General features: G+C 40.2%; 1 protein-coding gene and 1 pseudogene across 1 annotated transcript; one reads left to right on the top strand and one right to left on the bottom strand.

The window, feature by feature from the left end:
* Window positions 1-12602: 12602 nt before the first annotated feature.
* LOC129009903 (THUMP domain-containing protein 1-like) lies at window positions 12603-18406 on the top strand (annotated as a pseudogene).
* Window positions 18407-23187: 4781 nt separating this feature from the next.
* On the bottom strand, window positions 23188-46654 carry ACSM4 (acyl-CoA synthetase medium chain family member 4). Its single transcript, XM_054444543.1, has 13 exons — window positions 46454-46654; window positions 44240-44454; window positions 40750-40956; window positions 34200-34343; window positions 33299-33455; window positions 30681-30760; window positions 29019-29142; window positions 28246-28326; window positions 28001-28102; window positions 27155-27282; window positions 26957-27056; window positions 24449-24568; window positions 23188-23274 (listed from the first exon to the last, which is right to left on the bottom strand). Exons 1-13 carry the CDS (start codon window positions 46652-46654, stop codon window positions 23188-23190), a joined length of 1746 nt encoding a protein of 581 aa, XP_054300518.1.
* Window positions 46655-60948: the final 14294 nt, after the last annotated feature.

The following is a 60948-nucleotide window of genomic DNA, read 5'->3' as shown; positions in this document are numbered from 1 at the left end:
GCTGCCCTGTGCAGCCTGGGGACACTGCTCCTCACGTCTGCTCCAGCCACAGCCTCAGTTCAAAGGGACCCAGGTACAGTTGTAGCAGCAACTTCAGAGAGCACAAGCCATTTGCCTTGGTGCCTTCCATGTGGTTTTAAGTGTGTGAGTACACAGAATCCAAGAGTGAAGAAGGATTGGCAGCCTCAGCCTAGATTTCATAGTATTTGTGAGAAAGCCTGGGTGCCCAGGCAGAAGCCTGCTGCAAGGGTGGAACCCTCACAGAGAACTCTAGGGCAATACCAAGGGGAAATGTGGGATTGGAGGTCCCACACAGACTCCCCACTGGGGCACTGCTGAGTGCAGTTGTGGGAAGGGGGCTGTCACCTTCCAGACCCAAGAATGGTAGATCCACCAGCAGTTTTCAATCTCAGCATGAAAAAGCCAAAGGGGCAGAGCTGCCCAAGGCCTTGGAAGCCTACCCCTTGTACCAGTGTTCCCAGGATGTGGTACATGAAGTTAAAGCAGATTATTTTGGACATTTAAGGTTTAATTACTGAGCTAGGTATGGTGGCTCATGCCTGTAATTCCTGCACTTTGGGAGGCTGAAGCAGGCAGATTGCATGTAGTTGAGAGAGGTGAACAAACAGGAGGAGTTAGAGACCAGCCTGGGCAACATCTGTGCAAAAAAATGCAAAAATTAGGCAGGTGAGATGACACATGTCTGTAGTCCCAGCTCCTAGGGAGGCTGAGGTAAGAGGATCACTTGACTCCAGGAGGTCAAGGCTGCAGTGAGCCATGGTAACCCACTGCACTACAGCCCAAGTGACAGAACAAGACCCTGCCTCAAAAAAAAAAAAAAAAGTGTTAATGATTGTCCTGTTGGGATTTCATCCTTGCTAGGGGCCTGTTGCTCCTTTCTTTTGGACCATTTCTCCCTTTTGGAATGGGAATGTTTACCCAATGTGTACCCCATTGCATCTTGGAAGTAAATAAAGTGGGTTTGATTTCATAGGTTCATATGTAGAAGTAACTCATCTCCAGATGAGACTTTGAAGTCGGACTTGGGACTTTTGAGTTAATATTGGAATGAGTTAAGACTCTAGAGGACTATTGGGAGGGCATGAGCAAATTTGGCAATGTGAGGACATAAGATTTGGGGGCAAGAGGTGAAATGATATGGTTTGGATATTTGTCCCATCCAAGTATCATGTTGGAATGGAATCCCCAATATTGAAGGTGGGGCTTGGTGGGAGGTGTTTGGGTCATGGGGGTATATCCCTCGTGGCTTGCTGCTGTCCTCAGGACAGTGAGTTCTCACAAGATCTGGTTGTTTAAAAGTTTGTGGCACCTCCCTGCTCTCTCTTTTGCTTTTGCTCTCTCTCTATGATATGCTGGCTCTCCGTTTGCCTTCCACCATGATTATAAGCTTCCTGAGGCCTCATCAGAAGACAGTAAGATGGCCAGCACTATGCTTCCTGTACGTCCTGCAGAACCATGAGGTAATTAAATCTCTTTTCTTTATAAATTACCCAACCTCAGGTATTTCTTTGTAGCAATGTAAGAATGGCATTGAGATTGAGATTTCAACCATTCTTTGTCACAAATTGTTATAATTATGAGACAGTGAAGAGACTTTCACAAATCATTTTAACTTCCCATTCCATCCTGAAATTCCTCACATAACTGTTCTGACAGGTAGCACCAGACTTTAACATTTCTACTGACAAGAGTTCCTTTGATCTGAAAACAACCTATTCCATATCTCCAGTTCAGATATCTCTCTCCTCCTCTTTCTTTCTGTCTCCTTCTCTCTGTCTCTCTTCCTCCATCTCTCTCTTCCCCCATCCCTAATATCCTCTAATGTATCTAACTAGAGGTTTCCACTTGGCTGTCTTATTGACCCATAATGACAGAAGATATTGCATGTAGTTGAGAGAGGTGAACAAAGAGGAAGAGCAGGTAAACAGGTATAAGTTGGTGACGATAAGAGAGATTATGGGATGAGATTTAGATGAAAAGAAAACCTGATGTGGGAGAGGAAAGAGAAGAAGTACTTTCATTTGACACTAAATAAATAAATATTTTGGAGTCCATGAAGCTTTGGGTAGAAAATAAAAACTGTAGCAATTTCTTCCCCATGCATCTTTGTCCGCTTGCCTGTAGTCCCAGCTACTTGAAAGGCAGAGACAGGGGGATTGCGTGAGCTGGAGAGGTCCAGGCTGCAGTGAGCCGTGATCATGCCACTGCACCACTGTTTCCTTGGGTAAGTGTCATGCTCCTCTCCAAGGCTGGAGGAAAATGCAACCTGTACAGAACATTTTTGCTGAGACCAGCTCGGTTGGGGAGACCCTAACCCAGTGGTGCTAGAGGAATTAAAGACACACACCAGAAATATAGAGGTGTGGAGTGGGAAATCAGGGGTCTCACAGCCTTCAGAGCTGAGAGCCTCGAACAGAGATTTACCCACTATTTATTAACAGCAAGCCAGTGATAAGCATTGCTTCTATAGATTATAGATTAACTAAAAGTATTCCTTATGGGAAACAAAGGGATGGGCCAAAATAAAGGGATGGGTTTTGGCTAGTTATCTGCAGCAGGAGCATGTCCTTAAGGCACAGATGTTCATGCTATTGTTTGTGGTTTAAGAATGCCTTTAAGCGGTTTTCCGCCCTGGGTGGGCCAGGTGTTCCTTGCCCTCATTCTGGTAAAGCCACAACCTTCCAGTGTGGGTGTCATGGCCATCACTAACATGTCACTGTGCTGCAGAGATTTTGTTTATGGCCAGTTTTGGGGCCAGTTTATGGCCAGATTCTGGGGGCCCTGTTCCCAACACATTTTAGAATGTCTGGGTGATATTTCTGTGTGACCATCTTGAGTGGGGAGAGAGGAAGGACTCAGCTGTGGCCTGGGATTCAGAGTTTGCTGAGCCATATAGTAACCATGAGCTCCTTTTTCCTAAAGCTCCACATGTGGCTTTAGGAGCAGAAGACAGCATGAGTCATTTACCTAGGATTTCACTTGAAAGTGGGAAATCTGTGTGAGATTTGAAATGACTAAAATCAATTGTGTGGAAGAAGTTAGAAGTTCAACAATTTCTTGGTAACACTGAACTTTTCTGAGAGTCTCAAAATATTTATTACCATTTTTTCAATATAAACGTCGATAATAAGGGTCTCAGAATTTCTCGTCTCTGGAATATAATGTCACAGGTAATTCCATATATGCTAAATGACTCTCAAACTGAAGGCCCAGGGGTATAGATTTCAGCCTCAGAATCCCTGGGTTCTCTTGTCACTTTCACAGATAGTAATGGGTCGTTTCCCATCCCATTTTTCTTCCCTCCCAGAACTCCTCTCCTTGGTGACTCCAGAGGACAGCCTGAAACAACAAGAAAATTGCTTGGTTATATCTGTGACCTAGCAGAATGGCTGCACATATTTTAGACAGCAGAAACAATGCAAAAGATACAGATTGTAAAAATTTCTGTACATCATGAAACACTTAGAGCTATCATGTTAGGACAGGACTATGAAACTCTTGACCCATAGTCTGGAAAATATTTGTTACAAGAGATTATTATTTCTCAAGCTGAATACACAAAAAAATGGAAAAGAGGAAACCACAGTTTCAGAACATTTGTTCCTCAATGACAGATCAACTCTTTCTTTGCAACTATGTCCTGATTTGCATATCTATGCAGATAATCCCAACCTGTATAGATTGTCCATAAATGAATGTTACCTGAACTCTGAAAGTCACCAAATGTCCCACAACTTTTATCTTACATAACAAACAGAAAATAAATGCATATTTTCTACATCAGCTCTACTGCTTCTAGAGCTAATGTTCTGTGACTTTATTTTTAAAATCTGGACGAATGTTCTTCTCATCCAACCCAAGAAACTTAAGTAAAGAAAATTCATCTATTATACTAGGAGCAATGGTCACCATGAGGTAGGGAAATGTCAAAAATAAGTCCATATTTTAGCAACTTGCCACACTTTGGACACATACAGAATTAGCACAAAAGTCATTTGATGGTCCAAAGAACTAACATTTGAATTTGGAAAATGTGGTCATAATAGCATAACTTGTGTGCATCAGTGAATGGGAATGGGGTTGCAGGAGGCATATTCAGATTCTGAGTAGGATTCTGTCTCATACACCAACTTGCAGAAAAGTGGAAGTTAATGTATAAGAGAGATAGGAGCCCATTCAGATTGCGAACTCTCAAAAGGCTTTTGTCATTTACAAGAAGCCCTGGATAATAAGCCTGGGTCTCTCTACCCTTCCATGGGGGAGATACTCCTCTCATTCATTGCTGGAATGGAAAGCTTCAGACAAAGCCACACATTTGACCCCTTTGAAATCATCTCTTGGAGTATTGTTCTTCTGCCTATGGGTTCTAAGGGCAAACAAGTCTCAAGAACAATAGCAGGTGAGCAAGTGGTACATGAATTGAAGTGAGGAATTAAAGACATTTGTACAAACAACTGGGAGTTACAGTGACTTCATGTGAACTTTGCGGTAATACATTTTTCCAACTATAAGTATTAAATTATATATTCTCACTATAAATTGTATATTCTAATTTATGTAATTGCAGTGTTTGGAGAGACATTCTGATGGTCTACAATTGAAATCATCATATACTTTTATTATGGTGGGGAGGCAACAACCCAAAAATGTGGTACCATTCTTCCCTTGAGTTAATAAGCAAAAATGTTCCCAAATCCAAATATGTACTCAGACAGAAATGTATTTTCACCCTGTTTTACTTATCTCAAAGCAACCCAAGAAACTTTTACAGACTAGACATTTTCCTTTTGTGTGAGGGAAACCTGTTCAGGGTATCCATAGGACATATTCATAAAAAGATGTGCAGCAGTAGGCACAAAGAACCCTGGAATTTAGTGTGTTCCCTCTCTGTGATGTTATGAGGGAGCCAAAAAGACAGCAAAAAAGGAAATTAGAGCTGACTTTGACTGGAGAGGCAGGTTCCATAATATACACAACCTGCAGGAATTATGATTAACACATGGTCGTAATATCACCCAAAAAAGTGGACTTACAGTCTCCTCAGGCCGTTTGTATGATGATCTCATACCTACAAAGTCCCTCTGCCCTTATCCTATCACAAAAGCAAATTTATAACCACTTCCTGGAGACCAGCCACCTTTCTTTTCATTGTCTAGCATGAAAAAATGATATCTAAGTCACTGAGTCACATAAGAGGGACCCTCCCTAGTAGGAAGAGAAATATCACAAGTATAAATGGCAAAAGAAACTTTTCAGCCAGCAGGAGTTAATGGGGCTCAGAATCAAACCTCTGCCTGAAAAATATTCTCTCCAGAGAGAAGTCTTAGTGGTCTTAGGCTAAGCTTAGAGGAAGAGAGGTCATGCGCACACTTTGAAGAGACTGTTTCACTGAGACCAGAATTGAGCATGGGGTTAGCTATCTGGCACATAGACTATGGAACTGACTAGAGTTGCCAGCTTATGGCCAAAAGAACCCAGAGGTGAAGGGCAAAGAATACTTACCTGGCCTTTCTAGATGGTCCATCTTTATCTCACTGTTTTTTTTGTCCTTATGCACAGTGTTATGCAGAGAATACCTGCATCTGATCAAGACTAAGACAAAGCATACTGCAACAGAGACCATCGTCTGAAAACTCTCTCAAATATCCCCAGATTCCAAACAGTGTCCCATATCTTTATACTGGGTATTACTACTGGTTCAGTCAGGGCCCAAGATACCTTCTTATGCTCCACAAGGATATTAGGAATGGACTTCTTAGTCTAGTTTTGTTCTGTGTCCTCCAAGTATTTAAATTATATATAAGATGATAATTTCTAAGAACTCTAAGTCCTGGGTCATTGAGCCTTGGAGATCAGAGAAGAGCAAGCATTATTTTCTTGTTTCTCACATTATAATAGGTATCTTGCCCTCTCTTCATACATTTATTATCTCACTATATTTCTCTGTGCCCTCAGGCCCACCATGACACTTACATTTCTTTATGTGCTGGTCTATCTCAAGTAAAAAGGGAGATAACATGGCAAAAAGAAAAAAGACAAAAAGCATAGCAAACACAGCATAGAGCCAAGGAACATCATATGGGAATAAACTGCCTCCTGGTTCAACCACCACCATTGGGATGTCAGAGAGGACATGGAATTCTCTGCCCAGCTCTGTCATCTCCTAGGCGATTAAAGTGATGAAGTCACAACTTCAGACACAATGGGAGTGCTGAAGATGTGGGTGGAAATTGGCTAAGCCTCATCCCATATGGGCCATATAGGAATGATAAATCTCAGGCAGTTTCCCTTCCACCACAGGTCCATTGAGCCTAAAACACTAGATCAGCAGGGCAGACCAGGAGGAAGTTAGGTTACTAGACAGATATTCAGAGTAAGCATCTCACTGCAAAAGAACCACATCTGTGTACAAAGGGAAGGGCCTGTTTCCCTAGACTTCTCAGCCCTAGAGCCAATCTTACTCAGCAAAGTGTTATCTAAGTTGAAGCACCAAGGAAAGCATATTTTCCTGAATAAAGACTTCAAGTTTTTTTCCCTAAAATTCCTGGCATTCCCTGTCTTAACATGCTTATTCATGTCAGGAATATCTCCTGTGTATCATGAAACTATCTCCCCAGAACATGTGTCCACATGAAGGGAACAGTTTATTTTTCCTTTTATTTATTTATTTTTAAAAATTATACTTTAAGTTCTGGGATACATGTGCAGAATGTGCAGGTTTGTTACATAGGTGTACATGTGCCGTGGTGGTTTGCTGCACCCATCATCCATCATCTACATTCATTGTTTCTTCTAATGCTATTTCTCCCCTTACCCTTCTTCCTCCGACAGGCCCCAGTGTGTGACATTCCCCTCCCTGTGTCTATGTGTTCTCATTGTTCAACTCCCAGTTATGAGTGAGAACATGCGGCGTTCAGTTTTCTGTTCCTGTGTTAGTTCGCTGAGAATGAGGGTTTCCAGCTTCATCCATGTCCCTGCAAAGGACATGAACTCATTCTTTTTTATGGCTGCATACTATTCCATGGTGTATATGTGCCACGTTTTCTTTATCCAGTCTATCATTGATGGACATTTGGGTTGGCTCCAAGTCTTTGCTATTGTGAATAGTGCTGCAGTAAACATATGTGTGTATGTGACTTTATAGTAGAATGATTCGTAATCCTTTGTGTATACACCCAGTAATGGGATTGCTGGGTCAAATGGTATTTCTGGTTCTAGATCCTTGAGGAATCGCCACACTGTCTTCTACAGTGGTTGAACTAATTTACACTCCCATCAGCAGTGTAAAAGCGTTCCTATTTCTCCACATCCACTCCAGCATCTGTTATTTCTTGACTTTTTAATGATCGCCATTCTAACTGGCATGGGATGGTATCTCATTGTGATTTTGATTCGCATTTCTCTAATGACCAGTGATGATTTTTTTTGGTATGTTTGTTGGCTGCATAAATGTCTTGTTTTGAGAAGTGTCTGCTAATATCCTTTGCCCACTTTTTGATGGGATTGTTTGTGTTTCTCTCATAAACTTGCTTAAGTTCCTTGTAGATTCTGGATATTGGCCCTTTGTCAGATGGATAGACTGCAAAAATTTTCTCCCATTCTTTAGGTTGTCTGTTCACTCTGATGATAGTTTCTTTTGCTGTGCAAAAGCTCTTTAGTTTAATTAGATCCCATTTGTCAATTTTGGCTTTTGTTGCCATTGCTTTTGGTGTTTTAGTCATGAAGTCTTTGCCCATGCTTATGTCCTGAATGGTAATGCCTAGGTTTCCTTCCAGGGTTTTTATGGTTTTAGGTCTTACATTTAAGTCTTTAATCCACCTTGAGATAATTTTTCTTTAAGGTGTAAGGAAGGGGTCCAGTTTTTGTTTCTGCATATGGCTAGCCAGTTTTCCCAACATCATTATTAAATAGGGAATCCTTTCCCCATTACTTGTTTTTGTCAGGTTTGTTGAAGATCAGATGGTTGTAGATGTGTGATGTTATTTCTGAGGCCTCTGTTCTGTTCCATTGGTCTATATATCTGTTTTGGTACCAGTACCATGCTATTTTGGTTATTGTAGCCTTGTAGTATAGTTTGAAGTCAGGTAGCATGAAGCCTCCAGCTTTGTTCTTTTTGCTTAGGGTTGTCCTGGCTATACGGGCCCTCTTTTGGTTCCATATGAACTTTAAAGTAGTTTTTTTCTAATTCTGTGAAGAAAGTCAATAGTAGCTTGATGGGAATAGCATTACTTTAGGCAGTATGGCCATTTTCACGATATTGAGTCTTCCTATGCTTGAGCATGGAATGTTTTTCCATTTGTTTGTGTCCTCTCTTATTTCTTTGAGCAGGGGTTTGCAGTTCTCCTTGTAAGTTGTATTCCTAGGTATCTTATTCTCTTTGCAGCAATTGTGAATGGGAGTTCACTCATGATTTGGCTCTCTGTTGGTCTATTATTGGTGTATAGGAATGCTTGTGATTTTTGCACACTGATTTTGTATCCTGAGACTTTGCTGAAGTTGCTTATCAGCCTAAGGAGTTTTGGGGCTGAGATGATGGGGTTTTCTAAATATACAATCATGTCATCTGCAAACAGAGATAGTGCGACTTCCTCTCTTCCTACTTGAATACGCTTTATTTCTTTATCTTGCCTGATTGCCCTGGCCAGAACTTCCAATATATGTTGAATAGGAGTGGTGAGGAGGGCATCTTTGTCCTATGCCAGTTTTCAAAGGGAATTCTTCCAGCTTTTGCTCATTCAGTATGATATTGGCTGTAGGTTTGTCATAAATAGCTCTTATTATTTTGAGATATGTTCCATCATTACCAAATTTATTGAGTGGTTTTAGCAAGAAGGGGTGTTGAATTTTATCGAGGGCCTTTACTGCATTTATTGAAATAATCATGTGGTTTTTGTCATTGGTTCTGTTTATGTGATGGATTATGTTTATTGATTTGCATATGTTGAACCAGCCTTGCATCCCAGGGATGAAGCCAACTTGATCATGTTGGATAAGCTTTTTATGTGCTGTAGGATTTGGTTTGCCAATATTTTATTGAGGATTTTTGCATCGATGTTCTTCAGAGATATTGGCCTGAAGTTTTCTTTTTTTGTATGTCTCTGCCAGGTTTTGGTAGGAGGATGATTCCTACCTCCTAAAATGAGTTAGGGAGGAGTCCCTCTTTTTCTGTTGTTTGGAATCGTTTCAGAAGGAATGGTACCAGCTTCTCTTTGTACCTCTGGTGGAATTCAGCTGTGAATCCATATGGACATGGGCTTTTTTGGTTGGTAGGCTATTAATTACTGCCTTCATTTCAGATCTTGTTATTGGTCTCTTCAGGGATTCGACTTCTTCTTGGTTTAGTCTTGGGAGGGTGTATGTGTCCAGGAATTTATCCATTTTTTTCTAGATTTTCTAGTTTATTTGCATAGAGATATTTATAGTATTCTCTGATGGTAGTTTGTATTTCTGTGGAATCAGTGGTGATATTCTCATTATCATTTTTTAATGTCTATTTGATTCTTCTCTCTTTTCTTCTTTATTAGTCTGGCTAGCAGTCTATTATTTTGTTAATCTTTTCAAAAAATAACTTCTGGATTCATTGATTTTTTTTGAAGGTTTTTCATGTCTCTCTCTCCTTTAGTTCTGCTCTGATCTTAGTTATTTTTTTGTTTTCTGCTAGCTTTTGAATTTGTTTGCTCCTACTTCTCTAGTTGTTTCAATTGTGATGTTAGGATGTCAATTTTAGATTTTTTCCACTTTCCTCTGTGGGCATTTAGTGCTATAAATTTTTTCTGCTTTAACTGTGTCCCAGAGATTCTGGTATGTTGTTTCTTTGTTCTCATTGGTTTCAAATACCTTATTTATTTCTGCCTTAATTTTGTTATTAACCCAGTAGTCATTCAGGAGCAGGTTGTTCGGTTTCCGTGTAGTTTTGTGATTTTGAGTGCATTTCTTAATTTTGAGATCTAATATGATTTCACTGTGGTATGAGAGACTGTTTGTTATGATTTCTGTTCCTTTACATTTGCTGAGGAGTGTTTTACTTCCAATTATGTGGTCAATTTTAGAATAAGTGCTATTTGGTGCTGAGAAGAATGTATATTCTGTTGATTTGGGGTGGAGAGTTCTGTAGATGTCTATTAGGTCCATGTGGTCCAGAACTCAGTTCAAGTCCTGAATATCCTTGTTAATTTTCTGTCTCATTAATATATATATTATATATTAATATATATTATATATATAATATCTGTCTAATATTGACATTGGGGTGTTAAAGTCTCCCACTATTATTGTGTGGGAGTCTAAGTCTCTTTTTAGGTCTCTAAGGACTTGCTTTATGAATCTGAGTGCTCCTGTATTGGGTGCATATATATTTAGGATAGTTAGCTCTTCTTGTTGCATTGATCCCTTTACCATTATGTAATGCCCTTCTTTGTCTTTTTTGATCCTTGTTGGTTTAAAGTCTTTCTATCAGGGACTTAGATTGCAGCCCCTACTTTTTTTTCTTTCCATTTGCTTGGTAAATATTCTTCCATCCCTTTATTTTGAGCCTATGTGTGTCTTTGTACGTGAAATGGGTGTCCTGAATACCGCACAGTGATGGCTCCCGACTCTTCATCCAGTTTGCCAGTCTGTGTCTTTTAATTGGGGCTTTTAGGCCATTTACACTTAAGATTAATATTGTTATGTGTGAATTTGATCCTGTCATCATGATGCTAGCTGGTTATTTTGCACATTAGTTGATGCAGTTTCTTCATAGTGTCATTGGTCTTTATAATTTGGTATGTTTCTGCAGTGGCTGGTACTGGTTTTTCCTTTTCATATTTAGTGTTTCCTTCAGGAGCTCTTGTAAGGCAGGCCTGGAGGTGACAAAATCTCTCAGCATTTGCTTGTCTGTAAAGGATTTTATTTCTCTTTCACTTATGAAGCTTAGTTTGGCTGGATATGTAATTCTGGATTGAAAATTCTTTTCTTTAAGAAGGTTGAATATTGGCCCTACTCTCTTCTTGCTTGTAGGGTTTCTGCAGAGACATCTGCTATTAGTCTGATAGGCTTCCCTTTGTAGGTAACCTGACCTTTAACTGCCCTTAATATTTTTTCCTTCATTTTAACCTTGGTGAACCTGACTATTATGTGTCTTGGGGCTGCTCTTCTCAAGGAGTATCTTAGTGGTGTTCTCTGTATTTCCTGAATTTGAATGTTGTCCTGTCTTGCTAGGTTAGGAAAGTACTCTTGGATAATATCCTGAAGTGTGTTTTCCAACTTGCTTCCATTCTCCCCGTCACTTTCAGCTACACTAATCAATTGTAGGTTTGGTCTTTTCACATAGTCCCATATTTCTTGGAGTCTTTGTTCATTTTTTTTTTCATTCTTTTTTCTCTAATCTTGTCTTCATGGTTTGTTTCATTAAGTTGATCTTCAATCTCTGATATCCTCTCTTTTGCTTGATTGATTTGGCTATTGATACTTGTGTATGCTTCACGAAGTTCTCATGCTGTGTTTTTCAGCTCCATCAGGTCATTTATGTTCTTCTCTAAACTGGTTATTCTAGTTAGCAGTTCCTGTAACCTTTTATCAATGTTCTTAGCTTCCTTACATTGGGTTAGAACATGTTCCTTTAGCTCGGTGAAGTTTGTTATTACCCACCTTCTGAAGCCTACTTCTGTCAATTCATCAAATTCATTCTCCGTCCAGTTTTGTTCCCCTGCTGGCAAGGAGTTGTGATCCTTTAGAGGAGAAGAGGCATTCTGGTTTTCGGAATTTTCAGCATTTTTGCTCTGGTTTTTCCCCATCTGGGAGGAATTTTCTACCTTGATCTTTGATGTTGGTGACCCCCACATGGGGTCTTTGTATCGGTTTCCTTTTTGTTGATGTTGATATTATTGCTTTCTGTTTGTTAGTTTTCCTTCCAACAGTCAGGACCCTCTTCTGCAGGTCTGCTGGAGTTTGCTGGAGGTCCACTCCAGACCCTGTTTGCCTGGGTATCAGCAGTGGAGGCTGCAGAACAGCAAAGATTGCTGCCTGTTCCTTCCTCTGGAAGCTTCGTCCCAGAAGGGCTCCTGCCAGATGCCAGCCAGAGCTCTACTCTATGAGGTGTCTGTCGGCCTCTTCTGGGAGTTGTCTCCCTGGCAGGAGGCACAGGGTTTAGGACCAACTTGAGGAGGCAGTGTGTCCTGTGCTTGAGTCCTGTGCTTGAGGATCTGCTGCTCTCTTCTGTGCTGGCAGGTAGAAACGTTTAAGTCTGCTGAAGCTGTGCCCACAGCCTCCCCTTCCCCCAGGTGCTCTGTCCCAGGGAGATTGGAGTTTTATCTGTAAGCCCCTGAGTGTGGCTGCTGCCTTTCTTTCAGAGATGTCTTGCTCACAGAGGAAGAATCTAGAGAGGCAGGCTAGCTACAGTGGCTTTCCTGCGCTGAGGTTGTCTCTGCCCAGTCCAACCTTCCCCCGCAGCTTTTTTACGCTGTGAGGGGAAAACTGCCTACTCAAGCCTCAGTAATGGCGGATGCTTCTCCCCGCACCAAGCTCAAGTGTGGCAGGTCAACTTCAGACTGCTGTGCTGGCAGCAAGAATTTCCAGCCAGTGGATCTTAGCCTACTGGGCTCATGGGGGTGAGATCTGTTGAGCGCGACCCCTTGGCTCCCTGGCTTCAGCCCCCTTTCCAGGGGAGGGAAAGGTTCTATCTCACTGGGGTTCCAGGTGCCACTGGTGGGGGAAAAAAAGAAAAAGAAAAAAAAAAAGAAAAATCTCTTGCAGCTAGCTTGGTGTCTGCTCAAATGGCCACCCAGTTTTGTGCTTGAACCCCAGGGCCCTGGTAGTGTAGGCACCCAAGGGAATCTCCTGGTTTATGGGTTGCAAAAACCATGGGAAAACCTGGCTGCAAGAAAAGAAAGGCAAGCTCAGTATGTGCTGGCCAAGCGAACTCCGCTGCGACTCTGGTGGGCCTCGGCAGCTGGAGCCCGGGCTACAGGGCATCCTCATCATCTGCAGCATGAATGAGTGAAGTGTGTGGGGGCCTACAGCCTGCTCAGCGAGTAAGGCGACGACATGTATGGGCCAGAAAAGGTACCGGTCTTGGGTGGGCGGGCGTCCGGCAGGCCTTGGGGTCGGGGCGGAGGGAAGGCTGGAGGGCCGGCCGCTGGTGTAGGCTTGCGCGCCTTGTGTCTCTGGCCTGAAGCTTGTAGGGGCGCTGCCTCGCCTGCGTTTCCACACCTAGCCCTGTGGCTCTCGCAGACTACGGCGGGATCGGTTTTGTGCTTCAAGTGCTTGCACATTGTCTTTCCATCATTAATCACAGTCGCTCCCACTTACTTTTATTTTTATTTTATTTATTTATTTTTTGAGACAGAGTCTCGCTCTGTTGCCCGGGCTGGAGTGCAGTGGCGCTATCATAGCTCAGGGCAACCTTGACATCCCCTGGCTCAAGCGATCCTCCCCACTCACCCTCCATAGTAGCTGGGACTACAGGTGTTCGCCACCACTCTTGCCTGATTTTTGTATTTTTGTAGATAGGTGATCTCCCTATTTTGCCCAGGCTGGTCCCAAATCTTAGACTCAAGCGATCCTCCTGCCTCTGCCTCCCAAAGTGCTGGGATTACAGGCGTGAGCTGCGCCCCCGGCCTAGCTCCTGCTTATTGATTGTTCATTGATGGCCAGGCGGTGTGCTGAAGCTCCTTCAGAAACACACTTCTCACGACAGCTTTGTGAAGTTGGCAGTAATAATGTGTTTGCCCGAAGCAATAATATCTCTGAAATAATTTTAGTACTAATGCTAGTTATTGCACTTAAAATAACATTCTAGAAAGTAAAAACTTTTAAGCCGGGTGCAGTGGCTCACACCTGTAATCCCAGCACTTTGGGAGGCTGAGGTGGGTGGATCATTTGAGGTCAGGCGTTCAAGACCAACCTGACCAACATGGTGAAACCCTGTGTCTACTAAAAATGCAAAAATTAGCTGAGCGGTAGTGGCACACACCTGTAATTCCAGCTATTCCGGAGACTGAGATAGGAGAATCACTTGAGTCCAGGAGGCAGAGGTTGCAGTGAGCTGAGATTGCATCATTGCACTCCAGCCTGGGTGACAAGAGCGAGACTCCGTCTCAAAAAAAAAAAAAAAGAAAGAAAGAAAAAGAGAAAGTAAAAACTTGTTTACCAATAACACCTAAAGTCTTATTGTCATTAAGACTTTCATTGGGATGGTCTCAATGGAAATCATATTATTGGCTTAGGATCTGGACCACTACACACATGCACAGCGAGGGTTAATACAGAGGGAATTTGAATTCAAGGCTCATCCTTTACTAGCTCGGGGACTCGAACATGGGCACATTAGTTGATGCTGCTGAGCTTGATAAAAAAGAGAATACTTTAAGATTGGCCAGAGAGTTGCTTATATACATAAAGTACATAATGGCGTAAAGTTTCTGTAAATGTGTATAATTATTACTGTGCCTGATTGGGAATCCCACTGGGCACTGGGGGGCAGAAAACTGAGCAACAGGTACATGTCCTGTCTACACTCGTACTTTGAGCAAATTCTTTTTTTTGAAACGGTCTTGCTCTGTCACCCAAGCTGGGGGCTGGAGTGCATTGGCATGATTTTGCAACCTCCACCTCCTGGGCTGAAGCCGTCCTTCTGCCTCAGCCCCCGAGTAGCTGCAACTACAGGCATGTGCCACCACACTCAGCTAATTTTCTGTAGAGACAGGTTCTCAGGCCACGTTGCACAGGCTGGTCTCAGATTCCTGGGCTCAGGGGATCCGCCCACCTCTGCCTCCCAAAGTGCTTGGATTACAGGCCTGAGCCACCATGCCTGGCCAGAATTATTGAACAATGTATTTCTGTGCCTTGTTCCTAAGTAGAACAAGAGTAACAGTTTTTAATTCCACAAGTATTTGGTCTAATCGCACTAAAAGGACAGTGTCATGTCAGGCACACAGATACCTGGTGAGGGTGTTAAGGTCCACCCTGAAATGATTTATCTGCTCAGCACATTTCTCTCCATCTCAAACTGCCAAGATGCTTTTAAAAACATTTTCAAATTTTACATACCATAGTCTGAGGGAACTCCCTTCTTCCTCCACATTTTGAAGGGAGTGCTGTCTCACTCTTGTAATAAAAAGTTTTATTATCGGGCCTGGCACAGTGGCTCACACTTGTAATACCAGCATTTTGGGAGACTGAGGCGGGTGGATCATGCCTGGCCAATGTGGCAAAACCCCATCTCTACTAAAAATACAAAAATTAGCTGGCCGTGGTGGCTTGTGCCTGTAATCTCAGCTAGTTGGTAGGCTAAGGTAGGAGAATTGCTTAAACCCAGGAGATGGAGGTTTTAGTGAGCCAAAATTGCACCACTGCACTCTAACCTGGGTGACAGAGATTGCACCACTGCACTCTAGCCTGAGCAACGGTGAGACTCCATCTAAAAACAAACAAACAAAAAGTCAATACCGAGCCACCTGCCACCACAGATTTCACAGAGTTAATTACAGTGTTTAAATGTGAGCTGGTATGTCATTTCTGCTCATTCGTTTTATGCAAACAGTTTACAGGCAAGGATCAGCAGCCCTCTGGAAGTGAGGGAGAAGATGATGATGTGGAGGCTGCCTTGAAGAAAGAAGTTGGTGACATTAAGGCATCTGCAGAGATGAGGCTAAGAAGATTCCAGGCAGTGGAAAGTGGAGCAAATAACATCATCTTCATCAGGACACTTGGGATAGGTATGGCTGATGCTTGTTAAGATGATCGATTCCATGACATCTGGGTATCTTCCTGTCTCAGAGAATACTGTTTACAAAATGGCTTCTTGGGCATGGCTCAGTTAAGCATTTGCTCGCAGCTTCTGCACACTGTATTAGCAGCAGGCCTGTGGAGAGGTAGAACGAGGTAGTGGACATAACTTTGGCTTAGGAGTGGAAACCTGGCTTTGCTGCTTCCTTCGTATGTAACTTAAGGCAGAACTAGGGTGCTTGTTCTGTCTAAAAGGGGCAGCTGCTACTCAGCTTCAGCCAGTTGTTGCTGTTTGGGAATGTAGGGCCAGATCTTCCAATGTTTCAAAAGAAGTTGGAAGTCTGGAGTTTTTTTATTTTTTCAGTGTGGCCAACTAATTTAAACATTTCTGGAGCAGTCCCAAGTAGACTTGTATGCAGGCGGGTTGCAGCCTGAGGACTGCCCCTTCATGATCTCATACCCGCATGGTTCTGGGATTCCTCCCGGGTCTGATATTTAGACTTCCACTCTAACTTAGCTAATATATTAATTAAATCTTTTTAAGTGACTCACAGGTTTGTGTGTGTGTGTGTGTTTTGTAAATAAGTATATATTGTTTAATGTTTGTTACACTGATAGTTGTTGTTATAGGAATACGAGAGCATGGTGTTATGGTTGAAAACTCAGGACATCACAAAAATGTTAACAGCATGTCTACATAAACAGTTGCTTCTAGTGTAAGCAGTAATGATGAAAAGTTTAAATATTACATACAGTATAAGTACATACTAGGCACTGAAGAAATATTAGTTGGAAAAAATGACTAGGTAGATTCATTTAAAATTCATTATGAGGATTTCTTCTTTGTCAACTTATGTCATTGCCGGTAAATACTCATTTTAGAGTTCAATCTTTTTTTTTTTTTTTTTTTTTTTGAGATGGAATCTCACTCTGTGGCCCAGGCTGGAGTGCTGTGGTGCGATCTCAGCTCACTGCAACCTCTGCCTCCCGGGTTCAAGCAATTCTCCTGCCTCAGCCTCCCAGGTAGCTGGGATTACAGTCACCTGCCACCACACCTGGCTAATTTTGTGTTTTTAGTAGAGACCGGGTTTCGCCGTGTTGGCCAGGCTAGTCTCGATCTCCTGGCCTCAAGTGATCTGCCCACCTCGGCCTCCCAAAGTGCTGGGATTACAGGCGTGAGCCACCACGCCCAGCCTAGAGTTCAGTCTTTAAAATGTCTGAGAAATTATTTTCTTAACTTTTTGGTTCTGTGATAACTTTTTTTTCTTTCAGAACCTGAGAAAGTGGTGCATCATATTCCCCAGGATATGTACAAAACCAAGAAGAAGAAGACTTGAGTTATTCTATGAATGTTACCCATCTCAGGCACTTGCAAGGCTTTATTAGAAGATATGAAAACGTGTGCAGAAACATGGTTGGAACCCTGGTTTAAAGCTCCAAACAAAGGGACATTTCAGATTGTGTACAAATCTTGAAATCACAGCCACATGAATAGAGAAGACGTTATCAAAGAATTGGCAGGTATGTTTCTCTTAGTGATTTTTCCATAGGCGTTTAGTGATTTTCCATAGACATTCAATGGTAAACACTTTTTTTTTTTTTTTTTTTTTTTTTTTGAGACGGAGTCTTGCTCTGTCATCCAGGCTGGAGTGCAGTGGCACGATCTCAGCTCACTGCAACCTCCGCCTCCCGGGTTCAAGCAATTCTCCTGCCTCAGCCTCCTGAGTAGCTGGGTTTACAGGTGCCCGTCACCACGCCCAGCTAATTTTTGTATTTTTAGTAGAGATGGGGTTTCACCATGTTGGTCAGGCTGGTATCGAACCCCTGACCTCGTGATCCACCCGCCTCGGCCTCCCAAAGTGCTGGGATTACAGGCGTGAGCCACTGCGCCCGGCCTTGTTCTTGGTTTTAAGGATTTTTTCCTTTTAAAGATTTAAGGCTTACATTTTTGAGTGTAGGACAAATATATTAAAATGTTCTTAAAATAATATTAAATCTAACTGATTTCAATTTGTTGGATATGAGATTTTCTGGTAGTTGGATAAAATCTTTAACTCAGAATTGAATTTTCTTTGGAAAAAAGTACTTTATTAAATGTTTTAGGGTTTCATTTGTATCTATTTATTGCAAGGGTTCAGAGTATTTGAAGTCCACTTAGAAGAATGGATTAGTATATATCTTGTTTTAACAAAAAACAGGGATGAAAGATTTTTTGTACCTATCAAACTTAACGGTATCCTCCTCAGCTACATGGTTTTCTGTTTTTGTTACAGGAATAGTGGGCACCCTTAATTCAGAAAATAAAGTACATCTCACCAATCCACAGTACACAGTGCTAGTAGAAATCATCAGAGCTGTCTGTTGCTTGAGTGTTATGAAAGATTACATGTTTAGAAAATACAATCTCCAGGAGGTGGTAAAGAGCCCTAAGGATCCATCACAGTTTAACCCAAAGCAGGAAAATGGGAAAGAAGCTATATTGGAATCTGCTGACAAATCAGATCAAAACAACCCAGCAGAAGGAAAAAATAACCAGCAGGTAGTACCAGAGAATACTGAGGAGCTGGGGCAGACAAAACCAATGTCTGATCCACAGGTGGTAAATGAGGGTGGAGCCAACCCTGCACTTGCAGGTCAAGTCGCAGAAGGATCCAAGTCAAATGAAAATGACCTCTCATAGGAGGCCATTTGATGTTGGAGGTGGGTTTCTCAACTGGGGTTCTACGAGATGTTGCTGGGATTCCACCTAAAATTGTGACAAAAATACCGTTTTTTATTTGCATGCTGCATAATGCTGTTCTCGCAGTAGCGAACAATGATTTTGTAGCCTATTAACAGTTTTGTTAGGGATCTTTCAGCCTCATATGGTAGTATGTACAGGCAGACCCTTGTGCTACTTTTGCACAGAGAGGAGGATGGGAGAAGGGGGACGTTGGCCTCTCCAGGCTCCTCTTATGCAATGCCAGCTGACTTCTGGGAGTAAACTGACTGTGAAGTAGACAATCAGAGTGAAGTTTTCATTCTAAGGGAGGAGTTTTTACATGCCACAGCTCAGCTTTCCCCCTGCCACTTTGTTGTAAACATTGCAAAAATGTGGATCATATAAGTTATAAGTGAATTGTTTAGTGAAGTTTGTGTACTATTGTGATTTTCTTGTTTGGTTGTGTCTGTTTTTATATTTTATTAACATTGGTGTGTAACAAAACTGACAGTCCAGTGCTGCAATTTTGGAAGGCAAGATGTGAGAAAGTAGAGGCCTGTTTTAGGCGTTTTAGGTATAGAGCTACAGACATTTCTGATAAGGTTGGTGAGGAAGAATTTCAGTCTTCTGAGTTTACTTCAGTATACGGGTGCAACAAGAGACACAAAGAAATTCTCTTTGTTTTGTCTTTATAATGAAAGCTACTTCTCAAGGGTTTTATATGGACTCAATCCAAGTTGTCCTATCCCATTGTGCATTTTCTGTGGCATGAAACTTACAAAACTAGCAGTTATAACTATAAATCACAGCCACTTGACAAGAAAGAATATTATTTTAAATGGCTTTTGGAATATCAAGACAGTAAGGCTTTTGTTCAAAAATCACATTCAGTCAAAAGGTTTAGGAAGCAAATTATTTAGTAGCAGAACTTAGAAAAGAAAAATTTGCATGGTTGGTGAGAATCTAATAATAAAATTAAAATGCAGGGGCAAGATGTAGTACAAAATTGAAAAGACTTTATTCTCATTAAGTTGAGTTACTGAAGATATGTGATGCTAAAAATGTTGTGTGTCATTAACTGAAAAGCAGCAGCTTCTCTATCCAGGTTGATGAGTCAACGGGTTTCACTAATATTTGTCATGTTGTAGCATTTGTAAGATTTATAAATGATGAAATTCACAGAAAACTTTTTCTATTGCTAGGAGCCTCCCGAAACAAAGGCCAATTTATAATGTTGTGTCATCATATCTTATAACCAGAGGTCTGTCATCTACACTCCTGATGCCCCATTGGTGGTTGTCTCCATGATAAGTTTTGCCTCATTAACAACAACAAAAAAATCCTGATGTTGACATAACTCACTGCTTTCTTCACAGAGATGCTGTTATCAAAAACTTGGAGATACAGTGAAGTTCTGAATACTGCTTACTTGTATCACAGACCCATTTATGTAAAAATGTTTAAAAAAATAAACCCAAAACAAAAACCTGGACAAACAGCACACAAATCTGCACTATACACATCCAGTGGCTTATTAGAGGAAGAGCTCTGTACAGGATATTTGAGTTGAAAGGTGAATTGCCCGAGTACTTACAAGAAAACAGTAAGCCAGCTTTTGCTGAGTGCTGTGCTTTGAAAATGAAGAATGGCTATAGAAACTATTCCGTTTAGCAGATGTTTTCCATCACATGAACAAATGAACAAGTTTCTAAAAAGTTCTGGAGAAAATTTTTTTTTTTCCTCAAGTGACAAGAGTCTCAGTTCTAAAAGGAAACTGACTTGCCACCTTGCCAGAGGAACTCTTGAAATGTTTTTGCAGCCACTTGGACTTCAGAATGAAGAGTGCAACTCTCAGATCTTGCTATATAACCCACCTGGAGGAACCACAAAACCAAACTAAATAGCGTTTTCTCTCCTTTTCCCAGCACTAGTGTATGACTGGATGAGGAACACTTTCTCTAAATTTGCTCAGCCTGAAATTTTGTCTCTGAAGGAAGAGAGTGAACTCAGCCCTAGTTAGACAGTTCTAGGTTTCTGTGAAATAGGAATGTTCTTCAACTTAATGCTAACACTCACATACCATGAGGGTTCCCTGCAGGGGTTTCCTGAATTTGAAAGCTTTTTCAAGGACTGTTCCTGGGTAAAACAATTGAAAAAAGCTAGAAGAGACAGACACCAACAAAGTCTGTGAAGTAAACTGTCCAGAGTAAGAATATTGAGGGGCTGTAAAGTTAGCTTATGGAAATGGACTTATTCTTAAGTTTTAAAAAGTAGTAAAAATGTTAGGCTTCCCGCACTGGTGGCTATGTTTATTTAATGGCTAGTGAACATAGGAATATATTTTTAGCCTCCTAACTAGTGGTTTTGCTTGGTAAACCAGACTAGAAGGATTTGAGAGGGGCAAAGAGAATAGGCAGGACCTTCCTTCCATAGGCTTTAGATATTTAGAATGTTAACTCTTAATGATGTTGAAGTTACCTTGAAAGCATTGATAAGAGGATTATTCAAATCATTTAGGTGAATAGGGAGGATAGGATTTTGGTGCCTTCTTTAGTAGACTTGCTCCAAGACAAAGATTCTTTTTTTTTTTTTTTTTTGTTATTATTATACTTTTAAGTTTTAGGGTACATGTGCACAATGTGCAGGTTAGTTACATATGTATACATGTGCCATGCTGGTGTGCTGCACCCATTAAAACTCGTCATTTAGCATTAGGTATATCTCCTAATGCTATCCCTCCCCCCTTCCCCCACCCCACAACAGTCCCCAGAGTGTGATGTTCCCCTTCCTGTGTCCATGTGTTCTCATTGTTCAATGCCCACCTATGAGTGAGAACATGCGGTGTTTGGTTTTTCGTCCTTGCGATAGTTTACTGAGAATGGTGATTTCCAATTTCATCCATGTCCCTACAAAGGACATGAACTCATCATTTTTTATGGCTGCATAGTATTCCATGGTGTATATGTGCCACATTTTCTTAATCCAGTCTATCATTGTTGGACATTTGGGTTGGTTCCAAGTCTTTGCTGTTGTGAATAGTGCAAAAGCCAATTAAAAACAAACTACAAAATCAAAATCTTTCTGCAGCAGCTTTCACAAAGTGAAAACAACTCAGTTCCACAGAGCTGTATGTTCTGGAGGCATATGGCTAATTTTATTCCGAGTCCTTTGGTCTTGTACTATCAAAAGAATCTTGTCTTTAAATCATGCTGCTATGAAGACAAAGATTATTTTGATAGTACAAGACCAAAGGACTCGGAATAAAATTAGCCATATGCCTACAGAACATACAGCTCTGTGGAACTGAGTTGTTTTCACTTTGTGAAAGCTGCTGCAGAAAGATTTTGATTTTATAGTTTGTTTTTAATTGGCTTTTATATTTATTTGTATTTGGTAAGGCTCCGTTGTTATACAAGCTCTTCTTTCCCAGCTATGAAATCCTGTGTTGGGTTATAACCTGAACTCATTAAAAAATTTGTTTTCAGGTTTATCAACTATTTATTTTTACTGATATTTGAGCATGTTATTTGATAAATGATGAGATTCCAGGGTAAGAATCAGTGCTTTTTTTACCCCCTTTAGTTTTTTCTTTTAAAAAATTATGTCAGTTAAAAAAAAAAAACAAAAAACAACTGCAGTCTTGTGGTTTAGAAAATTTGCTTAGCTTTATAGAGGAAAGAATATTAAGCTTTGTATTTTAATATATGTTCCTCTAAGGTTAAACATGCTTTTCAAATGTTATTTTTACTTGTATTTTGCTTTTGGTATGGCCAAATATCAAGCTTGTTTTTCATAGTTCCTGATATTTTTAGAAAAATAAAATAAAAAATAAAAGTAAATTTGTTCCCTAAAGATAGGTATTCTGTACTTTTCCTTTCTTTTGGCCTCTTAGTAAATCTCTTGCTTTATGTATATATACACACATACACATTCAGATGTATATACATGTATATAGATGTATATATGTGTATATATACACAGATATATATGTGTATATATACACAGATATATATGTGTATATATACATTCAGATATATATACATATATACAGATATATACATATGTATATATACAGATAGTATTACAGAGTTAATACAGATATATCTATATATACATGTGTAAATGTGTAAATATACATGTGTAAATATACACATGTATATATGTATCTAGATATACAGTATATATATATCTGTATATATACAGATATATATATACAGATATATATATTCAGATATTTTACAGTTAATTTGCTTCAAAATGAGGCACAATAATACAGTACTTAATTTCATTAAACTCACTAATTTTTGAATTGTTCATACTCCTTACTTTAATGTCTTGAAGTTTGGTCTCATAAAGATGTTAAGCAGAAGAAATTGTCTTGAACATTTCTCTTAGGATATATCTTTATTTTGATTCAATCAGGCACAAGGTAAATGAAATACAGATTCAATGTGCACTTTCTTGTTCTAAGCAATCATTTGATTCCTGCTGTTTTAAACACTACAAATCATCATCATTACCTTTGTCAGTTTGGCCATTATAACAATTTTCATCCATATATTTTTGAGGCTTTTATTTACTTTTAAATTTTTTAGCTAAATAAAAACCAAAAAATCAACAGTTGAGTTTTCAAGCAGGAAGGATCTTAAACATTTTAAGAGAGTAGTCATTGAATTTAAGAGAGTAGTCACTGAGAGTAGGAACAAATACTAAAAGAAAGCAACCATATTACTACTTAACCCTTCAGTTTTCTTATCAAACTATCTTCGTCTCCATTCTTGGTCTCTTAAAACATTGCGTTTGATTTTCCCAGTGATTGTCTTTGGGAGTTCTTGAACAAATTCCACCTAATTGACAGAAAAAAACGTGATGAGTCACTTGATTCCATCCTTCCAATTGTCAGTGCAATAGGAGGGAGCTTGCATGGAACTCAGACTGCATTTTAAAGTCGAGATTATCTTAGCCTAAGCTCATTGAATTTCATGGACACCAGAAACGTCTGTTTATGTAGGAAGGGTGACAGTGTAGCTCCATCTTATGGGCTTTTAGTGCATATTCACTGAAATGCTTTGCCAGAAGAAAGTAACAATCCCTTTACCCCATTGCTTTCCCCTAGTTCAAACTAGTCCTAGGCCTCTACTGTTCCTGAGAAATGGAGATTACAGCTAAATACAAAAAGAACAGTTCTTGTCTTTTCAGAGCTGGATCCTGGAGGTTTTGAGGAAGATTTTTAGGGATAATTTGGAGTATATACAGTTTCCCTTCTGCCCTGACTTGACCACAGAAATCCTCTTTTTGTTCTCTTCTCTCAAAATAAGACCACTGTATTTTAAAATGCCCTCAGATAGCCTTTCTGAAAGTCAACAGTCACTGATTTAGTGAATTTAATGGAGAAGATGTGAGTAGTTTTTAGGTTTAACTACTTTTTGGCTGAAATGATGCTAAATGAAATAGAAATCTCATGCAGAGGATCAGTAATTATCAACCAGTTCCACGGTTAGAAGGAAACTATAGGGCCATCTTCATGTATTTATGTAGTATTGTTCTTAAATCCTTCTTTAAAGAAGGTTTCAGGAAAGATTCCATAGTTTCTTTGGATATCATCTTCTTCTGAACATTAAATGAGGTCACTTGATACTTCAAGGCATGTACTTTGAATTTATAGGAGTATTAGGGATAAGAGTAGTGAGATAGGTGAATCAAGCACTGTCCCTAAAAACAAGGCACTTGGCAATTCTTTGCCACTGCGTTTTTCTCATACAGAATGGGACTAGTTAGTCCTAGAAAGACTCTTCGTAGTGATTCAGTATTGCAGAGTTGATTAAAGGTTCTGGTTTATAATTCACTTATACCGTTCTAATATAAAACATTTTAAAGCAAAATTCTTAGGGTTAAACAAATTGAAAAGTGTCTTCTACCTATATAGTGAGTTACTATAAAATCAAAATCCAGTAAAATCTAATTCTAGCTTAGACCCTAGTTTGGTAACATCCAAACTTAACTTTTGGGCAAAGTACTTGCTTTTCTTGGATATTTGTAAGGTGCAGTTGATTTTTTCACATGATCCTGAAGCTCTAGAGTTAATTTCTCTGGGTTGTAGGACTTAAAGGGTGTAGCTAAGACAACAAAAGCTTTCACCACCTGCAACAGAAAAGTTAATTTATCTTGCTCATTTGTTTTTCAGACACATCAAGGATTTGCAACAAATGCTGAACATAGGTGCTTACTATTTGTTAATAACAGTTTGTATGATGACTGCAAATGCCAGAGGTTACCTCTGAACAAAGCTTGGATACAATTACAAAGTGAGGTTTTTCAGAATATTTTCAGGTAAATGGTTTATGAGTGTGAGGAGTGCAGCGGTTCAAGAAAGCTAAGTTCTATTTACAGATACGTATGTATTTAACATTTCAATCAGACTGATCCTATTTATTACACAGACAGTCCTTGGCTTATGGATGACCACTTACTCCATTAAACCTATACCATTAGAAGCATGTAGCAGGGGGACAAATGGAGTTCCTAGAGAATATATAGTTTCAAAGCAGTTTGAAGGGTCTCAATGGAGGAAAGACTATGTATCCTGGGAGATCAAATCTCAGGAAGGGGCTGAGCGTGGTGGCTTACACCTATAACCCCAAGAATTTGGGAGGCCGAGGTAGAAGGATAGCTTCAGCCCTGGAGTTTGAAACCAGCCTGGTCAACATGGTGAGACCCCATCTCTACAAAGACTTAAAAAAAAAAAATTAACCAGGGTGCAGTGGTGCACACCTGTAGTACTAGCAACTTGAGAGCCTGAGGCAGGAGGATCGACTGAGCTCAGCAGTTTGAGAGGTTACAGTGAGCTATAACTGCACCACGGCACTCCAGCCTGGGTGACACAGCAAGTCTCCATCTCAAAAAAACAAAACAAAGCCAAAAACCAAAACCTCTCAGGAAGGACTGATCTATGTGAGGTCTTTTTTGCCTCATATTGTTTGCTTCTCTTTGAAATGCTGTTTGAAACCCACCTATTAGATAACTACTGAGGTTAGTAAGCATAATTTATATTATTTATTGTTCATACATTGATTCTAATTGGTGGTTACTTCTGTTCAGCTGAAATCATTTATATTGAGAGAATAAGAACATGGTGGCAGGAAGAAACTATTTTTGAGAATGGAATAGATGGAGAGTAGAGTGGGCACAGGAGGTAAGAGTATGGGATCCATAGTGTCACTACAGAGGCTCACTGGTGTGTGAAAGGGAGGTACAGATGTGGAAAGATGCTGATAAATTGTTTTGAAATTTTGTCACTTGTTGTGTCTATAGAAACTTCCATAAGGAAAAGCAATTATGAAAATAGGGCTTCCTCCTAGAATTAAGGCTATTATTGTCATTGCCAGAGTTCCCTTTCCTTAGGTCCTAAATAGGCTCATGAGACTTGTTTGGGAACCTGGCCACAATTTTCTTTCTTTCTTTCTTTCTTTCTTTCTTTTTCTTGGTGACAGAATCTGTCTCTGTTGTCCAGGCTGGAGTACAGTGGTGCAATCTTGGCTCACTGCAACCATTGCCTCCCAGGTTCAAGCAGTTCTCCTGCCTCAGCCTCCTAAGTAGCTGAGATTACAGGTGCCCGCCACCAAGCCCGGCTAATTTTTGTATTTTTAGTAGAGACAGGGTTTCACCATGTTGGCCAGGCTGGTCTCAAACTCCTGACCTCAAGTGATCCACCCACCTCGGCCTCCCAAAGTGCCAGGATTACAGGCGTGAGCCACTGTGCCCAGCCCACAATTTTCTATTTGTCTTATTTCTGTGAGAAAATATATTCTGAATTCCGTTACAGTTTTCCATTCAGTGAAATCTGTGGCTTTTGCCTATGCAGTATCTGTTCCTCCTTTTTAGTAACTAATTTTCCTATGGAGTGTTACCCTAACTTCTCTCTGGTGGGACTGACACCAACACCTACTTCCAAGGATAGACATATGATCCAAGTCTGACTGATCAGCATGTACCAGTCTCTGAACCACATTGGTTAGAGATGTGATCTAAGGTAGGCAAATGATCTTGAGAGTTACTTGAAACAACTGGAAACACAGCTGTATCCTTCCCTGAAGGGGTGGAGGGTTGCTAAGGTGTATACATCTGGAGTTGGTTGCTATCAAGTAGGAGGAATCTGATCAAATGGAGCCATAACAAAGAACAGTAGAGCCAAAAGTGAAGAGAGGCTAAATCTTGCCAACCTCACATGAACCGTTGGATGTGGCAGTACTTAAGTACTTGTCACTTATATGAACCAAATGCCTTTTTTTTTTTTTTAACTTAAGGCAGTTTGAATTGTGTTTCTGTCACTTGCCATCAAAAGAATTCTAATACCACCCCTTTGGGACACAACTTATTGTAAAGTTGGTTGCCTGATTTATATTTTGGCCAAATGCATGCCTCATAATTAGAATTAATAGATTGACCACTCTTGGTTCAGCCTTTACAGTGGTCAAATGGACAGAACTTGAAAATATGACATTGCTTCTTTAATGAATGACATTCATCTACCTCTCCTCGGATTTGATCTGGACTACTGACAACAGCCGATTCAACAACTGCTGGGTGCTCAATGAGTGCACTCTCCACTTCAAATGGCCCAATACGGTACCTGAAGAGGAAAAGAAGTTTTTGACCACCACATCCTCCAAGTTAGAGATCTCCCTCCCTGTTGAATTGTTACCTCTTCAGAGTGGCAAATGTACAAACCCAGAGGATATAATGACATCATCAGCTCTGCCGACAAACCAGAAATACCCATCACTGTCCATCACTCCTCTGTCTCCAGTGACATAAAAATCTCCTCTTATCGTGGCAGCAGTTTTCTGTGGATTGTCCTGGGAACCAAGGATGACATTTGGGGATTAGTCTGGTCAGAACAGAGATGGGTATGGCACTCATTAAGTGACTAGTACATTACGCATCCTACTTATAAAGGAAATTAATTTTTTTTTATTTTTTGAGACAGAGTCTCTCTCTGTTGCCTAGGCTGGAGGCTTCAGCCTCAACCTCCTGGGCTGTAGTGATCCTCTCACCTCAGCCTTCTGAGTAGCTGGGACCACAGGCATGTGCCACAACACCTGACTAACTGTATTATGTTTTTGTAGAGATGGGATCTCACTATGTTGCCCAGGCTGGTCTTGAACTCTTGGGCTCAAGCCACCCTCCCACCTCGGCCTCCTAAAGTGCTGAAATTATAGCCATGAGCCACCGTGCCTGGCTGGAAATTAATTTTTTTAAAAGATAGTTCCTAGTATAAAATACAAAAGGTCCTAAAGAGTATTTAAAAAGCCCCTCTTCTACCTCCAGCACCCCCCAACTGCACCCTCATTCCAGCCTGTCCAGTTTTCCTTTCTGAGGATAAGCACTGCAACTGGTTTCTTACATTTGGAATTTCATCTTTACAGTACTCTTGGGTGACAGATGATAATCTCCCCATTTTACAGTTGATGAAAGATTTTGTTGCTTGCCCAAGATTACATAGCAAGACATGGTGGAAATGAAATTTGAACCCAAGTCTGTATTAAGCATGACCAGCACTTTGTATCCTCATACCACATATTCAGAGAAGAAACAGAAGGGCCGTGTAGATTTGAGTCTGAGGGCAATTTCCCCTTCTTTGCCAGGTGGTAGAACTTTGCCATTTTCATCTATAATCTGGAATGAAGGAGACAATTAATGTTCTTAAAATTTTCTTTTCACAAAATGAAAGAAGCTTGTGAATAGTTGTACAATGAATAGCAGAAAAGGAAAATGTTCTCTCTTCTTTATTGAACCAGTCAGATATTTTCTCAACCTACCTGGACATCATAGGGCAGCATTCCTTTCCCCATTGAACCTGGTTTAATTTCTTGGCCTTTCTGATTGGCACAAATTATTCCCTATTGAGAGGACAAGCTTTGTATAAGTATACAAAAGTTTATATTCTGAAACTATATCATGGCAATGAAAATTAAGATTTGATTTTGACTGATTTTCCTGGTGTGCAGGCACACCTTCTGAAATATATTATTTGAAACCAGTACTTCTCAAACTTGGGTGTGCATTAGAATCAAATTTGAGATTCTGGACCATTGTTGAAACACAGATTGATGGGCATTATCCCAGAGTTTCTGATTCATTAGGTGTGGAATGGGGTCTAAGAATTTGGCATTTCTACCAGATCTACCTAGATGATGTTGATGTTGCTGTGTTTGAGGGCCACACATTGAAAACCACTCCTTAGACTCTGTTAAATGCACCTTGGAATCAATTTCCCATGGATGGTCTCAGAGGATTATTCCCAGCACAGTGGAAAGAAGAGCTGCTCAGTTCTGAACCTCACCCACCCGCTAACGCCTCCGAGATTTCTCCTGCATAAGGGGGAGGCAGGAATGTTGGAATAATCATCATTCCCCTTCATCAAAACCTAACTGAGCAATCTGCAAGTTTTGGTAACTACTGGCAAGGTGAAGTATCCCGGGAAACTCTCTAAAAATTTAGAGTGGGACGGGGGCACTTCAGGGGCTCAGTTGACAAACCTGGGGCAGAAAGGCCCCCACACATACTAAACATAAATGCCCTTTAGATATACCACTTCCGTCTGTCCGTAGCCCTCATATAGCTCCAGTCCAGTTTGCACCCTCCACTGCTCCAGCACTTCTGGGTTGAGTGGCTCCCCTCCCGTCAAGCAGTGCTGCAGACTCTTGAATTTATATCTGGAGAGACAGAGTTGCGTGGGTCTTTTCAAGAGGAACCTGAGTGCTTTCACTGCAAGACAATTAGGACATTCAAGCAGCAAGCATAACAGCTGGAGAGGCAAGTCTTAGCAAAGTTCATTCAACAAATACTTGTTGAACACCTACTATATTGCCAGACATTGTTCTAGGCATATGGGGGCACATTAGTGATTACAACAAAAATTCCTGACAGCTTTCATTTTGGCAGGTGGAGGAGAACTTAGTTATTAAAGATGTAAAAAGGCAGGAGAAAATGCTATTAATGATACTAAGTGCTTTTGATGAGCCACATGATATAACAGCTAATATTGATTGATCAGTCACTATGTTGTAAGGGCTTTAGAAGCATTCTTAGAATCCTCTCAACCCCTATTTACACATGAGGACATTGAGGTTCAGAGATGTTAAAGAACTTGCCCAAAGCCTTCCACGTAATAAAGGACTGAGTTGATACTCATGAAACTCTGTACCAGGCACCTCCCACTTGTCAAGGTGATCTCACCAAGCACGTCACTTACATTAAATTCTCACCACAACCTTATGAGGGGGCTCTTAATCCTCTCTTCTAGATGGAGTTGATGCTTGAAAGTTATCTTGAGTGTCCAAGGCCACGTGATTAGTAAGTAGCAGGGCCCTGCCTGTTTGACTTTGGAGCTTAGCTTTTAACCACTAGCCTTACTGGACACAGGTGAGAAAGCCTGGAACAGCCTGCTCCTCATACACTGAGGCCCCAAATGGGCCAGAGGGTGTGGATAGAATACAAATCATATGTATTCAAAAGAATCATTGAATAGTCCCTGAATTACTCTTGAAATGTGAACAAGATGCTCGTGTTTCAAAGGCCGTGACATAGGAGCAAAGGAGTTGACACTGACTAGGAAAAGAGAAGATTCATGTTTGCTTTATTCTGTTTCGCATAGCACTTTCCCTCTTGGGCAACCACACTTTGGTGGCAAAAGAGGATGGACAAGCCTGTGCTACTTAATTTGCTCCTCTCTTCCTTTCTCTCTTCATGTACTGAGTTTGAATTAAACAAATATGCATTGCAACTCTACTGGATGTTCATATGGTTTGGCTAAATTGAATATGACCTTCAAGTCATAAACTTTGTTAGCTTTTCTTCAAAGCAGTATAAATGTGCTTTTCTTTCTTTCTTTTTTGAGGGCTGGTCTGGTTGTCCCTGGAAAAATGTCCAGTTGTCCTAGAGGATATTCCAGTGGTTCTTAGACTAGGGGACAGTTTTGCCCCCCAGAAGACATTAGGCAGTGTCTAGGGACATTTTTGATTTTCACAAATGGGGAGGAGGAGGTGCTACTGGCATCGAATAGAGTCTTGGGATGCTGCTCAACATTCTGTAATGCATACGACCGTCCTCCGATGATAGAATTATTCAGTTCAAAATGTCAATGGTGGTAAGACTGAGAAAGCCTGAGCTATCCTATGCTGAAAAAGAGAGATCTGTGATCCTGGATGGTAGCTATTGTTTGTGGTTCAAATGGAGATTTCTGCCCAAGTACCTCTTAAGGTCTTTTTGCACGAGCATCCGGTACACGGTGGGAGGACTGCACAGGGTCGTGATGGGATAAGTGGTAAGCGTCTGGATGATGGAGAAAGACACAGATGTCAGAAGTGGTCATTCAAAGGCCATGACTAGAGCTGATATCTACACCCTGTTATTTTCTTCCATTAATATGTGCCCATCCCGTGGTCACTACTAGGAATAAGAAAACAATATTTATTACTTGTCACTAGTGACTGTATATCTGTTGGGAATTTCCAGTTACTGAAAAGAATGTATATATATTAATATTACAGTAACAGACATACACAATCTAATTCAACAAGTGGATTGCTTAATTTGAGAACAACCCCAAGTATGAACTGGTTTGTTCTTCCTCAGGGCTACAAGTTACCTTTTATAGTGTAATCTTGTAACCTCCTGCCAATATATTCATGGATAGCATTGACTATGGATGCATAAGCTAACCTACTGGGACCTTTCCAGCTCCATTCCTATAAAATATATTAGTCTTTTTCAGTAAGTTGAATAAATGTAGAAATAAGCATTTTTTTGGCCTTTTCTTAATTTTTAAAAATTTGCTGAGTTCATTATGTCTCCGGTTTCTTAAATAAGATATGGCCTAGGCATCTTAAATCTAGAGAAATACTAATGTTTTAGAGCTCCTCCTTCTGGAGAAGTTCCACTATGTCCCTTAATGTATTGACAATTTGTATTAAACTTAAGTATTTGGGAGAAGGCTCTCAAAATGTATGTCTGGGCTACCTGGATTGTCACAGATAAAGTATAACGTTTGATCGGTAAGTAAGCATTTCTACCGTGTGTATCTGCTCCGTAGAGTCTAATTATTTTTAGAAAGTGTAATGTATACATCTAAAAATAGCATAAATCTATAAAGGTTTTTATAGCACTTAAAATACACACATGATTTTTGTAAAATAAAAGTATTCTTATTTTACAAATGTAGATTTTGAAACTGCAAAGTTAACTTAACTTACCAACTTTAGGGCACTTTGTAAACCTGATGTAGAGATCTCAGTTCTTAGGTTAGTGTACATTTATGTTAAGACCTTTTAAGCAGGGATCCCCAACCCACAGGACAGACTGGTTTCTGTTTGTGGCCTATTAGGAACTGGGCCACACAGCAGGAGGTGAGTGGCGGGGCAAGTGAGTGAAGCTTCATCTGTATTTTTTTCTTTTTTTTTTTTTTTGAGACGGAGTCTTGCTCTGTCACCCAGGCTGGAGTGCAGTAGCATGATCTCGGCTCACTGCAACCTCTGCTTCCCAGGTTCAAGCAATTCTCTGCCTCAGACTCCCAAGTAGCTGGGATTACAGGCGCACCACCATGCCTGGCTAATTATTTGTATTTTTAGTAGAGACGGGGTTTCACCATCTTGGCCAGGCTGATCTTAAACTCCTGACCTCGTGATCTACCTGCCTCAGCCTCCCAAAGTGCTGGGATTACGCCTGCTGCATCTGTATTTATAGCCGCTCCCCATTGCCTGTATTAGCGCCTGAGCTCCACCTCCTGTCAGGTCAGTGGTGGCATTAGATTCTCATAGGAACCTGAACCCTATTGTGAGCTGTGCATGTGAGGGATCTAGGTTGTGTGCTCCTTAAGAAAATCTAATGCCTGATGATCTATCACTATCTCCCATCACCCCCAGATGGGACTGTCTAGTTGCAGGAAAACAATATCAGGGCTTCCACTGATTCTACATTATGGTGACTTGTATAATTATTTCATTATACATTACAATTTAATAATAATAGAAATAAAGCACACAATAAGTGTAATGCACTTGAATCATCCTGAAGTTATCTCCCCACTCCCCCGAGTCCATGGAAAAATTGTCTTCAATGAAACCAGTCCCTGGTACCAAAAAGGTTGCAGACTGCTGCCTTAAACCATCTTGTCAGACCAGTTAGCAAAATAACAGGTGAAGAGCTTTTATTCACACACAAGTATAGTTTGTGTGTAATAATATGTATTTTGTTAAGCTTAATAAATTTGTCGTGGTTGAAAAATAATTGACCTGAATCACATTTTTCTAAAGTCTAAAGAAATTGGAGTTACCTGATATCTCAATCTAACTGTCCCTGGTTGAGAAGGCAGGGCATGCATGCCCGGTTTCCAGAAGAGTATCGGGTTCTGAGAACTAACAAAGTGAGAAGTATAGGCTAGGGGAGAATAAGAGGAGCTGCTCTGGGAGAAAGGCACCCCCACTTTTAATGTCCACTGCACACAAGAGTTCTGGTTTATCAGCTATTATCTTTATTTCATTGAATCAGAAACGAAGTATTTGTTTAGAGTTCAGACTTCTAATCTGTTATTTAGAACCAGTTTCTTAAGTAGCTACAGATTTAGCAACACTAGCAAATCCTGAGCTATTTGAAGCAGAAGTCTGGATTTCCTGCCTGAGAGTGTTGCAGTTGTTCCCCCTCCGTTCTGTCAAATACATTTCAAAACCCGAGGCCCTTGAGACTTTGCTTCGTATAAAGAAATGATTTCCAGAAGCCCAAGAAGCCTTGTATTCTAAGGAATAATTTCTTTGTGATTTTATGGGAAACAAGGAGGAACTCTAAAGATCTATCTAGCTGGAGGACATGACTTACGTCTAGGAAGGTGTCAGTGTCAAACTGTGCCATTCGATGCACAAAAACACAGGCTCCATACAGCCAGGAAGAAAACACACAACCAATGGCAGCCTTGACCCAGCCCGTGTCAGACATATTCCATATGATATCTGAGGACTTCAAGTCCAGCCAATACCTAAATGATACGAAGAAGCAACAAAACAGACCAAAAATAAACAAACAAAAATTACAAACTGGTATCTTTCAGGGGTGACTTTGCCCCAGTATCTTAAGGGCTACAGAGAAGGGTCAAAAGAAGCCCCAGACAAGGTGATAGATTCTACTTCTACTCTTCTTAAGGGCATTTTCAGAATCCCAGGTGGTCTGAGAGTACAGTGGGAGGCTGCGTGTGGCATGATTTTTTGAGTTTGTCCATTGATGCAACAAATACTTGTTAAGCCAAAATGTGCTAGGCGTTGTTCTACAGCAGTGAGCAAGGAAGACCAAATCTCTGCTCTTATTTTAGGGTGACGCATAGTGAATAAATATACGATAAAGTGAGTTAAGTATATTAATAAATATCATTATTTCAAGTAGTATAAATGCTATGAGGAAAATAAAATAGGATGATGTGACAATGGTAGGATAGCCTCTCTTTTAGGAAGGCCTTTCTGGGTAGGCCTTCCTGGCAATGGGAAAAGGGAGCCAGACGTGCTGTTAAGGGATTAATTAAGGTCGATTCTTAAGCTCTTGCTTAATCAACTGGTTAGATGCTGCCATTTACTGAGCTAGGTTGGGCAGGGCCAGCAAGAGTTCTGTTTTGTAGCTATTATATTGGCAATATCTTATAGCAATTCAAGGAGAAGTATCAGTTAGTTGGATACACATATTGGCAGCTTTGGGGGAGTTCACCAAAAACAAACTGAATTTTCTTCCCTACCTTCCGCAGAGGGTGAACCCAATGCCGAGGCTGCTCTGAGAGTGCTGGGCCATTTTAGGAAAGCCTGTGGTCCCACTGGTGAAATAAATGGTCATTGGTTCTTGACTTCCTGTTTCCACACAGCTGTGCTCTTCAGAAGCGAATCTGCAAAATATGTACCCCAAGATGGTGGTGGAAGATGGCAGACCAGCTTAACTCTGATGTTTCTTCTGCTCAACTACTTATGCCCTCTTGCTACCAGAAGATAGTTAACAGAACTGAACCTAATCCAAAGCTTTCCTGAGAGGAATTCCTCAAGAAATCTTTGTGGGACTTTGAAGATCAGTGCTAAGATTTAACAGCCCAGTTCTTCTTTTTTAAGCTTCATCTCCCTATAGCGTAAAGAAATAGCCAAGATAACTTTCAATATTAATAACAAAAGACATGCATTTTATGTATTGTAACATTTTTTTTTCCAAGTGTGTTTTAAAAAAAAGTCTGTACGTTTTTAAAAATCAGCATTGAATCTTCATACATTGCTATTAATGTTTCAGGAGTTTTTATTATTTAAAGGAAGATCTTTTGGCATTTGATTCAAACTTTTAAATCATTTTTGTTCAGCATCTTTGATATCTGCAGCAGACGCAGCTAGTTGCTTACCAAATAGCTGTCTCCTTCTTCCTTGCACTCATAGAACTGATTTTGTTCAAGTATCAGGCAATCAAGTGCTTCAGGGGAGACTGTCCCTGTATAGCTCCTAGGGGCAAATCTTGATTAAGCCAGTCACAGTCATTCCTTGGTTTAAGATTGGGCACATGACATGGTTATGGACAACGAGATATAAGGCTTTAATGGAATATATTTTCTTGTTCTAAAAAGAGTCATGAGGAAGAGATGCAGCCTTCTTCCCCGGCCCATCCTGTTTTATGGCCTTTAAGTATTGTTGTGCAAGTACAGGATGTCTGGGGCTACCCTGGCCATCTTGGATGTATACTGAGAGTGACGTGATAGGAAGATGAATGAATCTGGGTCCATGTTAATTTCATTGACCCACTGAATTCACTGAACTGAAAACAATCTCTGTGTAAGATTGTCTGCAAAGATAGCCCCATGATTGCTTCCATCCCTGTACAAAAATTCTTAGATATTGTATTAGTTATCCATCACTGAGTAACAAATCATCCTTGTATGCCATTCCCTCATTGTAGGGCAGAGCTTATGTCCTCTCTCTTTGAATCTGGGGTGATCTCATGACTTGTTTTCATTAATACACTGTGGCACAAGTTCTGGGACTTCTCAGCCTAGGCCTCAAGAAGCTTCATAGTTTTCATTTTCCCTGCAGGGTAACTTAGCCACCATATAAAGATGTTTAGACTGTCCTACTGGTGGGAGAGGCTATGTGGAGGAAAACTGAGGTGCTTCAGCTGGCAGCCAGCCTGACTTAAAGGTGAACCCACCTTGGATACTCGAGCCCCAGTCAGGCTGATGTGGAGCAGAGACCAGCTGCCTCTGCTGACCCCTATGCGAATTTCTGACCCAGGGACTCATGAGCAAATAAAATAACTACTGTTTACCCCATTAAGTGCTGGGACGGTTTGTTACTCAATGATGAATAACTGGTACAGTATCTGAGAATTTTTGAGACTGGTGTATCATATTTTTATCTTTATTTTATTTATTTATTTATTTTTTGCAATGGAGTCTCACTCTGTCACCCAGGCTGGAGTGCAGTGTCATGATCTCGCCTCACTACAACCTCTACCTCCCAGATTCAAGCAATTCTCCTGCCTCAGCCTCCCAAGTAGCTGAGACTACAGACAATGCACCACCACATCCGGCTAATTTTTATATTTTTAGTACAGATGGGGTGTTACCAAGTTGGCCAGGCTGGTCTCGAACTCCTGATCTCAGGTGATCCACCCGCCTCAGCCTCTCAAAGTGCTGGGATTACAGGTGTAAGCCACCACACCTGGCTGGTGTATCATATTTTTAATTTCTCTGGTTGAAGGGAACAGGGTTAAGGATGCTGTTTTAATTAATCTTGATGGTGAATGAGTGACATTGTCATTGAAACGGTAAAAACATGAGGATTTTTTTTTTTTTTTGAGATGGAGTTTTACCCTGTCATGCAAGCTGGAGTGCAGTGGCATAATCTTGGCTCACTGCAACCTCCACCTCCCAGGTTCAAGCAATCCTCCCACCTCAGCCTCCCTAGTAGCTGAGACTACAGGTGTGTGCCCCCATGCCCAGCTAATTTTTGTATTTTTAGTAGAGATGAGGTTTCACCATGTCGGCCCGACTGGTCTTGAACTCCTGACCTTATGTGATCTGCCTGCCTTGGGATCCCAAAGTGCTGGGATTACAGGCATGAGCCACCGTCTCCAGCCAACAATGAGGATTATTTAAAAATAGTTTCATAAAATATTAACATGGTTTTCTTGGTAACTTGCTTCCTCCCCTTAAAATAGAAAAAGATCATTCATTCAACTATATTGATTTTCTTTTCAATGTATGTATAGAGTGAAGTTGATATGTGTTGGGCTAGAGAGGGGCATTTATTCACAGACTCTAATAGCTGTGGGGAGACCTCTTATGTTTAAACATTTCTCAATCCAGTATGGAAACCTTTTGATAGAAGGCTATCTATCTATCTATCTATCTATCTATCTATCTATCTATCTATCTATCATCTATCTATCATCTATCATCTGTCTACCTATCTTTCATCTATCTATTCATCCATCCATCTATCTACCTACCTACTTATCTACTTATCTATCTATCTTTCATCTGTCCGTCTATCTGTCTATCTAAAAGAAAAAGCATCACAATCTGTAACAGGAAGATTTTCAAGCAGTGATTCCATTATCTGACTTCCTTTCCTTGAATACCTGAGTTCTGAGTTATGCCTTTCCAGATTTCAGAGCTAATTATGTACTAATAACTTCTTGCTTTGTATCTTTGCCTCTTGTCCCTGAGACTCATATCTACCACCTGCTAGACATTTGAATGTTCACAGACCTTTCAATCTTGTATGTCCAACTCTAAACTTATTATGTTAGCCTCATCTACTGGCTCTTTTTCCATCCACCAATCACCTAAGTCAAAAAGCAGCTCAGCCTTGACTCCTTCTTCTTTCATCTTCCACATCCAATACTCTCCAAGTCCTGCTAGTTCTTTAGTTTGTTTCCTTTCCTCCATCCTATTCATCAGAGCTCAGATTTAGTTTTTTATTATCTCTGCCCTAGATGAGGCTCAAAAATGGCCTCTCTGATTCCAGTTTGTTCCTCCTGAAACTAATCCTCTACATATTTGCCAGATAAATCTATTTAAAATCCAAACCTGACCTTGGAACTTCCCTTCTTAAAACCCATCAATGGCTTCCCTTGTTTACAGGGCCAATTTTAAGATTTAGCATGGTGTGTGAGATCTCCCATAATCTGGCCTCTCTTTGCTCTTCCAGGCTTCACTCTGACTCCATATTTTATTCTCTAGCTAAACCAAACTGCTTGTAGTCCATTCCCTGCACACCTTAGGGTATTTTTTTTTTTTTTTTTTTGCTTCCATATCTTTGGTCATGCTGTTCCCATGCTTGGAACACCATCTTGAACCCCTCATGATCAGAATCCAGAGTCCTGGACCCCACAGGACAGGGTCCTTTGCACTAGAACAGAAAAAAGAGAAATATCAGTCTGGCTTATAATTTTGACCTTTTCCCTCATCCCATTATGAATATTCTGGAAAGTGTTAATGGACTTCTATACTTGGGAGGCAGAAGGAGGGCAAGAAGCCTTAAAATGAACTTATTGAATAAAAGATCAACCCTAACAATGTAAAATTAGCCCACATTATTGCTGTGTGTAGTCTTCTGAAAAACTAGCCAACTGTTGGCAATGAGATGGCTATCCATTCCCTAGTTTTTAGAGAAACAATCCTTGGCCTTTTTGGAGTTATGACACTCCAAAGTCATTTGTTTAAAATGAGGATTTTTTCCATCTTTGAAACCACTCCCAAAGTGTGCAAATTTCAATTTGAAATCCACATGAATTTAAAGTCCTTTATCGGTTGTAAATTTTGTGGCATCTTTAAGGTTTCTTGGGGACTCAATAGATTATTGCAAAGTTGTTTAGGACAGGAGTCTCTGAAGTGGAAGTGCTTGCTGCTCAGGGAGTGTGCAAGACAACTGGGGTAGAGAAGAAGAAAGAAGAATTGCAAATTATGTGTTTTTTGTTTTTTAGACAGGGTCTCACTCTGTCACTCAGGCTAGAGTGCAGTGGCACAATTGTACTGTTTTACTCATCCTCTAAAATTTTTATTTTTGGTATTTGTATAATGCACAAAAGTACATGTGTATAATTTATAAATAAATACATGTGTTGGGGGTATGTTAAAAATATGTTACTAATGGAGATGCATATTCAAATAATATAAATACCATTACCTTAGGAATCACTAGACTGTTGAATGGCTTTGTTAACTTGAAAATAATAATGATAGCAGTTATAATTACTATGATATTTATGGAGTAATTACTCTGTGCCAGGCATTAAGCTAAGAATTTTACATGTTTTATCCCATTTGATCCTTCTACAACCCCATGAGGTAGATACTATCATCATCTCCATTTTATGGATAAGATAAAGAGTTTCAGCAATGTTACTTCACTTATCCAAGGTTACACAGCTTATAAAAGACACAAGCAGTATTCACTGGTGTGGCCCTTGGGAAAGAATTTTGGGATTGGCCAATAGTATTTGGTTTATATTAATTAGTAGGATAAAATTTCATTCTAACAAGTAAAACTACCCTATTATTCAGCAGGGTTTACATGTCTTCTCTTTCTATAAACTTCTCTGGAAGAATTTTTTTTTAAACGTAAGCTATTCAACACCTCTTTGAAAGATAATGCCATTAATTAACATTTTACTCATTTTTTCACAGCTTGAAAAACATTTTCTCACATATTCATTTAATTTATCCTCAAAACAACACTTGAGATAAGTACAGTATAATTATTCCCATTTTACATATGAGGAAAAGTGCAGTTGTGATCTCTTTTGTTCATTCATTTATAAATATTAAGCACCATTTATGTGTTAGGAACTGGAGACAGGAAGATCAACCAAACAAAGTCTCTGCTTTCTTACAACTTATGGTTTAGGACAGGGGTTGCCAAACATTTTCTGTAAAGGAGCAGATAGCAAGTATCTTAGGCTTTGTGGGCCATACAGTTTCCGTTGTAACTACTCCACTCTGCTGTTGTTACATAGACAACATGTAAATAAATAAACATGGATGCAGTCCAATAAAACTTTATTTACAAAAACAGAGCCGGGCATAGTGACTTACACCTGTAATCCCAGCACTTTAGGAGGCTGAGGCAGGTGGGTCACTTTGAGGTCAAGAGTTTGAGACCAGTCTGACCAACATGGTGAAACTCCCTCTCTACTAAAAATACAAAAATGAGCCAGGCATGGTGGCCGGTGCCTGTAATCCCAGCTACTCAGGAGGCTGAGGTGGGAGGATCACTTGAACCCAGAGGTGGAGGTTGCAGTGAGCCAAGATCACACCACTGTACTCCAGGTTGGGTGACAAAAGCGAGACCCTCTCTCAAAAAACAAAAGAAAACAAAAACAAAAACAAAAAAACAGAAACAAGCAAACAACAACAAAAAAAGGTGGCAGGCCTGAATTTGCCAAACCCTACTCTAGAGGAGAAAAAAAAGACTCTACATAAGGGAACGGATGAATGGACATGATAATTCAGATGGTGATGAGTAATATGAAGAAAACAGGAGGATGATGTAATAGAGTGGCTTGTAGTTCTGTTCTAGGTAGTGTGGTCAAGGAAAGCTTCTGAGGATAAAATATTGAGTCAAAATATGACAAGAAGGAGCCACTCCTGAAAGGGATAAGAAGAGCACTCCAGGCAGAAGAAATAACAGGAGCTGAGGTAGGGCATGTTTGAGGAAGAAAACGGAGAGTAGGGGGAGATGTGGTCCAGCTTTAAGCAAGGGCCAAACCACGCAGGATACTCATCATAGACCACAGTCGAAAGCAGGAGGGTGGAGGCAGAGCTACATCCCTTTCTTCAGCCCTTGAATCCATTTATTAGGTAATATTTTTCTTTTTCTTTTCTTTTCTTTTTTTTTTGAGACGAAGTTTCACTCTGTCACCTAGGCTGGAGTGCAGCGGCATAAACTTGGCTCACCACAACCTCCGCCTCCCAAGTTGAAGCGATTCTCATGCCTCAGCCTCCTGAGTAGTTAGGGTTATAGGCGAGCACCACCACGCCCAGCTAATTTTTGTATTTTTAGTAGAGACAGGGTTTCACCATGTTGGCCAGGCTGGTCTTGAACTCCTGACCTCAAGTGATTCGCCTACGTCAGCCTCCCAAAGTGCTGGGATTACAGGTGTGAACCAACATACCTGGCTATTAGGTAATTCTTTTCTGAGTAAGAGCCCAGATCAACTGACAGTGTTCCTGAGTCCTTGGAGGCAAAGAAATTCCAAGATGTAGCTGTAATTTGTGTTGTTGCCAGCAGTGTAGATTGGCTGGGAAAAATACTCACTGAAATAACTCCTGGAAGCTGAGCCACCCGTTCCGGCTTTGTGGAGACACCAGGAGTTTTGTCTTAAGGTCAGGACACTCCAATGCAATGGACTCCACCGCTGCGGCCACCTCCTCACCGGCCACAATGCACTTGGCCTTGGATGCTCGTAGCCGGTAGAGGATGTCTTTTGCTGTCAGCTGGATTGTTCCCGGCATGAAGATGATGCTTGGGAAGGACAGAGGGCCCTGCACTGAACAGAACTGCTATCCATTGTGGAAGACTTGGGCTTTGTGCCTCGGTGAGAAGCATCACATTCCATCCTTTACCTACCTCTGCCTTGATCCCCAAGGTTACTGCACAGGACTCTGATCCCTGAGAGATCCCTTAGAGCCGAGATCATACCACTGTATTCTAGCCTTGGTGACAGAGTGAGACTCTGTCTCAAACAAATAAACAAAAGAAAAAAACCAGTGGCCTCCAAAGTGAGTTTTTCAACAATCCATTGGGACTAAGAAATGAACATAGAAATTTGAAAAATTATTGGCTGGGCATGGTGGCTCACACCTGTAATCCCAGTGCATTGAGCGGCCAAGGCAGGAGGGTCACTTGAGCCCAGGAATTTGAGACCAGCCTGGGCAACATAGTGAGATTTCATCCCTGTTTAATTTTTTAAAGTAATATTAAAAATTTTAAAGAATTAGAAATTATTGAGAAATTACAATTCTTTTAATGCTTTTATCTCATTTTTGTATGTTTCATAATATGCATACTATATTAGTGCAGTAGAAGCACATAAGTGGCTATACCCAGATGGGAAGATGTGTATCCTAAATATTTTTATTGATAGATTATACAGTCAAAAATGCCTAGAGACTACTGTTTTAAGCAACTCTGGTAGGTCCACGTGGTTGTGCCATTGATGGAATATGAGATTTGATCAGAGCTGGTGAGTGGCAGAGCCAGCCCTCTTCTCTATGGACTCCAGTTGTCTGGCATCATCAAGGTTTGCCTAGACTACTTTGCAATGCTTAGTTTATCTCACCTCCTCATTTCATCCTAAACACTGGCTGGAGATGTCTGATTTTAAAGTACCAGTTCATTCTGGGAAGAACATACATGGCCGAATTAGATGAAAGAGAGAAGTTTGTACTTTCTAAAGTGAATTATTGGGAACAAGAAGTGGAGTGTATATAAAGTGATACAGATAATCACTACTGTTTATTGAGCACTTATTACGTGCCTGGTATCTCGCTTAAAATTAATCCCAGTATATAAATAATAACTTGCCCAAGGGTCACAAAGTCAATAAGTGGCAAAGGATAGAAAAGATTCAAAGATACATTTCCCAAACTTCCAAGACCTGTGCTATAAGCCAAACTACTCATTTCTTGGTGAGTTCCCTGAAGTTTGCTAAATACAAAAATGTGGAGTTGAATTGCTAGGAAGGAGATTTTATTTTATGAATATATTTTAAAAGCTTTTAAATTCATCCCTTCTTGAGAAAGTGAATAAATGCATAAGGATAAGGAAGTTGATTAAGAAAACACCTTAGAGTATTCGCTCAATATAAAAATTTAAGATTATTTGTTTTACAAACCACTTGTTCTTAATGACTTACAAATAATTAGCTCCCTTGGTAGATTGGTGATATGAATGTACTCAATGGGTAGACCTCTAAATTCAGGGTTGGGAGAAGTTTTCTTCTAGTGGATTTCAGATAGCATATATCTCAGGCTTTACTGCATACACTTCACAGCAAAAAACCAAAATATTTTGCTATGTGGTATAGTACAAACAATTTCAATCTTCTCATTGAAGATTTAATAATTCTGAGTTAGAAAATATAATCTCACCTTCTTGCTTTACCTTTAATTTAGTGTTTTATGTTAGCCATTCAGCTTGTCTGTTTAGTTTTCACCATTATTTTATATATTTCATAACTTATGTTAAGCAATATTACATATTTTTTATAACAAATCACCTTTAATCTACTCTCAATCCACAACTGGTTTAACATTTGCAAGTTGTTTTTAGTGAATGCAAAAAGAATTTTATATAAACAAATTTTATAAAATGCTGTTTTTATTTAATATTGGCAAAAAGATCATTTTCAACAGCATTATGAAATCCTCGTAATTATCATTTTAGTGGTATTTCAAGTTGAGTTACCATAATTCTAATCACTTATACACACACACCACAACTAAACTTAGTCTCACCTATTATAATTCAGTCATTTCTATTTAGTTGTTTCCAAATTTCTATTATTATTAATAACATTGCAACAAACATCTTTGTGTTTTTTACCGTATTCTATCCTTTGATATTATTTATTCTTAATTGACTTATAAACATTTATGCTATGTTTTAGAGCAGGAATTGGAAAACTTTTTCAATAAAGGCCCAGATAGCAAATATTTTAGGCTTTGTGGGCCATAGTATCTCCATCTCAATGAGGATTTCTGCTGTTGTGAAACAAAGGGAGCCATAGACAGTATATAAATAAATGAGCATGGCTGTATTCCACTAAAATTACTTATGTAAATAGATGCCCAACCAACAGGCCATGGCTTGCTAACTCTTGTTCTAGAGTGGAAAAAATCCTGTTGGAATTTTTATTTGGGGTAAATTATAAATTACTACTTTGGGAGAAAGTGTGTCATTGAATACACTAGTTAGTCTGAAAAAAAGGTAGAGATTTTTCAACTGGGATGTGCCAATCATATTCTTACAAGTCCTGATGTATAAATACTTTTTCTTCTTGTTGTATTTTTTTTTTGTTAGGGAGGATCCAAGTATATTCAGAGAAGTTAATTTTGGATCATCTGGATGAACACGTCCTAGATCATCTAGCACTGCAAAGAGATGTTGGTACCCAAATTTGCTTTTATAGAGCTTTGTTTTTAAATCCCAATTACATAGCTTTCTAGCTGTGACTGAATAGAATAACTTTCTAATTGTGACTTTTGGCAAGCTTTTGTTTGTTTGTTTGTTTGTTTTTGAGACGGAGTCCTGCACTGTTGCCCAGGCTGGAGTGCAATGGCAAGATCTCAGCTCACTGAAACCTCCACCTCCCTGGTTCACGCGATTCTCCTGCCTCAGCCTCCCGAGTAGCTGGGATTACAGGCACACACCACCACACCTGGGTAATTTTTTGTGTTTTTAGCAGAGACGGGGTTTCACTATGTTGGCCAGACTGGTCTGGAACTCCTGGCCTCGTGATCCACCCGCCTCATCCTCCCAAAGTGCTGGGCTTACAGGCGTGAGCCACCACGCCCGGCAAGCTTCTTAACCTGAGCCTTGGTTTCCTCTTCTGCAAAATGTTTATCACACTAATACCTCCCTTTTAGTGTTATTGTTATTATTATGTCATGATTGGCTTAACTCTTCTTTTTTTTTTTTTTTTGTCTTCTGTATGCATAGCTTTAATCAGAGCTAACATTTCAGAAAACCCTTGAGTTTCAGTCTCTCTGTGTTTCTGTGTGATTTAGAATGCTAATAATGGCACTGACCTGTTCGTATGCAAGCCACATTGACCAGCCACCACTCAGGGATTCGGGGCAGAATCACGGCCACACGGTCTCCTCTCTGCAGGCCACAGGGCTTGGTGAGCACGTTGGCAGCTTTTCGGGACAAGGTGCCCAGTTCTCTGAAGCTCCATTTTACCTCATCCCCTTTGCCATTCACCCACCACAGGGCTGGGTTAGCTGATCTCTCCCCTATCTGACCAGGGACACATGGAAAAGAGAGGGGTAGGTTTACATGACTGATTACTCTTACATGCGGCATCTGCTTTGTTTTGGCACTGGTTCTGGTGCGTTCTGCTAACAGCGCCCTGAGTTCGTCTTTGAGGGAACTGCCCCTCTCCTATTGAACACAGCCTTGAAAAGAGAATCCCTCAGGTTGCTTTTACCCTTCCCCGAGCAGTAGGTGGGCATTTGACCAAAGTTGGGCCAATCAGACCTCCTCTCTCTCTGGACTTTTTGGTTTTCTGAGAGAAATCAAAAGATAGAAAATGGTTGGTAGAAAACTTGTCTATGGATTATTAGTGCTTATGCATCCTCAGAGAGCTGTCCTGATTCCTGTCCTCATTGAGATGGACTCTCCAGCTTCCAGCCCAGTTTTGTGAGCTCTCCCATATTCCTTGAATAAATTTCTTTCTTGCTTAAATTAGATTCTTTCCCATCCAAATAACCTGAATGGATCTACTAAGTTTGATTGGGAACCAGACATCTCTTTGTACCCTAAGGCTGAGGTGTGGTTTTCACAAGTCACAAGGAGCAGGGTTGAGGGAGGCATCAATTGATCGACTTCTAGAGGTAACTTCTTCCCCATCATTCTACAAAGTGAGTCATCTGTACTGCAAAACCTCTTTGCCTTATGTATTACCTGGAAAAAAAATTACTCTCCCTTCTTTCCCCTATCTGGAAGGCTTCTTTTATCTTCTCTGGCTGGCAAATACTTAAAAGCCCTGTTGACATGTCAGTTCGTCTGTGAGCTTTTCTTAGACTTCTCTTTGTTTCTCCACTGACTTCTCTGTGTTCCTTCATCGTTGTGCTCATACTCCAGATGACTCCAATTTATTATATGACAGACGTGTTTCTTCCCTATGGATGTAACCTCTGTAAAGATCAGGGACTCGGTTTATGTTCTATTGGGCCTGTGTGGCCTTGGATAAGTAGCTTAGCTTCTATGAGGTCAAGTTCCTCATCTGCAAACCACCCAGGTTGTTATGGGGATTTGGTGAAATGATATAGGTCAGTATTTCTCAATCTTTAGTCATTTAAGTATCACTGTTTCTGTCAGCTCTGTCTGCACCTGCACTATTCTTCTTTATTTTGTATACTTCTCTACATTGACTCACTTTTTACTTTTTACGTGTATACATTTACTTAAGAAGGAATATACATTTAATCAGCACCATTATTGGACAATTATTACCACTTGCTAAAAAACAGGTTATTGAAAAATAAATATGCTGAAAACAAAACTATGCCATTAAATTTTATCTAGAGATGATTAGCTTCTACCTGCGGTCTTTATTCAAGAGAGTGTTTAGCAAGTGTTAGGTGCTAAAGACACAATGGCTTTCAAGGAAGGCTTTCCCCCTGTATTTAACAGGAAGAATAGATTCAATGTTATTTAATACCTTGTCAGTCTAGTACCTAACATCATGTTCCCATCCACGGGTCCTGCAGTGCATTTTGATAAGCACTGCTAGGTTACGTGTTTAACTCAGTGCCTGGCATGGGGTGAGGATCAGCACACAGAGACCTCATCCTGAGGCTGCACTGTAAACATTGCATAAGGGCTGCTTGCTTTATTCTTGTCAACCTCCAATTCTCTCCTAATTACTCCAATGATAACTGTATTCATAAAACCAAAACTCAATTTACTACTTTTTCGATAAGCCTGTGACCAACTTGAAAACAAAGCACTGTTGCATGGGGCTTGGAGAAAAGAGAAGGAAAAGAGGCATAACTCTGTGAGGAACGACCATGGGGATGGGAGATAGAGAAGGCTCCAGAGCCACCCAGCCATTTGTGGCTGAGGATCTAAGATCTTCCCTGAGGAGAGGGGAGGGCAATTGGAAATCAAACAAAGGAAACCAAGAGGGTGAAAAAGTGCATTGGAGTTACATGGTAGACCACAGAAACAAGGAAATGGAAGACTGAGAGAGAAGGGGACACCCAGCATCTACTGGAAGCCCATCATCGTATACCTTCTCCTTTTGTGACCACTGGTCCAGCACATCCGCAGCAAAGTTAAAGTTTTTAGGCAATGGCCTGTTACAGCGATTTGTGGCTTCAAAGTCAGCAAGAGTCAGAGGTGTCCAAAGCTGGTGATCTTTGTGAAAGTGCCGGCCAGGTGGCTTGGTGAGCCAGATGAATCTAAATATCTGGTAGCGGAAAAAAATCTTCATGGTTCCCAAAGGACTTTGTCTACTGCTATGGACACAGAAGTACTACAGCCTGTAGGGAGAGATGATAGAGAGTATCAGTTTCTTGATGCTCTGTGGTGAGACTGGGAGGTGGATTTGTGGCTGTATGCCCTGGCAAGTTGGGGAACACCTGAAAAACACCTCATCAGAGCTGCTGCCTTAGCCACTGACTGGCCTCCCTGCCACTGGACTCTTCCTCTTCATTCTGTCTGTGACCAGATGAGTCTAAAAAAAACCCTTAATTACAGAATTGTCAGACTCCCGTCTTCTGTTCCTGTCTTCTCCCCAACCAAACAACAGACAAATAGAAACTTTGCTGTCTGGATTGGCATTCAGAGCCTCCTTTCACCTGCTTTATATACTGTTCTGTGTCTGCTAACTCCTCTACTTGAATTTCCTCTTCCAGTAGAGGAGGCCCGTTAACTTGCCATGAATATCTGTTTCCCCCACTGAGAGTTGGCCTGTCATTTCCCTGGCTCCTGCTTACCTTGTTCTCCTCTCCCCTTCAACTTTCCGTTGTGATTGCTGGAAACCTGGGTTTAAGTCCTGGTTCAGCCACTTTCCGGCTGTAGGACTTTGGGCAAGTTACTTATCTTCCTGCACCTCAATTTTCTTATCTGTAAAATAGGGGAAAATGTAGTACCTCCCTCCTACGGTTATTGTGAGGATTTAATAAGATAATGTGTATAAAATGCCTAGCTTGTAAAAGGTGACTTCGAAGTGTTAATTACTACTGGGTTTTTTTTTGGTTTTTTTGTTTGTTTGTTGTTTCTTATTAAGAAACAAGGTCTTGCTCTTTCATATAGGCTGGCACGATCACAGCTTACTGAAGCCTCAAACTCCTGGGCTTAAGCAATCCCCCTGACTAAGCATCCTGAGCATCTAGGACTATGGGTGTCACACCACCATGCCTAGCTAATTTTTTTTTTCTTCTGTAGAGATATGGCCTCACTATGTCACCCAGGCTGGCTTGCCTCCAACTCCTAGCCTCAAGTAATCTTCCTGCCTTGGCCTCCCAAAGTGCTGGAATTGTAGGTATGAGCCACTGCACCCAGCCAACTACTGCTGTTGTTAAGATTATTTTCCTTAATATTATTGTGGCATAGTTTTATTTAAAAAAATCCTACCATATGAACCAGAAGACTTGGATTTTATTTCTTTTTCAAAAACTACTTTTAATATTGGTAAAATTGCCTGCTCTTTCTGGACTACCATCTGTAATCTAATTAATTTTTAAAATAATTTTGTGTTTATTTCTTCCTTTGGTTTTCCCTAACATGCGTTTATGCTATTCATGTGACAGTTGTCTACCTTGTATTATCAATGATAGTTTTTCATATATGTGCCCTGTCTCCCTACCCAGCTGGTATGGGTTGAGGCTATGTAATGCGTTCTTAGCACTAAGCATGACTCATAGAAGATCTGCAATAATAAAAGGGAGTTTTTAGGTTCTTGATGTAGGCAGGCACTTTGCATTTCTGATGTCATTCAATATTCATGACAAGCTTGTGAGGTTGGTGCTATTATTATCTCCATCTTACAGATGAAGACACTGAGGCTTATGTACATTTAAGGAACTTATCCAAGGTCATTCAGCTCGAGACAAACCATGTCTTGCCTCTGCCACCATGAGCTCAATGATGCAACCAGAGGCAAGGTTTGAACCTCTCTGGTCTGACTTCAGAACTTAACCTACTCAGCTTCTCTGCTATTTATTCTCCTTTGTGCTGCCTTCTTCAATAAAGGTTTCTTGTTGATGGTGAATGCCTTCACCCTTTTTGCCCTTCAGGCTTGTGTAGTTGTTTTGAATGGAGTGGAAGAATCTGCAAATGTAAAGAGTACCTGAGTCTGCAGCATGGTGATAACAAATAAACAATAGAAAGGAGGGTGCAGGTTGTGCCATCCTTCATTGTTGTTGCCAAGTCCTCTGTGCTGCTCAGAGTGACTTCTGGATAAGTGGCAGGTCCATTTGGTGCAAACACAATTTGCTGTATTTCAAAAATAGCTATTTCTGGCAATACCGTTGGTGTTAAACTCTCTGTTATGCCAAGGTAAAAAAAAGAAGAGGGATAGCGCCTTAACTGGGCAATTTTCTGGAAGTATAGTGCAATTATCAAGAGTAAAGAAAAGGGAGAAAAGAGAAGCAGAGTGGACCATATTCATGGTTTAGCATTCTGCCAAAAGTGAGACTCTCATCCCTCTCCTAAAACACAGACGTGCACACACACATGCGCACACACACACACATACCACTTGCACCACACTTGCATCCAAACTTGCTTCTCTGGATGACCTTTGTCAAGTTGCTTAACATCTCCAAGTCTCATTTGCATCTGTGCAATGAGAGTAATAATACCTTCTTCACTAGGTAGTTGCAAGGTTTTAGTGAGTACATTAGCACAGTGCATGGTTCGTGGTTAGGAATGAATAAATGCTGCATATTAAAAATAAAACCTCAGAAGCATTTGTGGCAGAAGACTTCAGCTCTTGATATATAAAGAAACCTAGAAAAGTTGTTGGTTTGGAAGGCCAGATATAGTGGCTCACACCTATAATCCCAGCATTTTGGGAGGCTGAGGTGGGCAGATCACTTGAGGTCAGGAGTTCGAGACCAGCCTGGCCAACATGGTGAAACCCCATTTCTACTAAAAATACAAAAATTAGCTGGGCGTGGTGGTGCGTGCCTGTAATCTCAGCTACTCAGAAAGCTGAGGCAGGAGACTCGCTTGAACGTGGGAGGCAGAGGTTGCAGTGAACCAAGATTGCACCAGTGCACCCCAGCCTGGGTGACAGAGTGAGACTCCGTCTCAAACAACAACAACAGCAAAGAAAAGCTATTGGATTGGAGCTGCTAACTTATCTTATTTCTGCCTCTTATAATGCCCTGTTACTGTGCTCCAAGCTCTTGGGGCTGACCTGAGCCTCCATCAGTCTGAAGCAGTTTAGCTTTCACTTCCATTATCTTGTCCTTTCTTGGTCTCAGTTTAATGATGAAGTGGAAAAACTTCCAAGATGAGGGAACCTGGAACATTCTTGCTTCCTAAGGAAAATAGTGCAGAGAATATAGTGGATAGTTTTTAATGCAAATCTCCTCTCCATCCCCTCTAAATTGAAAAATGATTTTTTATGAATTGCTCTTTTATTCCTTGCTTCCATGGACAAATTTTCTAAATCGTAATAAACACCCAATTAACATACCAACAAATCTAAAACTAAATGTAAACAGCTCAGATCTGAATATACATTTCAGCATTTCCTGTGTTGTATATATAAACAGAGTGAAAGATATTGCATATGCAAACCTAATGATTAGTCAGTAATAAAATATAAATTCAGATATTATAAAGTAGAATTTTTCAATTAAGCTTTAAAATCTTTTTGCCAACAACATTACTTCTTTTTTATCTCTTTGATCTGCTTTTGATTTCCAGATTAGATTTGGTGTGGATAGATCTTTAAGGAAATCACAAAACTCTGAAAAGCTTCCATTTTGCATTGAACAGAACCGTTTCCTGATGTAGGGTTTTGTGGAAACATCATATGATTCCAGGGTCAAATCTGACAATCACTGACTATTTTAGCTCAAAACAGTATCTTCATTGAAATTTGTATATAAATTAATGTAACAAAATATCTCCAGAAAATATCTGTAAAATTAAGGGTCAAACTAGATGATTTAAAAAATTGTAGTGATTTCCAGAGTGTTAAGGGAAACATTAACAGTGAAAAACAATGATTGACCAATTGGTGTGTGGTCATGTTAAATACTTCCATATAATGTATTTCAACAGCACTAGGAAGCAGCCATTTTATTTTCTGTGTATACAATTTATTGTTTCATGCATAAGGTCACTGAGGTACTGAGAGGTAAGCAGCTTATCAAAAGGCCATCCATCTAGCAAGCAGCAGAAATTCCAGCCCACCTTTGTTGTCACCAAAGCTATGCAAGGAAATGCTACCAGGTTTTTGCTACATTTCTATCAACCTTAATAAAGTAGGAGAACATTTTATTTTCCTGTCAGAGGACAGTTTTCTAGGGTTGAGTCTGCAGTTATCCAATTATGGCAAGAAAATGTGCCTCTTTATCTCTCTCTCTCTCTTTTTTTTTTTTTTTTTTTGGTTGGGGGACAGGGTCTCACTCTATCACCCAGGCTGGAGTGCAGTGATGATCATAGCTCACTGGAGCCTGGACCTCCCAGGTTCAAGTGGTCCTCTTGCCTCCACCTCCTGAATAGCTGGGACCACAGGCATGCGCCATCATGCCTGGCTAATTTTTTAATTTTTTGTCTCACTATGTTGCCCAGGCTGATCTCAAGCTCCTGAGCTCAAGCAGTCCTCCCACCTCAGCCTCCCAAACTACTGGGATTACAGGCATGAGCCAGTGCCCCCGGCCAACATGCCTTTTCTCTTACTACTGTGGTACTTTCCCAGCTTCTCATTTACTAGAGTCACCTCCATGTTACCAGATGCATTTTTTCCTTACCAGAGGATGGTATTATTGATCCAGAAAGGCCGTTAACTCCTTCACAGAGACTCAGTTCTGTATCTGCCAGAAAGTCAGTTCCTTTCTTCTTTTCTTTTGGAGGCATCTATGCCATGGTAGCCCTAAGTCTCTGGTGTACAGGTGGAAGGATCATAATCCTCTGGGAGGAGAGTTTTCGTTTCTCTGGACAACCTGTGGTTAAGGTGACAGCAGCTTATAAGACACAGTTGGGAGGAGAGAAAGGCAGTGCAGGAGCAACCTCCTCTCATAGGTCAGTGCCAAACAATGGCTAAGCCCCAGTGCATTAACAGATTATTTTCATTCATAGAGCTGAAGACAAAGAGATCTACCCTGGTGCAGTGGACTTTATCAGAGCCTCTCAACATTGTTATCGAGCAGCCAAAGACATTGGCATGCTTGATTATTGTGACTTAACTGGATCTGGCCTGGCAAACCTACCAAAGTAGTATAGCCAAAAAAGCATATCAGAACCCTCAACTCACTGATTAATGAAGATTATGAGAAAACCTCCAAACTCCTGGCTTTTATTGAGCATCTACTGTGTGCCTGGCTGCTCCTGGATATCTGTTCTGATGCTATCTCACTCGGAAATTATCTTAAGACAATGTTGCTGAAGGGTGTGAACATAAACATTGCCTGTCTGTGCCCTTGTGGATGTTAGTTGCTGGCAACAGGAATTGGGTTTCACAAAGTTTATGCCCAAGTGTTGCTTGTTGGTGACAGTGATGGTAGCAGTGGTCAGACAGTGGCATTTTTCACTTTAAGAGTTCATTGGTACCCCGTATAACACCCAGAGGACAGTATCTCTTATGGGCTCATATATGAAGAGAGCTTCCTGGTCTTTTAACAAATGAAGGCTAAGTCCAGGGTGGTAGACTGAATAAAGGCCCTCCCTGCTAAAGATATCTGCATACTAAACTTTAGAACCTGTGACTACATTTCTTTAAATAGGAAAAAGGACATTACAGATTTGATTACCTTAAGGACCTTGAAATAGGGTGATTATCCAGAACATCTGAGTGGGTCTAATATAAGCACGAGGGTCTTTATAAGAGAAAGGCAGGAAGGTTAGTCAGTGAAGATGACATGGTAACTCTGTGCTGCTGGTTTGAAGGTGCAGGGAAAGGCCACCAGCCAGGGTATGCAGATGACTTCTAGACGTTTGAAAAGGCAAGGAAATACATTCTCTTCTTGGAGCTTCAGAATAAATACAAGCTTGCTGGCACCTTGATTTTAGCTTAGTGAAACCGATGGCAGGATCCTGACTTTCAGAACTGTAAGATGATAAACTCATGTGGTTTTAAGCGATTAAGTTTGTGGTAATTTATTACAGCAGCAATAGAAAACGAATACTCTCAGAGACTGTACACATCCTGACCACTGCTGGATGTCTGCCATGCACACAGTAGAAGCTCAACAGCTATTAAAGTAATGGCCTGTTTAAAAGCAGGTATTCCCCCTTCCCAGGTGTGAAACCTTCAGACTGTTAGATTGTTGAGGCTGGATGAGTCTTTGAAAGTACACAGACCAATCTTTTCATTTTACTAATAAGAAGGCCCCAAGAGGAGAGGTGATTTGATGGGATACACAGCAGGTTGCTGGCAGAACTGGAACCCAGGTCTTTTGACTCCAGATCTGTGAAAGGAAAACAAAAACTTGGGACCTCAATTCATTATGCCAAAAGAAAAAAAATTAAGCTGAAGGCTGAGTCATACAAGAAGCTGACTTTCTTTTTGCTCCTACTGACAAAATGTTACCTATCTGCACAGGTAGCTACTTAGGTAAAGTGCTGATTTACTGAGTATGAGATGAATATATAATTGACTATTCACCTACCTGCTCCTTTTCTCTTGTAACATGTGGATTCTGTAATGTGACCATACCTTCTCCTTTCCCCCTCCAGCCTGCTTTTCTCCTTTAAATATTGAAGCCCTCAAAATTATCTTTGGAGAAAGGCACAGACCACAGACTGTTTCTGTGATTCTGTGCTTTTTTTCTTCTAGGCATTGCCCTTAACCTTGGCAAAATAAACTTCTAAATTGATTGAGACCTGTCTCAGATATTTTTTGGTTTACAAATCGGCGACCAGTGGAAGGGAATCTAAGTGGAGGTGATCCTGACCGACAAATATCCTATTGGTGCTTGGTACCAGCTTGAACGATCTTTATTGCTCAAACTAATAGGACAATCTGCTCAGGTCTGGGGAGCTCCCCACTGCAGAAAATCACTGATCTCCCAAAATTTGGTTGATATCTAAGGTTTCTTTTGCTGTACAACTCCTTTTCTGGGGTTTTACTCACTTCCAACAAGGAAGGTGAGTTTTCCTGCTTCCATAATGATGGAACGCAGGTGATTCTTTTCTGGAGTTTCAGCTCACTTCCAACAGGGCAGGCAAGTTTAAGGTTTTTTCCTGCGTCTAAGATGGTGGAGGGCAATCTTCAGCCTGGGCCCCATTCCTAGGTAAGTAGCCGAATTGGGATTTTGTCTTGGAAATTCTCCTTAATTACTAAAAGTTAAGATTAACACCCAGCCAGTCTGAATTTCTCCTTACCGTTAGAGCGCTCAGTAATTGTATAAATTGGCCAGTTGCTTGTTTGTTTGCTTAAGTGTTTTTTTGTTTGTTTCTGGGTTTGTTGTAATTTTTGGTGGTGGTGGTTTTTGTTGTTTTGGTCTTTTTCCCATTGGGTTTGACCAACTGGTAGATTTCCTTTGGTCGAATTTGAAGGAAAGTTCCAAATTATGGGGAACAACGCTTCTGAATTGGCTAAATTCCCACAGCTGAACAACAACAAAAAGAGACAAAAGAAGAAAACACAGCCAGCAAAAGGGAAAAAAAAAAAAAATTTTTTTTTGACTACCTGAAGATCTTTATTTACAAAACAAGGCCACCTTTTGCTAGCCCCGCCAAACTGAAAGAGCAATAGTGGTCACACTATGCCGTAGTTCAGTAGCTAAGATTCTGCCCTTTTTTCACCACAGCAGCCTGGTTTTGGTTCCTAAATCAAATCCTTTCTGGTTTGATATTTGTGTTACTTTTGAAATACTGGCAGTTCATCCCAGCTAAAATACGGTAATCAGATTTAAAAGGATTTTTTAAGAGCTCTATGGTTAAAAGTCAGCTTAATTAAAAGCTAATATCCAAGGGGGGTGTGTGTGTGTGTGTATGTGTGGTGTGTATCCTTTATGCTTTTTCTCCTAGAATTTGTTTTTTGAGAAAAAGTTTCTTTTTCTTCTCAGTCAACTGAATTTTATTTTCTCCATTTGCTTCTGCCTTTCTGTCCTTTCTCTTGCAACCCTCTGCTGCCTGATGGACCTAAAATAATGTCTAACAGCTCGGTATTTCTTAAACAAAACAGAGAAGGCACCAGACTCTTTTTTTGGAGAGAAACCTCTGTTTTTTCTTACAGAACTCCAAGAGCGTGAAGTTCTTCTGACATCTTGTACTGCTTGCTTTTGTATTGTGTTTATTTATTTATTTATTTTAGACTAAAATGTTATTACAACAGAGAATATTCTTGGGGGTTTAAGACAAGAAAGGGTATGGTTTAGACACAGAAAAATCTCTTTGTAATGCTGATTAAAAGAATCAAACTCTGTAAAATATTTGAAGAGATTTATTCTGTGCCAAATATGAATGACCAATGGCCCATGACACAGCCCTCAGGAGGTCCTGAGAACATATGCCCGAGGTAGTAGGGCCATGGTGTGGTTTTATACATTTTAGGGAGACATAAGACATCAGTCAATACATGTAAGATGTACATTGATTAGGTCCAGAAAGGCAGGATGACTGAAAGCAGGGGGCTTCCAGGTCATAGGTAGATTCAAACATTTTCCAATTGGCAATTGGGTGAAAGAGTTAAGTTACTGTCTAAAGACTTTAGATGCAATAGAAAGGAATGTCTGGGTTAAGATAAGGGTTGTGGAAACCAATGTTTTATCATGCAAATGAAGCCTCCAGGTAGCAGGCTTCAGAGAGAATAGATTGTAAATGTTTCTTGTCAGACTCGAGTCTGTTCTATCAGTAATTCCAAAAGGGAGGAGGGTATAATGAGGTATGTCCAGCTCCCCCTTCTCTTCATGGCCTGAACTAGTCTTTCAGGTTAACTTTGGAAAGCCCTTGACCAAAAGGAGGGGCCCATTCAGATGACTGAAGGACTTAGAATTTTATTTTTGTCTTACATTCTTCCAGAATGTAGAACAGATGTTACCAGAAGCAACATCAATGGCCACCAAACTTTTATTTTCTCCCAAAGCTTTGCTGGGTGGCATGGCTACCTGCTCTGGATCCATCCTGTCCCTCAGTAGAACCCCTACGGCCAAGAGCCTTAGAGCCAAAAGACTTACGGCCAATTTAAATGTTGTAAGCTAGATGCCAGTGGATATGGGCAGGCATTCATTAACCTTTAAACATTTTTTATGTAATATAAAAACCTACAAACAAAAAGCCAAAGGTGAGGTTCAAAATTAACTTATCTTTAACTTCTATGTGCTGAGCTACTGTAATTTTGGTTTTAGTAACAGACTTATAGCGATTAGCTATATAAAACATAAGCATGGTTAAATCCTTTTAAGCTAAGAAATTTAGAGACTTTTGTCATAATGCTTTTTGTGGTCTTTTAGTAATTTGTTTTAAGGTGGCTGATAATTTTTTTTAAATACATCTATCTACATAAATCTCATAACTGGGAGTATTATACCCAGGAGGCTTTGTCACAAGGTATCTTTATATCCTCTGAGTAATAATTTTCTTTTAATTCTATAGGAAGCAGTAAATTTTTTATGGTTGGGATGGGTGAGAAGCTGCTACATAATAGTACTGAAGGCAAAGTCCCTTGTTTTACCAGCTGTTTAGACCTCTGTGTACCCATCCTTGATTCGGAGGGTCTGAACTAATTCTGTACCTCAACACTGTTCCTTACAATCTCACTATCTTCTGTGATAGTCACTGGGCTTCGAGAGAGGATGCTTGTGTAGCTTTAGCAGCAGGGAATTGGCAGTGAAAAACACATTGGGCCCAGTGGAATTCCAAATGATGGAGATTCGCAGGCTTTGTCAAATAATCTCTAGTCTTCAGAATATCACAATTCTGCTTTTCTCAGAAGAAGTAATAAAACAAGAGATAAATAATATTAATAATTTGAAAATTAAAAGAGAATATGTGTGTCAGAACAGACAAAGAAATCTATTCCATTAGAATGCTAACTAAAAACATGAAGAAAAATTATAACCTTTTGTCTTTAGGGGATTATTGTAGCTAAGGAATAATTCATGATTCAACCGGCACTCAAAAGCAAAGTCAAGGCTAGAAACTAGTAACAGGTGTTACAGTTTTCCTTTGAAACAATTTCTTTCTCTCTCTAGCCCTTCTTTCTACTAAAGAAAATTACAGTAAGACCAACTTGTGTTTAAAATAAGTTTTATGCTTATTATACTTGGCCTGATTATTCACATGAAGTGCAGCAATAATATATTGGTCATATATATTTTCAAGTTGGCTTTGTTGGAACTTTACCTAAAAATATGTTATTTTAGTCCAAGCCTTGGTAAAATAACCAATGTCTCCAATCTTCCTGTTTTAAAAAAGATTCTTACTAAATTTATGCAGATAACTATATTTTCATGAAATCACAAATAGTTTTTTTTTCTTTTTTATTGTTATTATTATTATTATTATACTTTAGGCTCTATGGTACATGTGCGCAACGTGCAGGTAAGTTACATATGTATACATGTGCCATGCTGGTGCGCTGCACCCACCAACTCGTCATCTAGCATTAGGTATATCTCCCAATGCCATCCCTCCCCCCTCCCCCCACCCCACAACAGTCCCCGAAGTGTGATGTTCCCCTTCCTGTGTCCATGTGTTCTCATTGTTCAATTCCCACCTATGAGTGAGAATATGCGGTGTTTGGTTTTTTGTTCTTGCGATAGTTTACTGAGAATGATGATTTCCAATTTCATCCATGTCCCTACAAAGGACATGAACTCATCATTTTTTATGGCTGCATAGTATTCCATGGTGTATATGTGCCACATTTTCTTAATCCAGTCTATCATTGTTGGACATTTGGGTTGGTTCCAAGTCTTTGCTATTGTGAATAATGCCGCAATAAACATACGTGTGCATGTGTCTTTATAGCAGCATGATTTATAGTTCTTTGGGTATATACCCAGTAATGGGATGGCTGGGTCAAATGGAATTTCTAGTTCTAGATCCCTGAGGAATCGCCACACTGACTTCCACAAGGGTTGAACTAGTTTACAGTCCCATCAACAGTGTAAAAGTGTTCGTATTTCTCCACATCCTCTCCAGCACCTGTTGTTTCCTGACTTTTTAATGATTGCCATTCTAACTGGTGTGAGATGGTATCTCATTGTGGTTTTGATTTGCATTTCTCTGATGGCCAGTGATGGTGAGCATTTTTTCATGTGTTTTTTGGCTGCATAAATGTCTTCTTTTGAGAAGTGTCTGTTCATGTCCTTTGCCCACTTTTTGATGGGGTTGTTTGTTTTTTTCTTGTAAATTTGTTGGAGTTCATTGTAGATTCTGGATATTAGCCCTTTGTCAGATGAGTAGGTTGCGAAAATTTTCTCCCATTTTGTAGGCTGCCTGTTCACCCTGATGGTAGTTTCCTTTGCTGTGCAGAAGCTCTTGAGTTTAATTAGATCCCATTTGTCAATTTTGGCTTTTGTTGCCATTGCTTTTGGTGTTTTAGACATGAAGTCCTTGCCCATGCCTATGTCCTGAATGGTAATGCCTAGGTTTTTTTCTAGGGTTTTTATGGTTTTAGGTCTAACATTTAAGTCTTTAATCCATCTTGAATTGATTTTTGTATAAGGTGTAAGGAAGGGATCCAGTTTCAGCTTTCTACATATGGCTAGCCAGTTTTCCCAGCACCATTTATTAAATAGGGAATCCTTTCCCCATTTCTTGTTTTTCTCAGGTTTGTCAAAGATCAGATAGTTGTAGATATGTGGCATTATTTCTGAGGGCTCTGTTCTGTTCCATTGATCTATATCTCTGTTTTGGTACCAGTACCATGCTGTTTTGGTTACTGTAGCCTTGTAGTATAGTTTGAAGTCAGGTAGCGTGATGCCTCCAGCTTTGTTCTTTTGGCTTAGGATTGACTTGGCAATGCGGGCTCTTTTTTGGTTCCATATGAACTTTAAAGTAGTTTTTTCCAATTCTGTGAAGAAAGTCATTGGTAACTTGATGGGGATGGCATTGAATCTGTAAATTACCTTGGGAAGGATGGCCATTTTCATGATATTGATTCTTCCTACCCATGAGCATGGAATGTTCTTCCATTTGTTTGTATCCTCTTTTATTTCCTTGAGCAGTGGTTTGTAGTTCTCCTTGAAGAGGTCCTTCACATCCCTAGTAAGTTGGATTCCTAGGTATTTTATTCTCTTTGAAGCAATTGTGAATGGGAGTTCACTCATGATTTGGCTCTCTGTTTGTCTATTATTGATGTATAAGAATGCTTGTGATTTTTGTACATTGATTTTGTATCCTGAGACTTTGCTGAAGTTGCTTATCAGCTTAAGGAGATTTTGGGCTGAGACAATGGGGTTTTCTAGATATACTATCATGTCATCTGCAAACAGGGACAATTTGATTTCCTCTTTTCCTAATTGAATACCCTTGATTTCCTTCTCTTGCCTAATTGCCCTGGCCAGAACTTCCAACACTATGTTGAATAGAAGTGGTGAGAGAGGGCATCCCTGTCTTGTGCCAGTTTTCAAAGGGAATGCTTCCAGTTTTTGCCCATTCAGTATGATATTGGCTGTGGGTTTGTCATAAATAGCTCTTATTATTTTGAGATACGTCCCATCAATACCTAATTTATTGAGAGTTTTTAGCATGAAGGGTTGTTGAATTTTGTCAAAGGCCTTTTCTGCATCTATTGAGATAATCATGTGGTTTTTGTCTTTGGTTCTGTTTATATGCTGGATTACATTTATTGATTTGCGTATATTGAACCAGCCTTGCATCCCAGGGATGAAGCCCACTTGATCATGGTGGATAAGCTTTTTGATGTGCTGCTGGATTCTGTTTGCCAGTATTTTATTGAGGATTTTTGCATCAATGTTCATCAAGGATATTGGTCTAAAATTCTCTTTTTTTGTTGTGTCTCTTCCAGGCTTTCGTATCAGGATGATGCTGGCCTCATAAAATGAGTTAGGGAGGATTCCCTCTTTTTCTATTGATTGGAATAGTTTCAGAAGGAATGGTACCAGCTCCTCCTTGTACCTCTGGTAGAATTCGGCTGTGAACCCATCTGGTCCTGGACTTTTTTTGGTTGGTAAGCTATTGATTATTGCCACAATTTCAGCTCCTGTTATTGGTCTATTCAGAGATTCAACTTCTTCCTGGTTTAGTCTTGGGAGGGTGTATGTGTTGAGGAATTTATCCATTTCTTCTAGATTTTCTAGTTTATTTGCGTAGAGGTGTTTGTAATATTCTCTGATGGTAGTTTGTATTTCTGTGGGATCGGTGGTGATATCCCCTTTATCATTTTTTATTGCATCTATTTGATTCTTCTCTCTTTTTTTCTTTATTAATCTTGCTAGCGGTCTATCAATTTTGTTGATCCTTTCAGAAAACCAGCTCCTGGATTCCTTTATTTTTTGAAGGGTTTTTTGTGTCTCTATTTCCTTCAGTTCTGCTCTGATTTTAGTTATTTCTTGCCTTCTGCTAGCTTTTGAATGTGTTTGCTCTTGCTGTTCTAGTTCTTTTAATTGTGATGTTAGGGTGTCAATTTTGGATCTTTCCTGCTTTCTCTTATGGGCATTTAGTGCTATAAATTTCCCTCTGCACACTGCTTTGAATGCATCCCAGAGATTCTGGTATGTTGTGTCTTGGTTCTCGTTGGTTTCAAAGAACATCTTTATTTCTGCCTTCATTTCATTATGTACCCAGTAGTCATTCAGGAGCAGGTTGTTCAGTTTCCACGTAGTTGAGCGGTTTTGAGTGAGATTCTTAATCCTGAGTTCTAGCTTGATTGCACTGTGATCTGAGAGATAGTTTGTTATAATTTCTGTTCTTTTACATTTATTGAGGAGAGCTTTACTTCCAAGGATATGGTCAATTTTGGAATAGGTGTGGTGTGGTGCTGAAAAAAATGTATATTCTGTTGATTTGGGATGGAGAGTTTTGTAGATGTCTATTAGGTCCGCTTGGTGCAGAGCTGAGTTCAATTCCTGGGTATCCTTGTTGACTTTCTGTCTCGTTGATCTGTCTAATGTTGACAGTGGGGTGTTAAAGTCTCCCATTCTTAATGTGTGGGAGTCTAAGTCTCTTTGTAGGTCACTCAGGACTTGCTTTATGAATCTAGGTGCTCCTGTATTGGGTGCATATATATTTAGGATAGTTAGCTCTTCTTGGTTAATTAATCCCTTTACCATTATGTAATGGCCTTCTTTGTCTCTTTTGATCTTTGTTGGTTTAAAGTCTGTTTTATCAGAGACTAGGATTGCAACCCCTGCCTTTTTATGTTTTCCATGATTTTGGTAGATCTTCCTCCATCCTTTTATTCTGAGCCTATGTGTGTCTCTGCACGTGAGATGGGTTTCCTGAATACAGCACACTGATGGGTCTTGAGTCTTTATCCAATTTGCCAGTCTGTGTCTTTTAATTGGAGCATTTAGTCCATTTACATTTAAAGTTAATATTGTTATGTGTGAATCTGATCCTGTCATTATGATGTTAGCTGGTTATTTTGCTCATTAGTTGATGCAGTCTCTTCCTAGTCTTGATGGTCTTTAC

This window comes from Pongo pygmaeus, chromosome 10, assembly GCF_028885625.2.
Source record: "Pongo pygmaeus isolate AG05252 chromosome 10, NHGRI_mPonPyg2-v2.0_pri, whole genome shotgun sequence".
In the NCBI taxonomy this organism is placed as follows: domain Eukaryota; kingdom Metazoa; phylum Chordata; class Mammalia; order Primates; family Hominidae; genus Pongo; species Pongo pygmaeus.
The sequence above is the reverse complement of the archived record's forward strand: the minus strand, read 5'-3'. Positions and strand labels throughout refer to the sequence as shown.

Bases quoted from the DNA above. Each gene is read 5' to 3' on its own strand.
- ACSM4 (XM_054444543.1), bottom strand. From the start codon at position 46,654: ATGAAGATTTTTTTCCGCTACCAGATATTTAGATTCATCTGGCTCACC. The intron at 40,957-44,239 runs GTGCCATTATTA...GTCCTTCCCAAG, and splicing joins GCTTGCATACGAACAGGTCA to CATCATCTTCATGCCGGGAA. The intron at 34,344-40,749 runs GTGAGTATTTTT...CATATTTTGCAG, and splicing joins AGCTTCCAGGAGTTATTTCA to ATTCGCTTCTGAAGAGCACA.